The 72,089-nt window shown below is 42.5% G+C and overlaps 1 protein-coding gene and 1 long non-coding RNA gene across 6 annotated transcripts; one reads left to right on the forward strand and one right to left on the reverse strand.

Annotated features, from left to right (window-relative positions):
- Positions 1-4,147: 4,147 nt before the first annotated feature.
- Positions 4,148-29,041, forward strand: SC5D (sterol-C5-desaturase). 5 transcript variants are annotated; one of them, XM_055548409.1, is made up of 7 exons: positions 4,148-4,302; positions 10,371-10,587; positions 11,351-11,483; positions 13,574-13,674; positions 14,018-14,146; positions 28,811-28,884; positions 28,999-29,041. In XM_055548409.1, the coding sequence occupies exons 2-7, from the start codon at positions 10,378-10,380 to the stop codon at positions 29,024-29,026; spliced, it is 675 nt and encodes a 224-aa protein (XP_055404384.1). In that variant the 5' UTR covers positions 4,148-4,302; positions 10,371-10,377; the 3' UTR covers positions 29,027-29,041. The 5 variants fall into 5 exon arrangements, with proteins under 5 accessions (XP_055404384.1, XP_055404382.1, XP_055404385.1 ...); XM_055548407.1 differs by lacking the exon at positions 28,999-29,041 and having other exon boundaries at positions 28,811-28,930; XM_055548410.1 differs by lacking the exons at positions 28,811-28,884; positions 28,999-29,041 and adding an exon at positions 15,764-16,142.
- Positions 24,774-26,605, reverse strand: LOC129628848 (uncharacterized). Its single transcript, XR_008702923.1, has 3 exons — positions 26,285-26,605; positions 25,574-25,598; positions 24,774-25,262 (listed from the first exon to the last, which is right to left on the reverse strand). It is a non-coding gene; the product is annotated as an uncharacterized LOC129628848 (long non-coding RNA).
- Positions 29,042-72,089: the final 43,048 nt, after the last annotated feature.

Genomic DNA, 72,089 nt, shown 5'->3' on the forward strand with positions numbered 1-72,089 from the left:
TACGTTTTGAAGCCTAGCTTGAAGAATTTTGAGCAATACTTTGCTAGCATGTGAGATGAGTGCAATCGTGCAGCAGTTTAAACATGCTTTGGCATTGCCTTTCTTTGGGATTGGAATGAAAACTGACTTTTTCCTGTCCTGTGGCCACTGTTGGGTTTTCCAAATTTGCTGGCATATTGAGTACAGTATTTTAACAGCATCATCTTTTAGGATTTGAAAGAGCTCAACTGGAATTCCATCACCTCCACTAGCTTTGCGTGTGGTGATGCTGCCAAAGGCCCACCTCACTTCACACTCCAGGATTCTGGCTCTAGGTGAGTGATCACACCATCCTGGTTATCTGCATCATAAACATTTTTTTTGTATAGTTCTTGTGAGTATTCTTGTCACATGTTTATGATACCTTCAGCTTCTGTTAGGTCCATAGCATTTGTGTCCTTTGTTGTGCTCACCTTTGCATGAAATGTTCCCTTGGTATCTTCTTGAAGAGATCACTAGTCTTTTCCATTCTATTGTTTATTTCTTTTCACCGATCACTGAGGAAGGCTTTCTTATCTCACCTTACTATTCTTTGGAATTCTGCATTCAAATGGGCATATCTTTTCTCCTTTTGCCTTTCACTTTGCTTCTTTTCTCAGCTATTTGTAATGCCTCCTCAGACAAATTTTGCCTTTTTGCATTTCTTTTTCTTGGGGATGGTCTTGATCACTGCCTCCTGTACAATGTCATGAACCTCCCTCCATAGTTCTTCAGGCACTCTGTCTATCATATACAATCCCTTGAATCTATCTGTCACTTCCACTGTATAATTGTAAGGGATCTGATTTAGGTCATACCTGAATGGTCTAGTGGTTTCCCTACTTTCTTCAATTTAAGTCTGAATTTTGCAATAAGGAGTTCATGATCTGAGCTACAGTCATCTCCAGGTTGTTTTTTTGTTGACTGTATAGAACTTCTCCATCTTTGGCTGCAAATAATATAATCAATTTGGTTTCAGTATTAACCACCTAGTGATGTCCACATGTAAAGTCTTCTCCTGTGTTGTTGAAAGAGGATGTTTTCTATGACCAGTGCATTCTCTTGGCAAAACTCTGTTAGCCTTTGCCCTGCTTCATTTTGTAATCCAAGGCCAAACTTGTCTGTTACGCCAGGCATCTCTTGTCTTCCTACTTTTGTGACCCAAACTTTATCATTAAAGTTTATTCACTAGAGCAGTGGTGCCCAAACTTCATCAAACACTGGAATCAACTCAGTTTGTTAAATCCAGATTCTTGAGGTCTTCCCAGAGTTTCTGATCTAGCAGGTCTGGTGTGGCTTCTTTATTTCCAGGAAACTCTAAAGTGGTTGGACAGTGCTGGTTGGACTTTGCTAACCACTCCACTGAGGTTTCCAGGAAGGTCTATTCACAAGTGTGACCACAGCAATTCATATTTAGAAAAGCTAATAACTACAAAAATAAAAACTACACATTCCCATGCAAAAGCAAACATCTAGGGAGCTACAGATTTACTAATTAGCTTGTATAAATCCACTTTATCTGTATTATAAAAAGATTTCTGGCATTTTAGCACTACCTAAACTGGTTTGGCCAGATTCAAACCACTTAATGTCATAGAAAAGAGTAGGCCCCAGATTGAGAAACAGGTACTAGCAAAGTGACAACCAACTTACCCCTTGTTAAGTTGAAAATGCTTCCAACACACACATCAAAGGAAGTATCTACTTCCCTTAAGGCACAGTCAGAGAGGCAATGGCACCCCACTCCAGTACTCTTGCCTGGAAAATCCCATGGACAGAGAAGCCTGCTGGGCTGCAGTCCATGGGGTCGATAAGAGTCGGACATGACTAAGTGACTTCACTTTCACTTTTCACTTTCATGCACTGGAGAAGGAAATGGCAACCCACTCCAGTGTTCTTGCCTGGAGAATCTCAGGGACAGGGAAGCCTGGTGGGCTGCCGTCTATGGGGTCGCACAGAGTCAGACATGACTGAAGTGACGCAGCAGCAGCAGCAGCGGCAGCAAGGCACAGTAAGGACTTTTTCCAACTATAAACCTGCCACAGGACTGGAAAAGATAAGTTTCATTCCAACCTCAAAGAAAGACAATGCCAATGAATGTTCAAACTACCACACAATTCACTCATCTCACATGCTAGCAAAGTAATGCTCAAAACTCTCCAAGCCAGGCTTCAACAGTATGTGAACCAGAGATCAAATTGCCAACATCTGTTGCCTCATCGAAAAAGCAAGACAGTTCCAGAAAAACATCTACTTCAGCTTTATTGACTATGCCAAAGCCTTTGACTGTGTGGATCACAACAAACTGTGGAAAATTCTTAAAGAGATGGGGATACCAGACCACCTTACCTGCCTCCTGAAAAATCTGTATGCAAGTCAAGAAGCAGCAGTTAGAATCGGACATGGAACAACAGACTGGTTCCAAATTGGGAAAGGAGTATATGAAGGCTATATATTGTCAACCTGCTTATTTAACTTATATGCAGAGTCCAATCCAGTTCCAGTTCAGCCGCTCAGTCATGTCCGACCCTTTGTGACCCCATGAATCACAGCATGCCAGGCCTCCCTGTCCATCACCAACTCCTGGAGTTCACCCAGACTCAAGTCCATCGAGTCAGTGATGCCATCCAGCCATCTCATCCTCTGTCGTCCCCTTCTCCTCCTGCCCCCAATCCCTCCCAGCATCAGAGTCTTTTCCAATCAGTCAACTCTTCGCATGAGGTGGCCAAAGTACTGGAGTTTCAGCTTTAGCATCATTCCTTCCAAAGAAATCCCAGGGCTGATCTCCTTCAGAATGGACTGGTTGGATCTCCTTGTAGTCCAAGGGACTCTCAAGAGTCTTCTCCAACACCACAGTTCAAAAGTATCAATTCTTTGGTGCTCAGCTTTCTTCACAGTCCAACTCTCACATCAATACATGACCACTGGGAAAAACCATAGCCTTGACTAGACAGACCTTTGTTGGCAAAGTAATGTCTTTGCTTTTCAATATGCTATCTAGGTTGGTCATAACTTTTCTTCCAAGGAGCAAGCGTCTTTTAATTTCATGGCTGCAGTCATTATCTGCAGTCATTTTGGATATGCAGAGTACATCATGCTAAATGCCAGGCTAACTGAAGCACAAGCTGGAATCAAGACTGCCAGGAGAAATATCAATAACCTCAGATATGCAGATGATACCACCCTTATAACAGAAAGCGAAGAAGAACCAAAGAGCCTCTTGATGAAAGAGGAGAGTGAAAAAATTGGCTTAAAACTCAACATTAAGATAACTAAGATCATGCCATCTGGTTCCATCACTTCGTGGCAAATAGATGGGGAAACAATGGAAACAATGACAGACTATTTTCTTGGGTGACTGCAACCATGAAATTAAGAGACGCTTGCTCCTTGGAATAAAAGCTATGACCAACCTAGACAGCATATTAAAAAGCAAAGACATTACTTTCCCAACAAAGGTCCGTCTAGTCAAAGCTAGTTTTTCCAGTAGTCATGCATGGATGTAAGAGTTGGACTCTAAAAAAAGCTGAGCACGGAAGAATTGATACCTCTGTTGAAGAAGACTCCTGAGAGTCCCTTGGACTGCACGGAGATCCAACCAGTCCATCCTAAAGGAAATCCGTCCTGAATGTTCATTGGAAGGACTGATAATTAAGTTGAAATTTCAATACTTTGGCCACCTGTTGTGAAGAACTGACTCATTGGAAAAGACCCTGATGCTGGGAAAAACTGAAGGCGGGAGGAGGAGATCACAAAGGATAAGATGGTTAGATAGCATCACCCACTGGATGGACATGAGTTTAAACAAGCTCCGGGAGGTGGTGATGGACAGGGCAGACCATGGGGTCGGACACAACTGGGCGGTGGACTGAACTGAACTGAAACCTGCTTCCTACAAGACTGCGTTACACACGTCAGCGCCCGTGAGAAAGCAAAAAACAAACAAAAATCCAATCTAAAACCCCACGCTCTGCCACCTTAGTACCTAAATCGGGTCCCGCCTCCCTTCAGCCGGAGAGGGGCGAAAGGGGCGTGTCGGAGCGCGCGGCGCCCACTTGACCGCTGAGAGCCGCCGTCAGCCAAGTCGCGCGATCTGCCGTCATATCAGCTTATGTCGCTAGCCTCTGGTTGGCTGGCGGCGCCGGCCGCCCCGAGCGTGAGGTTAAGCTACGCCCTTCCCGACTTCGGCTGCTTGGTTGACCGCGGCGCTCCACTAGCTGGAACTGCGTGAGTCCCGGACGAACCAAGTCGGCAGCTGGGCAGCGGGCGGCCGATTCTTTCTAGGTAAGGATGACACGGGGGCTGAGAAAGGAGGCCGAATACACCTGAGCGGGATGCGTGAGGAGAGGAAGAAAGGGGGGGATGGGGGAGTGAGGTAGAGAGACTTCACCTCCGGCAAGACCCAGGAGGTGAAGTTGAGAGCGTGTCTGTCCCTCCCCTTCCTCCCCCATCCCACTGGCGTTTGTTGACTGCTTCCTGGACGTAAGGCCCTGGGCAGGAGCTGGGGCTCTGTCTGCGAAATTTGGCTCAAGGACTCCTGCGCTGACCATTGGCAGGGACGAGCAGGTAGCTGGGTGGGGGGCTGTGATGGGGCGAGTGCAGGGCGCAGGGCACGCGCGCTGGCCGGGGGCTGGCGGGAGGCGAGTTGCGGCCAGAGACCTCCAGGTTAGGGGCCTCTGCCTGGCCAGAGCGCGTATTTCAGGGCACGAGGAGGCTTGGACGTGAAAGAAACAAAACATGAGAATGGACCTGAAGAAAATGAAATGTTTGATGTTGGCTATTGCGAAAATCTATTACAAGGCAAGTTAGTCCACTGAACGCTAGTAAAGCGTTTTGCGACGAATTTCTTTGTGTTCTTGGGTTGTTTTTTTTTTTTTTTTTCCCCTTCATGAGGCAAAGGCATTAGGCTGAAGAACTGGTGATTATTTATGCAAGCCCCAGTTATTGTCGTGTAATTAAGATGGCTATAGAGACCCTGGCTTTAGGGGTATTAACACTTTAAAATTATATGCAAAAGTATGTGAGCTTGTAAGTTCACTGAGAATTTAAAAATTTAAGGAGCAGAAGAGATAATGATGAAGAAGCAGTAGAACTTGGTTAAAGTCCGTGGATTTTGCAACCAGCCTGAGGGTGATTGAATCCCAGCCCCAGGATTTGTTTACTTCATCACTCTGGGAATTTTGTGTCCAGATTTCATACAAGGATAATGCTAAGCTATGCTAAGTCACTTCAGTCGTGTCCGACTCTGGGGTAATGCTAGTACCTAACTTTTAGGGTGTATCTTGAAAGGGTTAAATGAGTTAATATTTACAGTACCTCATATATAGTAAATGTTGATATTAGAAATGAGCAATTTTTTAAATCAAATAACACTTTTTTCTGCCTTAGGTTAGAGTAATTTTGACTCAGCTGTGCTTCCTGTAACAGTAGTAATAATAGCGCCTGTTTGTTGAGGAGGTTCCACATGTTAGATAACGCCACACCCTATGCTTCATCTCTAAATCTTAGAACAGTTCTGTAACCTAACCTAGATATGCTTTCTCCATTTCATAGATGTGGGTTTGAATATAAACTTCAAAATTGAATTGCAGTTTTGAGATCATAATTGTTAGTGATTTAAAACTTTTTTTGTTCAGCTCAGTTCAGTCACTCAGTTGTGTCTGACTCTTTGCGACCCCATGAACCACAGCATGCCAGGCCTCCCTGTCCATCACCAACTCCCGGAGTCCACCCAAACCCATGTCCATTGAGTCGGTGATGCCATCCAACTATCTCATCCTCTTTCATCCCCTTCTCCTCTTGCCCTCAATCTTTCCCAGAATCAGGGTCTTTTCAAATGAGCCAGCTCTTTGCATCAGGTGGCCAAAGTATTGGAGTTTCAGCTTCAACATCAGTCCTACCAGTGAACACCCAGGACTGATTTCCTTTAAGATAGACTGGTCGGGTCTCCTTGCAGTCCAAGGGACTCTCAAGAGTCTTCTGCAACACCATAGTTCAAAAGCATCAATTCTTCAGCACTCAGCTTTCTTTATAGTCCAAGTCTCACATCCGTACATGACCACTGGAAAAACCATAGCCTTGACTAGACGGACCTTTGTTGACAAAGTAATGTCTCTGCTTTTCAATATGCTGTCTAGGTTGGTCATAACTTTCTTCCAGGGAGGAAGCATCTTTTAATTTTATGGCTGCGATCACCATCTGCAGTGATTTTGGAGCCCCAAAAAATAAAGTCAGCCACTCTTTCCACTGTTTCCCTATCTATTTGCCATGAAGTGATAGGACTGGATGCCATGATCTTTGTTTTCTGAATGTTGAGCTTTAAGCCAACTTTTTCACTCTCCTCTTTCACTTTCATCAAGAGGCTCTTTAGTTCTTCTTCACTTTCTGCCATAAGGGTGGTGTCATCTGCATATCTGAGGTTATTGATATTTCTCCCAGCAATCTTGTGCTTGTGCTTCCTCCAGCCCAGTGTTTCTCATGATGTACTCTGCATAGAAGTTAAATAAACAGGGTGACAATTTACAGCCTTAACGTACTGCTTGTCAGAAATTACAGCAATATATTTGTGAGTACCTATTTACTACAACCCACACATTCTGGAAACACTTTAAAACAGGTTTCATCTCACAGTATCTCAGCTGCCTCCAGATGGTCTGAGGTACATTTCCTCCTTCCCTCTAGGCACTGGTTTACTATCACGGCAGTTACATACAGGGAATATTCAAATCAATACAACTCACATGGTCTTCAGTTAAGAGTTTTTTTTAATAGGTAGGGACTGAGAGCTTATTAAAGTTTTTACTTACATTGGATATTAAAAGTTAAATAAAAAACAAAGTTAAAGAACGCTCATGGTTAATGTTTGAGTTATTTTTGGCTACACGATACTGTTCCAGATACTATACTAAGTCCCCTACATAAGAACCTTCAAATTTTGAACTTTCAAAGATGTGAACATCCATTCCGCCAGTGTCAGTGAAATTGCAGCCTCGCCTCTGTCTCCTGTTGCTGACAGTCCTTCAGCTCTTCCCTCTCCCTCCTCCTCTCTCCTGCTGCCCCTTCCTCTCGTCAGTAAGGCTTCTTGCCTGTTCACTTGATGCCAGCCCCTGTCTGTATGCCAGCTATGTACTGTACTACTGTGCCTTTCAAGGTATTGTATGGTAAAATTTAAAATGTTTTATTTTTTGTTTGTTTTTTGTATATTCTTTCTGTGAAAAGCATTATAAACCTATTACAGAACAGTACCATGTAGCCGACTGTGTTACTGGATACTTGGGCTGACGTTGTTGGACTTAGGAACAGAACTTATTCCTATGTAGGGGACTTACTGTATATGGAATTATGGCTGTTTGGCATTATAGGTAATATGCAAGACTGGTTCACCAACTCCTGCCAACCTGTAAAATGTGTGTGTGCGTGTATGCTAATTTGCTTTAGTCATGTCCGACTCTGTGCAACCCTATGGACTTAGCCTGCCGGGCTCCTCTGTCCATAGGATGCTCCAGGCAAGAATACTGGCGTGGTATTCTTCTCCACGCCAGTATTTCTGGTATTTACTTCTGGTATTTCTGGTATTTCCTTCTCCAGGTGATGTTCCCAGCCCAGAGATCAAACCGAGGTCTCCTGCATTGCAGGCAGTTTCTTTATCGTCTGAGCCACCAGGGAACTAGCCTTTAGTGGTATAGCAATATTCTTTTCAGTTGTTAGGTTCTTCTTAAATGTTTGTTTCAGATATCACTTAATGTACTTGACCTGCTGCTCTGTCCTAATTTATGGCTTCAGCAACTAGGCTCCTTTTGATCTTCAGATTCATGTTTGCGTGTAGTCTGCTGCTTTTATCCAGGAGTCCAGATGAGCCACAGCAATTAGACTTAAGATCCAAACTGAACCCATCATTCCTCATACCCCAAAAGTTCCTGTTGCACCCAAATATGCTAGCTCCACAATATTCCCTATTGGGATAACCTCATCATCCATTCAGGCAAGGTAAAAATCTCACAATCATCTTAGATTTTTTTTAACTGATGTATAGTTGATTTACAAAATTTTATTAGTTTCTGATGATAGGTTTTCTTATTTTTCTCCATTATGGTTTATAACAGGATATTGAATATGTTCCCTGTGCTATATAGTAGGACTTGTTGTTTATTCTTTCTGTATAATAGTTTGCATTATACTTCTAAGTCTCTGATGAATATGTCTATTCTCACAACTGTTGTCTGAGGTCAGGCAATCATCCTCCCTAGGTTAGTGTACCACACTAGTTAGGAGCAACCAGTCTCCCTGCATCTCATCAGTACATCACATTCCTAACGCAACAGTTTTTCTAAAATATGGGTCTGTTTATACTTCTTTCCTCATCAAAAGTCTTTCGTGTCTCCTCCGTCATGTGTGAGGGAAAGTTCAAATTCCTTAGCGGGGCACCAGATCCAATAGTAAAAGCAGTCTGATACCAGTTTCCTTTTACCAGGTTCATCTTCCACCGTTTTTTTCCCTCTGCTTCACCCTTGTCACGCTCTTAAGCATCCACCTTGCCATGTCCCATGAGCTGTGAATGTACCATGGCCTTTCCATGCCTTTGCAGTTGTTATTTCTAATTGAAATAATTATCCCCCCCACCCTTTTTTTCCCCTGGTAATGTCCTTCAAAGCCCAAATCAAAGTACTTCACTGTACAGCCTTCTGTTGTAAGAGGAGATAGTTCTGTTGTCTTTTCTAATTTCGTACAGTTTGCATATATGTACCTTTTTTGTAGGGCTTCTGGGTAGCCCTGTGGTAAAGAATCCACCTCCCAATGCAGGATATGCAGGTTCAATCCCTGGGTTGGGAAGATCCCCTGGAGAAGGAAATGGCAACCCACTCCAGGATTCTTGCCTGGGAAATCCCATGGACAGAGGAGCTGCAGGCTGCAGTCCATGGGGTCCCGAAGGAGTGGGACACAACTTAGCAACTAAACAATAACCTTTATTGTAGCACTTGAATCGATAGAACTATTCCTTCCTATAGCTGCCTTATTTTGAAGATGGATTTAGACTGAATCTTTTTAATCTTTGTATGCTCATCACCTGGTGTAGTTTGAGTGAATTAACAATATATGATGAAGGATAAATGTCAATTGATTATAAATTTTCTTCCATGTCAATGTGAGAAAAAATGCTTACAACTCATATCACAAACAAGGGGCTAAATGCCCTAATAAATAAAGAACTTCTAGAATTTGATTTTAAGAGACTGGAAACTCAATGGCAATTTTCAGACTTATTTTTCTTATTGTTGCTGTTGTTCAAAAGTTTTAGTTATAGATGAGGGCTGTTTAGAATACTGGGCACATTTCTCACTACCAACAGTGCAGTGAAGAATGAGAAAATAGATTGTCAGTGACGGAGTCAGTGATCAGCCCACAAAAGCTGACTGTGAATTTGCTGAACAGTATATGCAGGATCATGAATGTAGACTCAACTTAAGTTTTTCAAAGTTTAAGCATCTGGAACTGGAGCTGGCATACTTTCCTTTCAGAGGGCTAGATAATAACCATTTGTGAGCATGCTGTGTCTGTTACAGTGACTCAGCCTTGACTTTGTAGTATAGAGAAGCAGCTATAGACAATATAATAGACACATGTGGACATAGCTGTGTTTCAACAAAGCTTCTTTACAGAAACAGGCACTGGATTCAGGCCCTGTGGGACCACAGTTTGCCAACCCCTGAGTGCTGGGAAGCCGGCAGCGGGGGTGGGGGGAATAAATGTATTCTAGTTTTCAGTGTCAAGAATACATCTTTTGTTCCATCAGTGAGAGTTCCGGTCAGTCACAAAAATAGTCTCTGACTTTTATGCTTGTGGTCACAACATAGATCCCTTTTAGGGAATTGACCTGAAGTCTCAGCACTGAAGCAAAAGTCTCTGAAATCTGAATCCTTTTAGGAGAAAGATGCCACTGAAACTTGTAGCGGAAGGAGAAGGCCATTTACCTAAATACCTTTACTATTTGCATTTTAACTATTACCCTGTCCTCTGGCAATAGGATATAGTGGAAGCAAACACTCAGATGCATTTAGATCTGGGCTTAACACCAGCCAGCCATCAGCCTGGCCTTGGAGAAGAAGTTTTGTGGGCCCGTTTCTCTCACTGAGCTTTGGAGTCCCCACGTATAAAATGAAGAGACTGGGCCCTCAGAGATGACATTGAAGACCCCTTCTGCTCTAATGATGGCATTTACAGGATTGTAGTAGCAGCAGACTTGTACTTCATATGCTTACCAAGGCAGGAACCTCACATATAGTTGTTCTGAAAAAGTTTTGCTTTGAGAAATGTCGACATGGGGAAGTAATTGTTGTTACCTGTTTATCCTTTAGGGCTAAGATGGATCTTGTACTCAGTATTGCAGATTATTATTTTTTTACACCGTACATATATCCAGCCACATGGCCAGAGGACAACATCTTCCGACAAGCTATCACTCTCCTGATTGTAACAAATCTCGGTGCTTTTATACTGTATTTCTTCTTTGCAACACTGAGTTATTATTTTGTCTATGATCATTTATTAATGAAACACCCACAATTTTTAAAGGTAGGTGGTTTTCTTATCTATTGTTTAATTACTATTACAGTAAAAATAGCAATGTGATGTATCAATATTTGTGAGATTTTCAGATTAAACTGGTTATAACATTTAGAGTTTCTAAAACCAGCTCCAAATGGGATATTTTTGGAAGAACTAGTCCTCTCTCTCCTTTCCTTAATTTAAACATATAAATAGACTGTACCTTTTTTTTTTAACTGGAAGCCTGGTCTTGCTAGACACATAGACAAGAATTTCTTTGCTAATAGTGATGAATAAATAAATGTATACATTTGTGTAATTGTTTTAATATTAAACTTTCACAAGCTGAAATATGCTTTTACTATGTATATAGTTTTTGACTAGATAATCCAATCTCAGCAGATATAGACCTGTTTAGTGACTTTTCTGTTCCAGTTAGTTGTATTTGTCAGTCACTGCAAAGAGTTGGGGGGGAAATGTAGAAAGGGTTGGGGATGGAAGTTAATTATGAAATAAAGTATTATTCTTTAAATAGAAATTTGGAATAGAGATTTTGTAAGAAGGGGAAAAGAAGTTTTAGAATTTAAAATATTTGTTGCATTTGCTTCCTGCAAAAGGAATGTTTTTTTTTACACACCCCTGCCCAAACAATAATATTTTAGTAGAAGCGGTTTGGAGGTAAGTGCCTTCATATAAAAGAGACGTTCAAAATCCAATCTGGAACAATTGTGTGCTAGTTTTGTTTAACATGGATTCTGTGCTTTGTAAGTATTGGAAACTTCATTTTCAGAATCAAGTCTCTCGAGAGATTACGCATTCTGTCCAGTCAATGCCATGGATGAGCATCCCCACGGTTTTACTGTTCCTGCTAGAGGTGAGAGGTTACAGCAGACTCTATGACGGCATAGGCGAGTTTCCATATGGTGAGTTTCCATATATGGTGTAAGAGTTTCCGTATATAGTGTAAACGTCAGGCACAGATGGGTTTCTTGAAAGAGTCACATCTGCCCCTTCTTTTCTTCAAAATAATTAAAAATTCTTCAGTTTGTTTTTATGTGTGTATGCTTAGTTGCTTCAGTCGTGTCTGACTCTTTGCGACCATATCGGCTGTAGCCCACCAGGCTTCTCTGTCCATGGGTTTCTCCAGGCAAGAATACTGGAGTGGATTGCTATGCCCTCCTCCAGGGGATCTTCCCAACCTAGGGATCTAACCCATGTCTCTTACATTTCCTGCATTGGCAGGCAGGTTCCCATTAGTGCCACCTGGGAAGCCCAGTTTGTTTTTAGTATTCTACTTTAATTCGTTCATGTCCTGCCACATATGTGCATTTCTTTAATTTCATCTCAACTTTAAAGTCTTTCTTGTAGATGAGATTGTGCCCAGGAGAAATTGGCATCATCAGAGCTAGAGCCTTGAATTTGTTTCCTATTACCTATATTGAATTCAAGAATTGCCCCCCAAAAAAGATAAATCTCAAGTGAGCGATCCTTATAAAAAAATCAGAAGACAAATTAAAAAAAAAATCCATCATCACTTATTTTTTTAAAAAAATCTATCATTATTTATATCACAAAATTGAAACCCTTGCTATGCATGCTGGCTTGGACTCTGATTTTTTTTTTTTTCTTGCCAATGTTTATGCCCATATTTTCATGCCAGTTAGTTTTAGAATTACATTGCACTTTATTTAAATGATCCATACGTTTAGCTCTTTAGATTGTTTCCTGTTTTTCTATTATAAACAGTGTTACAGTGACTAAAAGTTTTGTGAAATTCTGGAATTACTTCATCAAGGTACATTTCTAGTATCTAGTATTAGAAAGTAAGAATAATACAGAGTTAAAATTTGTTGTTCATATGTACCAGCTTTAGTTCTAAGCTTTTCACATGTCATCACTCCATCTTATTCTACATTAATCCTATGAGGTAGGTACTACTATATGCTCCTTTAGAGGTGAGTAAATTAAGTGTACAGAAGAGTTTCAGTAACTTGCTGAGCTCACTTGACAACTAAGGGGTGGATCTGGGACTGAAATCCAAGCTTCCTGGCATCAAGCACCCCTGCTCTCCTAGTAAAAGTTTAGTTTTCAAAGGAGGGAACAAAAGTCACACACCAGGGCGCTAAATTGGCTCAGCCTTGGAAGGTGGGCTGAGTTATGAATCAAAGTAAAAGGAGAGAGGTTTGAGTAAAGATACAGAGGCAGGACTCTGAAGATGTTGGGAGGATGCTAAGTGAACCAGGCTGGTTAGTACATGAGTAGATGAGGTTGGAAAGGTCAGAAGGAGTTGGGTTACAGAGTAAATGTTCATAATACCATGGCTTAAGGTAGTTCGTGGAAAATAAAATTCTAAGCAGAGGAGGTAAAATATGTAAAGATGTGTGTTACGAAGATTAATATGAAAGGAAAAACAAATAACATTATTCTCCAGCATTTAAATAATAAAGATACCATAGGAGTATACTCTTTCTGTTTCGTTAAGTATCTTCATAGTTTAAGAAATATTTTATGTAGGACACTTCAAGTTTTTATGAGAGGAAAATGAACAGATCCCAGAGTCAAGGGAAATGGAGGTTGTGATGTATTGAATTAACAAAGCAGATAGTTGGCAGTGTTTGGGTCTAGTATCCTGTTTTGTCTCCTTAGACGGACCTGTCAAAAGTAACCTCTGAACGAATTTATGGTTGCTGGGGGGGAAGGACAGATAGTTAGGCAGTTTGGGATCAACATATACACACTGCTATATTTAAAATGGATAACCAACAAGGACCTACTGTCTAGCACAGGGAACTCTGTTCAGTGTTATGTGGCAGCCTGGATGGGAGGGGAGTTTGGAGAAGAATGGATACTTGTGTATATATGGCTGAGTCCCTTCACTGCTCACCTGAAACTATCACATTGTTCATTGTCTATAACCCAATACAAAGTTAAAATATATTTTAAGCGGGGGAAGAAAGTAAACTGATCTTAGGAGCTGAATCTTGATTCTGCCATATCCTTTTGTCTCTTGTAGGCTGGTTTCAACTTGTTGCTAGTGTCTTGTCCTTTCTCTTCTTCACTGACATGCTGATCTACTGGATTCACAGAGGCCTTCATCATAAACTTGTATATAAGGTAATAAGCTTGACTCATTTGTAGAGGAAGAGAGAAAATACACATTCCAGCAGTGGATAACTATAAATCCTGTCTCGTTTTCAAGAATTTCCTCTAACTTATTAAATACCTAAGTAGCCTTAGTTATGATAGGTACCAGGTACATTTTGTTTGTATCCTTCTTTATGAATCTGCAAGGGCTGTGCTAAAAATCTTACTGTCTTGGGGATTTTCTAAAGTAATTTGCTAAATTCAACAGGATTTTTTCCAGATAGGTCCTTTCCCACACCATGAGCATGAAAAGCTAAGTAGAATGTTGCACTGGGTTAAGTCTGTGGCATTAACATGGTCTTTTCTTCTATAGCGCTTACACAAACCTCATCACATCTGGAAGATCCCAACTCCATTTGCAAGTCACGCTTTTCATCCTCTGGATGGCTTCCTTCAGAGTCTGCCTTACCACATATACCCTTTTATCTTCCCGTTACACAAGGTAGTTTATTTAAGCTTGTACATCTTGGTCAATATCTGGACAATTTCCATTCACGATGGTGATTTTCGTGTTCCCCAGCTCTTAAAGCCTTTTATTAATGGCTCAGCTCATCACACAGACCACCATATGCTCTTTGACTATAATTATGGACAGTATTTCACCTTGTGGGATAGAATTGGAGGCTCATTCAGAAATCCCTCCTCCTTTGAGGGGAATGGACCTCTTAATTATGTGAAGAAAATGGCAGAAGAAAAGCACAATAGCCATGGAGGAAATGGTTATAAAAATGAAAAATTATTCAATGGAGAGTGTACAAAGACTGAGTAGAGTATTTCCCAATTATTAAAAATTTTTAATCAAGGAAAAATAATTACATACGTTACCATGAGGAGGCATAGCAAGTGAACAGTATCATTTGAAAAATCAGTATTGTGGGTATAGCTGAGGAGTGCTCATAATGGTAGATCAAGGGAACATGCCATGTGTACCACGATTTTAACCTTGTGCTCCAAATACTGGATGTTGCTCTAAGGTACAAGTTGTGTCTTTCCAGCCAGCAGATCTGTAATTTGTATAGCCTCAACAGCAGTTTTTTTAAGATAGAGGATAGATTATTGAGGGGACTGGGCTATGTCCTTTTGCCTTAATTTGTGCATATTCATTAAAGTAAAATTCATTGTGCTTAATGATATCAAGACTAAACGGCATAACAAAGAAGTACTAATATGAAGATGATTCCTCGTATCAGGAATGATTAAGTATTTGGTACAGTAAGTTCCCTACGTAAAAACAAGTTCGGTTCTGAGAGCCAAGTTCGTCAGTCAAATTTGTTTCCAAGTCCAGCAAAGTTAGCTCATCTACCCAACCAGCACAATTGGCTATATGGTACTGTTCTGTAATAGATTTATAAGACTTTTCACACAAATAATACGTAAACACAAAAAATAAACATCTTTACTCGTACAGTACAGTACCTTGAAAAGTACAGTAATATAGTATAGCAGATGGCACATGGGCTGTCATCGAGTGAACAGGCGAGGAGAGTTACTAACTCAAGGAGGTGGGAGATGGAAGAGCTTCAGATCATCAGCTCTGAATAGGGGATACCAGCTGCATCACCACTGCTTTTATGTTTGCTTCAGACATCCTGGGCTTGAAGTAAACATACCATACTCTACAGCACTGTACAGTAAAGTACACAAAAGCACAGCCCCGTGTACAGGATGCACGCGTGTGACAACATACACTAGATATGTGAACTTACGTGATTGGACACGCGAGCGCATGTCCTCATCTTTGAAGGTTAGAAACGTGAAGGTTCGTGTGTAGGGGACTTACTGTGTTGGTATGATAACTTGTGCTTAGTTAAGTAGAAACACAGGTTTGCAAAAAAATCATAATGTATTATCAGCTCAGTAACCTGATTAATAGCAGGTGTTACAAGATTATTGTCTTTCCAAACATAGAAAACTTACTCTCTGGCGACATCATCAACTGTTACATTTTACTGATGAACAGATACATTGGAATTTTAGAAAACTTTAGTACTGCCATGATTTAATCCAGATCCGGGATTAAAAATTTTGGTCTTTATTGTTTTCAATTGTTATTTAATAGATGTAAAATGATGTGACTCTGAATATATGAAGAAAGGGAAATGTGAGGCCCAGGTAATATATTTAACGCTACTGGTGTTTTTAATTAAATTGATGCACTGCACTTTTGATATGTTTCAAACTTACAATCCTGTGATTTCTATAAAAGGAAATAATTGCCAAATGGTTTAGGCCTATCACTCAAGATTAGTTTAGAAATCTTATTTCAACACCCTCCTGTTTCTTTACTTCTTCCCACTCCCTCTGTGAAAAGTAACAGATAACTTTCATTAAGAAATGTCATGTGTTATAATATAAGCATGTTGGGAAAACATGGTTTGCAAAGGTATTGTGTAATCTATTTATGTAAACAATAAAAGTTGATTATGACTGTTATTAAAGTGTATCAGTTAAATATTATATAAGCATAAAATACTCTTTGTACAAATTTTATATCAATGTGAAACTTCAGAAGTGATGTGGATTGTCAAAACTTCTAGAATATCTCCAAATGCTTGCTATCAAGGGGAGAAAGAGAGAAGGGAGTGCCACTTTCTTTTTATATTTCATATCTTTTATTAGATTCTTTTAGCAAGACACCAATCATAAAATTGAATGCTTTGGATCCAGAAGAAAATGTTTGGTTTTTCCCCTTTCTGTTTAAGTTATTGTCACGGTGTTGCTTAAGCATCCCAGTGTACCATTTAGTATTTTGTAACTGGTCAGTGCATCTAAATGCTTTTCACTAATCCCCATGCTCCCTGTTTTCCTCTCTGCCTGAGGGAAAAAAAGGAATTAAGAAGAAGTAAACTTTGTTTCCCGAAATGATGAAAGCTAATATTTATTGAGCTTTTATTCTTAATCAGGTAAAAGTCCTTGATGTAAGGACACTGGAACCCAGCTGGTAACTTTCCTGAGGTTATTTCTGTTCTCATGTAAAGTCCAGCATGGGTGTTTCTGGTTGGTGAACAGATTTCCACAGTTATCTGAGACCCAGGCTCCTTCCATCTCTGGTCTCTGCTATTCTCCCGGTTTACAAAGTTTTCTCTGTTGAAGGAGCCAGCAGGGGAAGAGGGTAGAGTGCCCATGTTGCTTTGGATAAAACTTAATCATGTGGCCCATCTAACTGGAAAGGATTCTGGGAAATGTGTCCAGCTGTGTCCCTGGGGACAGGGTCACCAGTTGTTGACCAGCTAGCCATTTTGCCATGCCCATGTAATTTATTTTCCTCTTTTTGAGGATCCCAATAAAGGTATTGAGGGAATGAATGAGCTCAAAATTATTTCAGATTATCCATTCACTGGATGTCTTAGTGCTCTTAATTCCATAACTTCAATTATGAGTGTTAAAGTTTCCTCTAGATTCTTAATACTGTGTAGCTAATAGAAAAGAAAGAATATAATTTATGAGGGAAGTTTCCTCAAAGATCTTAGTAGTAAACTAGTCTCTGCCCTGCCTCCTCTCTCAAGTTCTAATCTTATTAAGCAGTGTTATGTTAAGTAATACAAACACTGTTTTTTGTGCACAGTCAGATGTTCAGAAATTGCTCAAGAAAGTGAGGATCTAAATTCCTTCCCACAGGAATGTCAAGTGAAAGACTTTAGAGGAATTCAGAAGTTGCTCATGGACATGAGAATTTAAATTCCTTCCCACATGAATATTAAGTGAGAGACTTGCCTTTGAAACTTTTTGTGGTTATAAGATAGAAAATCAACAGACTTCCTTGGTGGTCCAGTGGCTTAGACTCCACAATCCCAAAGCAGGGGACACAGATTTCAATCCCTGGTCAGGGAACTAGAGCCTACATGCCACAATCAAAGATCCTGCATATCACAACTAAGCCTAGGCCAGGCAAATGAATGAATAAGTGAATATTTTTTTTAAAAAGAAAAGGATCACATTTCCCCCTTTTATGGTAGGAATTGGAAAATAGATGGAGACAATATAGAGCACATTGCAAAACCTGAAGACATACCGAGTCATTGTCCTTGTCTCCTCGTCTCTGAATGCTGTCATTTCCCTGTTCCTCACTGCCCTTTATTGTGTGTGCGTTTTCTTTTCCTCTCTCATCTTCAAAAAGGCAAGGATAGACTGGCAGCGAATTATGAGTTCTGTTTTGGACATGCAGAGTTTACAGTGCAAGCAGATTATTTCAACAGAGATAACGCCTGAGAAGACAGAGATAGGGAGACAAAATAGAACAAAGGTTTGGAATAAATTCAGTGAGAAGAGAAGTTTGAGGCTATGAGGTTGCTAAGTAGAACATGACAAAGGGAAATCCGGAGAAACCAGTTTGAGGGGGAACGAGCTTCCTTTGTCTTCCTAGCTTCAAACTCAAAACACTTGAGTGGCAGTCTTATCAGCATTTACTGCTTTCTATCATCTGTAATTGTTCAGTCAGTTCAGTTCAGTCGCTCAGTCGTGTCCGACTCTTTGCGACCCCATGAATCGCAGCACGCCAGGCCTCCCTGTCCATCACCAACTCCCAGAGTTAACTCAAACTCACGTCCATCGAGTCGGTGATGCCATGCAGTCATCTCATCCTCTGTTGTCCCCTTCTCCTCCTGCCCTCAATCCCTCCCAGCATCAGAGTCTTTTCCAATGAGTCAGCTCTTCCCATGAGGTAGCCAAAGTACTGGAGTTTCAGCTTTAGCATCATTCCTTCTAAAGAACACCCAGGGCTAATCTCCTTTAGAATGGACTGGTTGGATCCCCTTGCAGTCCAAGGGACTCTCAAGAGTCTTCTCCAACACCACAGTTCAAAAGCATCAATTCTTCGGCACTCAGCTTTCTTCACAGTCCAACTCGCACATCCATACATGACCACTGGAAAAACCATAGCCTTGACTAGATGGACCTTTGTTGGCAAAGACATGTCTCTGCTTTTGAATATGCTATCTAGGTTGGTCAGAACTTTCCTTCCAAATAGCAAGCGTCTTTTAATTTCATGGCTGCAGTCACCATCTGCAGTGATTTTGGAGCCCAGAAAAATAAAGTCTGACACTGTTTCCACTGTTTCCCCATCTATTTCCCATGAAGTGATGGGACTGGATTGCATGATCTTCGTTTTCTGAATGTTGAACTTTAAGCCAGCTTTTTCACTCTTCTCTTTCACTTTCATCAAGAGGCTTTTTAGTTCCTCTTCACTTTCTGCCATAAGGGTAGTGTCATCTGCATATCTGAGGTTATTGATATTTCTCCCGGCAATCTTGATTCCAGCTTGTGCTTCTTCCAGCCCAACGTTTCTCATAATGTACTCTGCATAGAAGTTAAATAAGCAGGGTGACAATATACAGCCTCGATGTACTCCTTTTCCTATTTGGAACCAGTCTGTTGTCCCATGTCCAGTTCTAACTGTTGCTTCCTGACCTGCATATAGGTTTCTCAAGAGGCAGGTCAGGTGGTCTGGTATTCCCATCTCTTGAAGAATTTTCCACAGTTTATTGTGATCCACACAGTCAAAGGCTTTGGCATAGTCAATAAGGCAGAAATATATGTTTTTCTGGAACTGTCTTGCTTTTTCCATGATCCAGCAGATGTTGGCAATTTGATCTCTGGTTCCTCTGCCTTTTCTAAAACCAGCTTGAACATCTGGAAGTTCACGGTTCACGTACTGCTGAAGCCTGGCTTGGAGAATTTTGAGCATTACTTTACTAGCGTGTGAGATGAGTGCAATTATGCGGTAGTTGGAGCATTCTTTGGCTTTGCCTTTCTTTGGGATTGGAATGAAAACTGACCTTTTCCAGTCCTGTGGCCACTGCTGAGTTTTCCAAATTTGCTGGCATATTGAGTGCAGCACTTTCACAGCATCATCTTTCAGGATTTGAAAGAGCTCAACTGGAATTCTATCACCTCCACTAGCTTTGTTTGTAGTGATGCTTTCTAAGGCCCACTTGACTTCACATTCCAGGATCTCTGGCTCTAGGTCAGTGATCATACCATCGTGATTATCTGGGTTGTGAAGATCTTTTTTGTACAGTCCTTCTGTGTATTCTTGCTACCTCTTCTTAATATCTTCTGCTTCTGTTAGGTCCATATCATTTCTGTCCTTTATCGAGCCCATCTTTGCATGAAATGTTCCCTTGGTATCTCTAATTTTCTTGAAGAGATCTCTAGTCTTTCCCATTCTGTTGTTTTCCTCTATTTCTTTGCATTGATCACTGAGGAAGGCTTTCTTATCTCTTCTTGCTCTTCTTTGGAACTCTGCATTCAGATGCTTGTATCTTTCCTTTTCTCCTTTGCTTTTTGCTTCTCTTCTTTTCACAGCTATTTGTAAGGCCTCCCCAGACAGCCATTTTGCTTTTTTGCATTTCTTTTCCGTGGGGATGGTCTTGATCCCTGTCTCTTGTACAATGCCAAGAACCTCAGTCCATAGTTCATCAGGCACTCTTTATCTATCAGATCTAGTCCCTTAAATCTATTTCTCACTTCCACTGTATAATCATAAGGGATTTGATTTAGGTCATACCTGAATGGTCTAGTGGTTTTCCCTACTTTCTTCAATTTAAGTCTGAATTTGGCAATAAGGAGTTGCCACTGTCAGCTGAGCCACTCTCAGCTCCCGGTCTTGTTTTTGCTGACTGTATAGAGTTTCTCCATCTTTGGCTGCAAAGAATATAATCAGTCTGATTTCGTGTTGACCATCTGGTGATGTCCATGTGTAGAGTCTTCTCTTGTGTTGTTGGAAGAGGGTGTTTGCTATGACCAGTGCATTCTTTTGGCAAAACTCTGTTACCCTTTGCCCTAATTTATTCTAGACTCCACGTAGATTCTTACATAAAGTAGAAACCACGTGTGAATCATCCTTATATTAAATCATATGTCCTTATTGAATGCCCAAGACCTGGCTGAGGTTTGCTAAATACTTTGCTGAATGAATTAATAAAATGGTGGAAATGTCATCCTCTTCAATAATTAATGAACCCCTACTAGGTGCCAAACACGGCATTAGGTACAAATATTTAATCTGCAGGATCTTAAATGTTGATGTTTTAGCCAACCACTTATTTCTCATTTATTCATTAGCTGACATTTGGTGAGTGCCTTGCAGAAGTCAGGAGAAGTAGAAAGGAATCAAAAATGGTCCCCACATCAAGGATAAATTTGCTCCTTTCTTTCTCACTCAGTCATACCTTCCACTGGAAGCAAAACCCACCAGTACCCTGGATTCTGACCCTACATGAGTTAGTAATATGAATACCAATTAGGGGGTTGAATGACTCTGTGACATTACTACATAACTGTGTGCTCTGAATACAAGTAAAAGAAAAATTCCTCAAAATTATATTCCCTGATAGCTCAGTTGGTAAAGATTCTGCTTGCAATGCAGGAGACCCTGGTTCCATTCCTGGGTCGGGAAGATCCGCTAGAGAAGGAATAGGCTACCCACCCCAGATTCTTGGGCTTCTCTGGTGGCTCATCTGGTAAAGAATTGCCTGCAGTGAGGGAGACCTGGGTTTGATCCCTGGGTTGGGAAGATCCCCTGGAGAAGGGAAAGGCTACCCAGTCCAGTATTCTGGCCTGGAGAATTCCATGGACTGTATAGTCCATGGGGTTGCAAAGAGTTGGACATGACTGAGCAACCAAGAAGCAACAAACCTAGGAGGATATTAGCTTCAGCTAGAGTGTAATTCATCTCAGAGAAATTTTAATAGATGATCTGAGCTTCTGAGTTAAATAGTTTTGAGTCCTGTCTGCCATGTGCAGATTGTATGACCTTGGTTGATGAAAGCACTGCCTACCTAATACAATTAAACAAGTTAGAAACACTCAATTAAATGTTAGCAGAGCCTATTATTCATGTAAATTGTACTGAATGCCTCTTTCTGGGTTCGATGATTGTTGTCATACCTAGGATGACCTTTCACGTATTTTGCCTTCAGTCTTTCTCAGTTTAATTCAGATGCTTAATAGATAGAGGTTCTTCATTCTTCCTTTGTCAATTTTAATATACCATTTTCAAGAAAAAGAACCGACTTCTGACTTTGTTGGTTTTTCTCTATCATATCTCTATGATATGGATTGTCTTCCATATCATTAATTTCTGCCTCTTTTTATTCCCTTTTGTTGGTTTGGGGTTTATCTCTTTTTTGCCCCCTAACTTCTTAAAGTAAAAACTCATGTCATTGATTTTTTTTTTTCTTCTTCTTTGCAAATATAAACATTTAAAGCCACAAAATTCCATCTAAGGCCTGCTATGACTGTATCACACAAATTTCGAAAGGCTGTTTTCATTATTACTCAGTTCAAAGTATTTTCTGTTTTCAAGGAGATTGAGTAACGACTTTGTCAATACCTAGTACACAGCCCTTTAAATGCATTATCTAATTTAATTTTTGCCCGATTGGTACCATTCCCAGATGCCACCGGCCAGGCAGCTAGCTGGGTGGGGACATGACGCCACCTCCCAGCAGCCCAGCTACCTTAGAATCCCTTGAGCCTCCAGCTGCCCTGGGACTCAGCCCAGACCACCATGGGGCCCAGGACCTGGCCCCAACCACCAGCAAGCCGACACTAGCCCTAGGACCCAAACTCAACCATCAGTGAGTGGACACCATCACCAGAAGCCCCTGGGCCACAGCCTCCTCTCTCCCCCCCGCCCCCCACTCCCCCCACCAACAAGGAGTGGGCTGACATCAGCCCTGGGACCCTCGTGGCTCTGTCCAGCTTTGTTAGGCCCCAGTGTACTCACCAGTGGGGCACCAGTCCCAGGACTTCCTGGGCCCTAGCCCTGCCCAGCTGCAGCCAGCTCCAACCCCAGAACCCCAGGGCCCTGCTGCCAGAGGCTGGGATCTGGTTCCACCCACCAGGGGGTCAGTGCTAACCCTGTGTCCCCTTGGGCCCCAGTGGGTGGACACTAGCTCTGAGCCCCCACCACCCAGCAGCCAAAGACCCCAGGACCCAGTTCTGGACCCTTGATCTCACCCACTAGTGGGTGGGTACCAGCCTCAGGACCATGTGGGTCTTGCCCCACCCACCAGATACAGAACTATCATGGCACTGCAGCAGTCTTGTTAATTAAGAATCAGACCCACCCAACAGCAAACCAGCAACAAAAGTGGGATTCCTTCAGCTGTGCAGCCAGAGCCACCAGGATCTGGCCCTGCCCAGCAGAGACCAGCAGCCCAACCTGATCAGGGACCTGCTACACCTGCCAGCGTGCCTACAGTAGGCAGCCAGTCACAAGGGCAGAACCCACGCAGCCCACACAGAAGGCACCTTAAAGCACATAGCTCTGGTGACCAGAGGGCACAGCACTGCTGGACCCCACAGGACATTTCCTACAGATGTCACTTCTCCAAGATTGGGGAAATACAGCCCACCTACAAATAAAGCGGTGAATTAGGCAAAATGTGGTGAAGATAAATATGTAGCAAACAAAGGAACAAAAGAAACCCGCAGAAGAACTCGGTGAAGCAAAGGTAAGCAATCTACCTGATAGATACTAATCATAAAATGCTCAAAGAACTGGGGTGGCGGGGGGGAGATGAATGTATCAACAGGATGGAAGTTAGAAGTTTTTAACAAAAAGTTAGAAAATATAAAGAAGACCCAGACAGAACTGAACAATGAAGTGAAGTGAAGTCACTCAGTTGTATCCAGCTCTTTGCAACCCCATGGACTGTAGCCTACCAGGCTCCTCCGTCCATGGTGTTTTCCAGGCAAAAGTAGCGGAGTGGGGTGCCATTTCTTTCTCCAGGGGATCTTCCCAACCCAGGGATCAAACCCGAGTCTCCCACATTGTAGGCAGACGCTTTACCCTCTAAGCCACCAGGGAAGTTGCCGAACTGAACAATAACTGGAATTAAAAATACACTAAAAGGAGTGAACCCTAGATTAGATGATACAGAGGAATGGATCAGTGAACTGGAAGACAGACAAGTGAAAATCACTGAAGCTAAACATAAGGAAATAGAAATTTAAAACTTGAGGAAAGTCTAATACGAGAAAAGGACGACATCAAGTTTATGAACATTCACGTTATAGGGATCCAGAAGGAGAAGAAAGGGGCAGAGAATGTGTGTGTGTGTGTGTGTGTGTGTGTGTGTGTGTACACATATAACACCTTACTTGCCTCCTGAGAAATCTGTATGCAGGTAAATCTGTATGCAGGTCAAGAAGCAACAGTTAGAACTGGACATGGAACAACAGACTGGTTCCAAATTGGGAAAGGAGTATGTCAAGGCTATTGTCACCCTGCTTATTTAACTTATATGCAGAGTACATCGTGCGAAATGCTGGGCTGGAGGAAGCACAAGCTGGAATCAAGATTGCCGGGAGAAATATCAATAACCTCAGATATGCAGATGACATCACCCTTATGGCAGAAACTGAAGAAGAACTAAGCCTCTTGATGAAAGTGAAACAGGAGAGTGAAAAAGTTGGCTTAAAACTCAACATTCAAAAATGTTGATCATGGCATCCGGTCCAATCACTTCATGGTAAATAGATGGGGAAACAATGGAAACAGTGATAGACTATTTTCTTGGACTCCAAAATAACTGTGGATGGTGATGCAGCCATGAAATTAAAAGACACTTGCTCCTTGGAAGAAAAACTATGACCCATCTAGGTAGCATATTTAAAAACAGATATTACTTTGCCAGCAAAGGTCCATCTAGTCAAAGCTATGGTTTTTCCAGTAGTCATATATGGATGTGAGAGTTGGACTATCAAAAAAGCTGAGCACAAAAGAATTGATGCTTTTGAACTGTGATGTTGGAGAAGACTCTTGAGCATCCCTCGGACTGCAAGGAGGTCCAACCAGTCAATCCTAAAGAAAATCAGTCCTGAGTATTCATAGGAAGGACTGATGCTGAAACTCCAATACTTTTGCCACCTGATGCTAAGAACTGACTCATTGGAAAATACCCTGATGCTGGAAAAGATTGGAGATAGGAGAAGGGGATGACAGAGCATGAGAGGATTGGATGGCATCACTGACTCAATGGACATGAGAGTTTGAGTAAGCTCTGGGAGTTGGTGATGGACAGGGAAGCCTGGCGTGCTGCAGTCCATGGGGTCGCAAAGAGTTGGACATGACTGAGTGACTGAACTGAACTGGTACATAAAACTTATTCTTTAAAATTTTTTATTTATTTTATTTATTTTTGGCTGTGCTGGGTCCTCGTTGCTGGGTGAGGCTTTCTCCAGTTGCAGCGAGCAGGGGCTTCTCTAGTTACGGTGCTTGGACTGATTGAGGTGGCTTCTCTTGTTGTGGAGCATGGGTTCAAGGGCGTGCTGGCTGCAGTAGTTGTGCCTCGTGGGCTCTAGAGTACAAGCTCGGTGGGTGTGGTACACAGGACTAGTTGCCTCACAGCCTGTGGGACCTTACTTCCTGGACCAGGGATTGAACCATGTCCCGTGCATTGGCAGGTGGATTCTTAGCCACTGAATCACCAGGGAAGTCCCAGAGAACATATATTGAAGACTTCCCTCACCTGGGAAAGGAAACATCCAGGTCCAGGAAGCACAGAAAGTCCTACGCAGGATCACCCCAAAGAGGACCACATCAAGACACACTGTAATTAAAAGGGCAAAAAGTAAAGCTAAAGAGAAGATAGTATAAGCAGCGAAGGGGAAAGCAACAAGTTACAAACAAGGAAACACCCATAGGGCTATCAGCTGACTTTTCATCAGGAATTCTGGAGGCCACAAGGGAGTGGCAGGTTATATTTAAAGTGATAACAAGGAAAAACCTACAACCAATAATACTCTACTTGGCAAGGCTTTCAATCAGATTAGAAAGAGAGATCAAAGGTTTTATAGATAAGCAAAAGCAAAGAGGTCAGCACCACCAACCAGCTCTACAAGAAATGTTAAAGGGACTTACCTAAGTGGAAAATAAAAGGTCACATCTAGAAAATATCAAAAATACAAAAATGTAAATTATTGAATTTACACTGAGTCACACTGAGTTACACTCAGTCACACTGAGAGTTTGTAGGCTGGAATGATAACTTGGGTGAGAATGTTAAGAGAGAGACAAAATATCATAAACTGGATATTCAGATTCTCTCTAAAGCAACAATACTAGAGACATCACTCCAATTGTAAACTTTTTTGTGTGGTGCTGAAGTTGTAGAAAAAACAATGCCTTGATGTATTTATTGGGCAGTTATGCATAATTCTTACAAAATTCCATCATTTGAAGTCCCATCCTATAGGAAATTAAGGCATTTGCTCATCAGAGTTGATTAAGAGCTGGCCTGGGGAGTTTCCACCTTCTTTGAGGGGCTAGGTTTCCAGCTACTTGAGTCACAATTAGAAATTAGGTGCTGCTTCTCCTGTGTCCATAGCAGCACTATTCCCAATAGCCAGGACATGGTAGCAACCTAAATGTCCATCAACAGATGAATGGATGAAGAAGATGTGGTACCTACACTTGGTGGACTATTACTCAGCCATAAAAATGGATGAAACAATGATATTTACTGCAACATGGGTGGACCTAGAGATTATCATACTAAGTAAGTCAGATAAGACAGATAGCATATGATATAACTTATATGTGGAATCTAAAATATGACACAAATGAACTTACCTATGAAACAGGCAGACTCACAGACATAGAGAACATATATGGTTGCCAGCAGGGAGGGAGGGATGGAGTAGGAGTCTGGGGTTGGCAGATGCGAACTTGTATATATAGGATAGATAAATAACAAGGTCCCACTGTGTAGCACAGGGAATTATTGATATATTCAATATCCTGTGGTAAATCATAATGGAAAAAATATGAAAATGAATATATAACTGAATCATTTTGCTGTACAGAAAAAATTAAAGCAATGTGAATCAACTATACCTGATGCAAAAAGCTGACTCATTGGAACAGACCCTGATGCTGGGAAAGATTGAAGGCAAAAGGAAAAGGGGGCAGCAGAGAATGAGATGGTTGGATGGCATCACCAACTCAATGGACATGAATTTTAGCAAACTCCGTGAGATAGTGGAGGACAGAAGAGCCTGGAGTGCTGCAGTCCATGGGGTAGCAAAGAGTCAGACACAACTTAGCCTCTCCAAAACAACCAAAATAAATAAATAAAAATTCAAAAAATAAAATGGAATAGGGGGAAGACAAGAAAATTAGGTGCTTCTTGATAGAGAAACATGTAAGATGTAGGGCCCAACCTTAGAACTTGGTCAGGATGAAGAATGAGGAATCAAAGGGATATTCTCTTTGAAGGGAAGGATTTTCTCTCTTCCTCATCCTCTTTCTCAGCAATTCAGTCTTGCCACCATCAGGTAGGGTCAAGGAGGGAAGATTGCATGTCAGAGACAGTCTGGTTGTAGGTGCTGGAGTTCCAGAAGTTTAAGGAGTGCTTTGTGGTTCCTGTAAGTTTCAATATATGCATTTTATTTCAAAGTAAAGTTTCAAAGTATATTTGACTGTTTAAAAATGAATGAAGAACTCACTATTTTAGGGAGCGTGAAGGAAGGGCTCGGCAAGGAGAGACTGTCGGGGGAGTGTGTAATTTCCATAGTTCTGTTTTGCCACGGCACACATTCGAAATGGTGGAGCAGTGTCACACCTCGGTTACAGCTCAGAGTTTTATTCGGCAAACAAAGGATAGTACACCCTCAAGGCGAGGGCGGGCTGACCCCAAAGGAAAGGCCTCAATCCTCTTTTTATACATTTTGTCTCCTCCCTTCTGAGCCTGCCTTATGCAAATTGGGCTAGCCAAGAAGGGGGCATATTTGTTTCACCTAAAGTTCTCACTTCAGTCCACGGATTTTCTTTTGTTCCATTTTCACAGGCTTTTCTCTTTGTTTGTCTTTCAGCCACTGCCATCTTGGACTCCTTTTTCCTATTCTAACTACCTAACACATTTGAAGAGACCTGAGTGGAGAGAAAGAGAGAAATAGCAAAGTCAGGTGGTGTCTGGAGAAGAGTGTTCAGGGCAGGTCTTTAGTGTGACCTGAGCCTGGTAAGAGCTGACAAGTTTATGGAATTGCATGGGAGTTTATAAGGGCAGAGGTAAGGAAGTGAGGAGGCCAGAGGAGGGACAAGGTGCCTGCAGGTGGCCTGAAATTCAGAGGAGTGAGGACCAGGGCCTAAGAATGAAAGGAGAAAGAATCTGAGGTATAATGTTTGATGACAGCCCTGCAGCGTTGGATCAGTCTCAGAAGGAGAGAAATCTTCACACCACTGTCCTATCAGTAGTCAAACACCTGTGTCTTCATTTAGTCACTGAATAACCATGGTCATCTAACTTACCTGTCCAGGTCTTTGTTCCTCACTTGTCAAAGGAAGGGCCAAACTTTTAATCTCTTCTTTTTCTCGTGAAATGGTCTTCCATATTAGGCATTAAGTATATGAATGAATCTTGATAACTGTGCAAAACACAGAATATGGAAGTTAGTTACTGTCTCTCTGAAAGCCTGGACTAAATGCAAATATGATTTGGGGAGAATATTATTTATAACGGACTCTGGAATTGTGTCCTCGGTGGGTGTTTTCCCCCGTTTTGTTTGTGATTTTGTTGATTCTCCGGGCCGAGGCTGTGTAGTTTCTGCGATGTGACTGTAGGTGGAGCAATCACACTTTCCCTGTGCTGCCACAGAAAAAGCAGGAGCACCAGCCTTCATGTCCACACAGAGGACGCGCACGCCATCATAAAATCTTCCGACGAGAGGGCTCTGGAAAGCTCATCTACTCCCTCCTGTGTCTTGAGAAAATCTTGCTGCTCAGCCAGGCTGGCGACCATGTACCCTCCCTGCTTCTTTCCTTTTAACTGCCTTTAAAGCTCCACTGTTCCGTCCCTGGGCACGTATTTTAGAATCAACAATGAAATACACCAAACAGTGTAGGTTTATATATGAGTGAATAATAATAAATAGATATTATTTGTGTATATATTTACCCAACGTGTGCTGCTGGAGATCAGGGTGGTTCTCTACACTCTGATGGTTCAGGAAATGTCATCTCTGGATTCTTACCAAACATTTTCTTTATCTTAGGCAGATTTCTCAGTATTTGGGGTCCTGCTATAGACAGGGAAAACATCAAGCAAATATATATATTTATATACATTTAATTCAGGCAAATATATTTACAAAATGACAGGACCCGGACAGAAGCTGCATCCCTGTGGCCCCAGGAAGACCGCATCCCATCACCTGTTGCTCATCCAGAAGCAGGTACATGAAAAGATTTTTTTCAGTTATATGAAACTCGTATATATTAACCCTGAATGTTCATGGGAAGGACGGATGCTGAAGCTGGAGCTCTAATATTTTGACCACCTGATGCAGAGACCTGACTCATTGGAGAAGACTCTGATGCTGGGAAAGATTGCAGGCAAAAGGAGCAGGGGCAGAGGACAAGATGGCTGGATAGCATCACTGACTCAAAGGACATGAGTTTGAGCAAACTCCAGGAGATAGTGAAGGACAGGGAAGCCTGGCACGCTGCAGTTCATGGGGTCACAAACAGTCGGACACAACTTAGTGACTGAACAACAAAAGGTATCCTAGGAGTTTTTCTACAATGCTAATGTCTACATACCTAATCCTGTGTCTCCATTAGAAATCACAGTGATTCCCCTGCTTTGAAAAAATCACACTTAATCCAGCCACATTTAAGGACATATTAAATATTTTTTAAAATATTTATGTATTTGGCTGTGCTGGCTCTTAGTTGCAGCCTGCGGGATCTTTAGTTGTGGCTCAAGAACTCTTGGTTGCAGCATGTGGGTTCTAGTTTCCTGGCCAGGGATTAAACCTGGGCCACCTGCATTGGGAGGATGGAATCTGTGCCACTGGACCAGATATTTTTTAGGACCTAAATATTTTTTAAATATTTAAAGGACAATGTTGTCATGATCGCTATTAATCATAATGTTGCAAGTAGGTTACAGAGCGTATGTGCAAACCTCCCAGCAAGGGAAAGAAAGCCAGATGTTAGACACCTTCCCATTTAAACTCTCACCCACTTTTCTGCAGCAGAAGAGTAGCTCAGCTGCCTTTGGTGTTGCTGCCTCTTCCACCCCAGTTTTACACAAATGCTTAATTATTTTGCATGAACAGGTTGGTTTGGAAGCACAGTTTGATTCACAGATGGGAGAACACAAGGACCGTCTTCCTGAAGGGTTGTGGAAATTCTCAAATATGTAGGGATAATGCTATTATCATTTAGATAAACTTGTTCATTCAACTAGAACATAGCTGTGAGCACCTAATGCATACTGGGTGTTGGGCTAGGAGCTGGGAGAAAACAATGAACAATTAAACATGAATATCAAAAAGGTGTAGTGAATATTTTCATAGGAAATGTGCAGAAATCAGCAGGACCTAACCTGGGGGTGAGGACAGCTCTCTTGAAGGATGCTATTCTTGACCAGAGGCCTGAAGGTGACATATGAGTGGCCCATTAGAGGAGGACTCCAAGTAGAAAGAATTGATACAGGGAAGTTAAGAGTTGAAAGAGCATGGACCATGAGAGACAGTGAAGGTCTTAGTAGGGCTGGAATGTAGAATTCCAGAAGGAGACTGGAAAGAGGCTGAGGCTGGAGTGCCAGGTAAGACCAAATCCTCTGGAGCAGGGGTAGGGGTGGGCTTTTTAAAATTTTATCAGCAAAGAGGTTTGGTTTTATCCTAAAAGTAAAGGAACATAGGGATGAGTGCATTCAGTGAAGTGACAGATCTGTGTGTGACAAAATGCTATGCTGCCTGCTGTGTGAATGAATGGGCGGCGGGGAGATACAGATTTGAAAGCAGCATATAGATGCTCATAAAAGCCATGAAAGAGGTGGCCCAGAGAGTGGGTGCTGAGTCAGAAATAGCCAAGGACAGAATCCTGAAGGATATTTGAAGGACAAGTCAAAGAAGAAGAGGAAGAAGAACTGGGAATGGGAGCTGAAGGAGAAGGAAGGGGAGGAGGAGAAAGAGGAGGAAGAGGCAGGGGAAGAGGAGACGAGGAGAAGGAAGTGAAAGGGCAGAGGGAGGAGGAAGGGGAGGAGGAGCAGAGGAGGATGACCACTAACAAAGGAACTCGGAAGGAGCCAGAAACACGAGGTTATCCAGGAGAACATTGCTTTGCAGGATCCAGGGTAAGAGACTGCTTCAAAAAGGAGGGAACCAAAGCTGGTGACGAATGCTACCCAGCAGCCAAGCACAATAAGGACTGAGGGGCATTTAGCACAGGGAGGTCACAGGCAAGTTCACAGCAGCCAATGGATGAAGGATGGTGGGAGCGGATGTATGTAGGTACAAAATGAACAGTTGGGAAGGACATGCACTTCAGGAAGTGAAGCTCCAAATTTGGGGGGGAAACTGGAGCCAGTAGTGGGTGGTAGGGGGTTGGGTCAAGGTGGGGGGTGGTTTATAAATACGAGTGATTTGGAGGGTATTTAAGTACTATAGGAAGTGACTAATGGACTGACGGGATTAAAGACGGTCCAGGCTGGAGCTTACTTACAAGGCTGGAGAGGCCGACGTTAGGGAACAAGCAGGACAGAAGCTGAGAGTGAGGAGGAAGGCCCCTCTGCTGTCACAGGAGGTCAGAGAAGGGGCGAATGGGCTTGGACCTGGGATGTTTGTGGGTTCCGTGACAAGAATTTGAGAGTGTTCGAGTCTGGTGAGTCATTTTCTCTGTGAGGGAAAAAAGGACTAAGGGTACTTTTTTGATATACCTGTTGTGCAAGTTTAAAATCCTAGCTGAAGAGGACTTTTTCTGTTTGTTTGTTTTGTTTTTGCCATGCTGTGGGGCTTGTGGGATCGACCAGGGATTGAACCTGGACCCCTGGGAGTGAGCGTTTCAAGTCTTAACCACCGGACCACCAGGGAGTTCCCATGAAGAGGGTGTTTTTTAAAAAGTATCCCTAAAAACAAAAGGTATTATTGAAGTTGAGAGAGAGAAAATACTTAACAAGCAAGCAATATTATTTATTTAGTATTGTATTTTTAAAAACAAATTGAGACAAATGTAAGTCACAGTCGAGACCGAGTTTGAAACTAAGAAACACTGTGAAATTCTGCTTATATCAGTTGATGGTGGGTGCACTAAAGATATGAAGTCAAACTAAAATGATGTCTCTTCCTCTAATAAACGTTTTGTGATCAAACCTAATGGCCAGTTGCATTCAAGCAATTCACCTTACACATCTGGGATTTAATGCGTTTTCTCTGAGCAGTTGAATGACTACATAATCACTACTTGCAGTAGGATTATATTAAAATCAGATAGCTTAATAAACGTTACAGAACTGGATAATTAACACAAGAACCTGAACTTAATTAGATACTCATAGAAAATGCTGGCAATAAGCAAGTGCCTTCTTTAATATCCACTAAAATGCACTTTAAGTGCATACTAAATAGCACAGCACAGTCCAGGAAGAGTATACACACACAGAGTCAGTGAAGTTTGAAGAAATTAGAATAAATGACTTATACTTTTATTCATATGGAGCCCACCCTGGGGGATGGGAGGGAGGCTATATAGGGAGGCCTTGAAAATTTGTTGCTTCCTTGTCTTATCATTTTGCAGAATCCACTGTTCCAAGCCATTAAAGAGTTAATTGTCCTAACTGAAGCTGAGATCTTTATGGTATCAATTTTGAGAGAAGGAAGCCCTTGTCCTCTAGAAAGGACCTACAAAGCATTAGGAGGTCCCCTGAAGAGCAGGATCCAATGTTCCTTTTGTTATAACGAAACCTACAATTTTATCTATCTTCAACCCAGGTATATAGACAGGAAAATTCCCCATTATGATATTTCTTCCGATCTGAGCATCTTGAATCTCTTCTCTACAAAAAGTAACCAGGTATTAATTGTCCTCTGTAACAAAGTGGGAAGGTTAACTTGAAATCCAGTTGTACAAAAGCACAGAAGCTCCCTGCCCCACTCAAAATATATTTATGACTTCAGATTTGGTACAGCCGTACTGGAAGCCATTCTCCCACAGGTCCTACTCCAGCAAAAGTGCCAGGAACTGCTGATGTCAGCCTCCTGTCCCTTGGCCACACTCGAGTGAGTGATTCACAACAGCAGAGGAGACTAAGATTCACTCTTTTCCTGAAACTCACCACCCTCATTCCTCAAGAATCTTGAAGCTTGTAGGTGCCTCGAATCCCTAGGCCAATCGTGCTATGCCAAGACAAGTAATTAATATCTTGGTCATCCTTCCCATCCTTCCTGGCTGTATTTCAGGCCCGGACCCCAAGGCCATACAGCTAATAGGAGTGATCACTAAGGAAGCCCCACAGGTATGCGTCTTTCCTTCATCCCTCTCTCTCTTTTAAAATCTAGTGAATGACATGTACCTTCTGGAAAGTCTCTCCAATTAGCCCCACCTATCCCTGTCATTTCATCCTCCTGTCCACTAAGAAGGTAACCACTAGGAAGTGTCAGGTTGGCCCTAGCTTGGTGCATTTAGGGATTCTTTTGTATATGTTGTGATGATGTGTTCTAAGGAAGGGATCCTGGGCAGCTCTTTTTAAATTTTAATATTTATTTGGCTGCACCCGGTCTTAGCTGTAGCGTGCAGGATCGTTAGTTGTGGCATGTGGGATCTAGTTCCCTGACCAGGGGTCAAACTGGGCCCCCTGCACTGGGAGTGTGGAGTCTTAGCCACTGGACCACCGGGGAAGTCCCTCTTTTTCTTTTCTTGTTTCCTAGGATGCTTATTCCTGGTTCTGGGTAGTGCATGCTCAGACAATGCTATTCACAATTGGAGTGTTTATTTGTAATAGAGTCGAGTACGTGAGTCTCAGCATTGAACAGACATGGCTTTGAATCCTGCCTATTGTCACTTGCTAAGTTTGGAGCCTGGGGAAAGTTATTTACCTTCTCTGGGTGTCATTTCATCAATGTGAAAATGAGAATCATTATGGCAAGTACTACTGTAGGGTATCCACAGACACAATAATCCAGCTGTTATTAAGAGTCTGAGATTTTGTGGATGGATGTAGAGTCTGTTACACAGAGTGAAGTAAGTCGGAAAGAGAAAAACAAATATTGTATATTAATACATATATGTGGAATTAGAAAAATGGTACAGATGAACTTATTTGGAGGGCAAAAATAGAGATGCAGACATAGAGAACAGACATGTAGAGATGGAAGGGGAAAGGCGAGTGGGGTGAATTGGGAGACTGGGGTTGACATACATACACTACCATGTGTAAAATGCATAGCTGGCTGGAACTCGGTGAATAGCACCGGGAGCGCAGCTCAGTGCTCTGTGATGACCTAGACGGGTGCGACGGGGGTGGGGTAGGAGGGAGGTCCCGGCAGGAGGGGATGTATGTATACACATAGCTGATTCACTTTGTTGTAAAGCAGAAACGAACACAACTATAAAGCAACTATACTCCAAGTTTAAAAGAAGTCTGAGACTTGACCTTTACCATTCACAATTTTGTAAAGAAAGGAAAGGGACTGTGGTTTTTTTGGTCCTCATGCTGAATAAGATATTGCTTTGTAGATACTAAGGGGCCAGGTGAGGGCATTTTCATTTCTCTTTTGAAAGGTAAGAAGAAAAATCACCGACTACTCAAATGGAGATGAGCCTTACATCAAACTGTATTAACTTGAATAATAATACATCGTGACAATCTTATTCTGAGACTTGAGTAGCCCAAGGTCAAATGGCACCCATTCTCAGCTAAATAAGCTGTGAAAATTTCCTACAGAGATCTTAGGACACAGCTAAAAAAGGGCCCATGCTTTAGTATATTTTCCATGAGTGCATGATAAATAAAAAGGAAACATGGGCTGGGGTGGGTGGGAATGAGGGGATATATGTATACATACAGCTGATTCACTTTGTTGTTCAGCAGAAGCTAACACAGTATTGTAAAGCAATTTTGTTGTTGTTCAGTCACTAAGTCATGTCCAACTCTTTTGTGACTCCATGGATTGTAGCCCGTCAAGGTCCTCTGTCCATGGGATTTCCCAGGCAAGAATACTGGATTGGGTTGCCATTTCCGTCTCCAGGGATTTTCCTGACCCAGGGATCAAACCTGAGTCTCCTCCATTGGCAGGTGGATTCTTTACCACTGAGGCACCAGGGAAGCCCAAAGCAATTATACTTCCAATGGGGGGGAAAAAAAAGAAGAAAGAAAGAAAAGAAAAAAACGGGGGAAAAGGGAGGCAGCAACTTTCATTCCTCTCACTTAACCAATGTTTCTTGGGCTTCTTTGAACGAGGTGATGATCACTGTGTTAGATGCTAGTCCCAGGATGGCCCTGTTCACCTGCTCTTGTGGACCCTAGAGTTGTAGGAGATCCCATTGACAAGAAAACAAACAAATAAAAGAAGCTGTTGTGGCCACAGAACAACCAGCCCACTGTAAGCTGGAGTCATAGTAGGGGTTTCATGCTGGTCAGTAAAAGCCTGTAGAAGGGTGATAGCTAATCCTGAACTTAAAGGATAAGAAGCCAACCACCAAGTGGATGGGAAGGGAGAAACTGTCACCTAAAGAGGAAACAGCAGGACTTCTCTGATGGTCCAGTGGTTAAGACCTTGTGCTCCCAGTACAGGAGGCATGAGTTTGATTCCCAATTGGGGAACTAAGATCCCACATGTCATGTAGCACCATCCCTCCAAAAAAAAGGAAGCATCAGGTGGAAGGAATATTGGTTAGAAAATCTTAGGTGCAGCTTTAGGAGCTGAAGGAATAAAATTGTCGAGAGCTGGAAGTGGGAGGACTTTCTCAGAAGGTAATCCTGTTCCTCCTGTTGCCTCCCTGAGTATTTCAGAAACCCTTTCAAAAATGCTCTCAGTGAAATGCAAATCAAAACTACTGTGAGGTATCAGCTCGTTCCAGTCAGAATGTCCATCATCAAAAAGTCTATAAATAAATGCTGGAGAGGGTGTGGAGAAAGGGGGACCCTCCCACACTATTGGTGGGAATGTAAATTGGTACAGCCTTTATGGAAAATAGAATGAAGATTCCTTAAAAAGCTAAAAATAGGACTACCATGTGATCCAGCAATCCCATTCTTGGGTATATATCTGAAAAAGACGAAAGCTCTAATTTGAAAAGATACATGCACCCTATTGTTCATAGCAGCACTATTTATAATAGCCAAGACATGAAAGCAGCCTAAGTGCCCACTGACTGATGAGCTGGTGAAGAAGATGTGGTACATATATACAGGTACATATATACAATGGAATATTATTCAGCCATAAAAAGAATGAAATAATGCCATTTGCAGCAACATGGATGAGCCTAGAGATTATCATACTAAGTAAAGTAAGTCACACAAGGACATATAGGATATCACTTATATGTGGGATCTAAAAAATAGTACAAATGAACTTATTTGCAAAACAGAAACAGACTGACATAGAAAACAAACTTATGGTTACCAGAGGAGAAGAAGACGGAGGGATATATTAGGAGTATGGGATGAAAAGATACAATTATATATAAAATAGATAAACAACAAGGATTTACTGAATAGCACAGGAAACTATGTCCAATATTTTGTAATATACTAATGGAATAGAATTTTTAAAAGAATATATATATATATATAACCAAATCATGTTGCTGAGCACCTGAAACTAACACAGTATTGTAAATCAACTATATTTCACCAAAAAGAAAAAATGTTCTCAGAAAGCACCTACCTACATATTTCACAAATTAAAAATTATTAGTATGTTATTAAAACAAATCGGAAGTTTCAATGCTGCCGCTGCTAAGTCGCTTCAGTCATGTCCGACTCTGTGCGACCCCATAGACGGCAGCCCACCAGGCTCCCCCGTCCCTGGGATTCTCCAGGCAAGAAGACTGGAGTGGGTTGTCATTTCCTCCTCCAATGCATGAAAGTGAAAAGTGAAAATGAAGTCGCTCAGTCGTGTCTGACCCTCAGCGACCCCATGGACTGCAGCCTTCCAGGCTCCTCCGTCCATGGGATTTTCCAGGCAAGACTACTGGAGTGGGGTGCCATTGCCTTCTCCACGGAAGTTTCAATAGAGTATCACAATTTATGAAAAGACATTTAGGGCTCGGGAACCTGAACTGGTAACAGGAATTGCATTATTACTTTCAATGGTCCATCTCCAATTTCTAGTACAAAAACGATTACACCTCACATCCTTTTGTGTCAGGAACCATCTGGATTTGCACCCACTACAGCCTTATCATGGAGCAGATTTCTCCTTTATGATGAGTTGCAATATAGTCGTGTTTCCAAAATTTTCTTCTCTTCAATTTTCTTTAGTGTCTTTGAGAATCATCATTACATTTTTTTTTTTTTTTTGCAATGAAAAAAACCATCTGCGAGCTAAATGCAAATATTTTCAGAGCACTCTGACAAGACTATTAACGCCATTGTTAGGCTCTAATCAAGCTTCTTCTTGGTTGGGTCAGTTTGACCTGTTGTGAGTTTTTTGCAGCTTGAAAACACACCCCTCTCCCTCCCTTCTGCATTCACTTCCAGAGAGATGGGCTGTCACAAATCACAGAAACTGAGCGACATGACCCCAAAGTTGCACACCGCCCCTGATGCCCCTCCCTGTCCATGCCACTGCCCTGCGGAGGACGAGTCTGCTGCACTCAGGCCTGAGCCAACACAGGAAACAGCCTCCCTCACTCGCTGCCCCCCCATCCTTTCTCTCTCAGTCCATTTCTCCTTTCTCTTTGGTTGTGTGAACTTCAACCATTCAACAAATAACAGATCCTTCAAGAAAAAAAGCACCCGCTCACCTTCTTTCATAGGCCTTTAAAACGATCTCTGTGGGACTTCCCTGATCAGTGGTTGGGACTCTGCGTTTCCTCTACCGGGGGTGTGGGTTGGATCCCTGCTCAGGGAACTAAGATCCCAAATGCCATGTGGCCAAAAAAAAATGTATGTGTATATATATATATATATATATATATATACACATATATATATAAATAAATAATGAGAAAAGATCATCATAATGATAATGAAAGGAATAACCTCCTCCATGATTTACTATTAAATGAACAAACATATATAAAATACTTCTTAATGCCTGGTATATATTCAGTGGGTGATATATATTAAGTATTACCTATTATCATTATCATCATTCTCATGGATTAACACACCAAGTTTCAGGGTGGTATATGAATCCTTTCAAAGCTAAATCTTATTTAATGGTTGCAAGAATGTCACAGAATGTACTTTATACCTGTTTTAATTATTTTTTTTAAAGTTGAGTATTTTTTTAATTGAAATATAGTTGATATATAATATTATATAAATTACAGGTGTACAATATAGTGATTCACAATTTTTAAAAATTATACTCCATTTATGTGCTCAATTGCTCAGTCATGTCTGATTCTTTGTGACCTCATGGATTGTAGGCTTCCAGGCTTCCCTGTCCACGAATTTTTCCAGGCAAGAATACTGGAGCAGGTTGCTATTTCCTACTCTAGGGGATCTTCCTGACCCAGGGGTCAAACCCAAGTTTCTTGCGTCTCCTGTATTGGTAGGCGGATTCTTTACCATTGTGCCATCTGGGAAGCCCAATACTCTATTTGTAGTAATTATAAAATACTGGCTGTACTCCCCATGGAGAAGGCAATGGCACCCCACTCCAGTACTCTTGCCTGGAAAATTCCATGGATGGAGGAGCCTGATAGGCTGCAGTCCATGGGGTCACTAAGAGTTAGGCATGACTGAGCGACTTCACTTTCACTTTTCACTTGCATGCATTGGAGAAGGAAATGGCAACCCACTCCAGTGTTCTTGCCTGGAGAATCCCAGGGACGGGGGAGCCTGGTGGGCTGCCGTCTACGGGATCGCACAGAGTTGGACACGACTGAAGCGACTTAGCAGCAGTACTCCCCATGTTGTATAATATATCCTTGTAGCTTATTTCATACCTAGTAGTCTGTATCTCTTAATCCCCGGCATCTATTTTGCCTTCCCCCCTTCCCTCTCCCTACTGGTAACCACCCGTTTGTTCTCTATATCTGTGAGTCTGCTTCTTTTTGTGGTATAATCACTAGTTTGTCACATTTTTTTAAGTTCCATATATAAGTGATATCATACAGTATTTGATAAGTGATATACAGTATTTCTCTGGCTTATTTCACTTAGCATAATGCCTTCCAAGTCCATGTTGCTGCAAATCATAAAATGTAATTCTTTTTTATTAATATTCCATTGTGTATATTTACCACATCTTTTTTAATCCATAAATCTGTTGATGGATACTTAGATTGCTTCCATGTCTTGGCAGTTTTACATCTATTTTACAGATGAGGAAGCAAAGACAGTGAGAAGTCAAGTGCCCAAATTCACCCTACTGATTCATTTTAGAACTGGATTCAAACCCAGTCTCCATAGGTTGTGCAGTCTGTCTTCTAAGTCGACTACAGTTATGTTCAGGTGGGAACGATTTAGGGACAGTCTTAAAAGGAGATTAGGAGAAATCATCAAGCTGAAAGTTTCTCTTGGATTTGAATATCCTATAGTGAAGACTTAGACAGTTTATTAAACATGAAATGCACCTGGGTCGGGTGGAGAGAGGAATGGGAGAAAGGCAGACGAGAAGAATCATTCACTGAGTGTAGATTTGTGCATTTACAGTGCTCCAATTCCATAACTGCTGCACTTCAGATGCTTTAATAATACATTCGTATTTTCCACTAAGACACTAAAACCCCTAAGGAGGTTAGGGAAGTATTAATAGTGTCTTCAGAGCACAGTCAGAGAAAAGGCTAGACAGTTGCATTTGGGGAATGATTTTTCAACACAAAAGGACGCAGAGGTGTGAAGATGAATGAGCCGGCCTCGTAGGTCCTCTCCAGTCCCGGAGCTCCAGAATTTATGTGCCAATGAAAATGTCAGGTTTTTTCCTTCCATAAAATGATGTATGATGGTCTGAGTATATTCCCTACTCTCACCCCCACCTCTGTTTCTGATTAAAAAGCAAAGATTAAATCAGCAGAAGCAATGGAAAGGAAGATTCTTCTCTGGGAATGATGAGGTTTCCCTGATACAAGGAAACAGGAGGAAGAGAGGGAGTAAAAAGGAAAACAGTGGTCGAGGAGGCACAAGCTGATCCAGGCATGGGAAGGGAGTGGGAAGATGGGGCAAAAGACAGATGTGGTTGAATTATGAGGGCCATCACTTTGCATTAATCAACAGGCATAAAGTGTATACCAGCTCTCTACTTTTGAAAAGAATATACTGCAGTTAAACAAACCAAATTAACACATATGAAACCAATTTGAGAACTGGTCATATTTAACCAGGAGGTAAGAGGTCAGCCTTGAATTAGAACTCCTTCACTCAGCGTATGTTCATTGTCTCCTCTATGCCAGACACCGTCCAGGAATGAGGGATATAGAAATGACCTAGGCAGGTCTAATTCACTACTCTACTGGGGGAGACAGAAAAGAAACAATATCAATAAGTAAGATATCTAGTATTCTAGTCAGCATTTGAGGTCTAAGTAAAAAATAAAGTAGGAAGGGAATTCCCTGGCAATCCAGTGATCAGAACTCCATGCTTCCACTGCCAGGGGCACAGGCTCCATCCCCAGACAGGAAACTAAGATCTGGCAAGTCGCGTGGTGCAGCCAAAAATAAAAATAAAAGGGTTACAAGAAGGGTTATAAAGGTGGATGTAGCTGAGTAAGAGAGCTGAAGGTGGAAAGGAGAGGATGATGATGAAATCTGGTGGAGGACTCCGGGGAAGGGAATGGCAATGCAAGGTCCTGGGGTGAGTGGACCTGGTGTGTAAAAAACAGTGAGGACGCCAATGTAGTTGAGTAGAAGGTGGAATCAGAAGCTCACAGGGGCTAGATCATGTAGGGCACTGAGTGGACTTGAAAAGATTTGGGCTTTCACGTTGGGTGAGCTGGGAGACACTGAGCAGAGGAGGAACATCATCTGACCTGCATGCCGACAGGATCGCTCCGGCACTGTGCTAGGAATGGGTTGCACCCTGGGAAGGGCAAAGCAGGGAGAGCAGTTAGGACACTGTTGCAATAATCCAGGCAAGGGATGCTGTTCAGGGACTTCCCTGGTGGTCCAGTGGGTAAGGTTCCACGCTCCCAATGCAGGGTGCCTGGGTTCTATCCCTGGTCAGGGAACTGAGTTACAACTGAGTTTACATGCTGCAACTAAAGATCCTGAATGCTGCGATGAAGATGGAGGATCCTGAGTGTGGCAAGTAAGACTCAGCTCAGCCAAATAAGGAAACAAATTAACATTAAAAAAAAAATAAAAGATGATATTGAGAAAGTGGTCTATTTCTGGATACTTTCTAGACCTTTCAAGGTAAAACAGAAGACAAGTCTCAGTGGAAGAGAGGGAATCTCTTGCTAATGAGCTGTCAGATCTTGTCATCTCCACAAAGAAGAGTGAGGCTGTGTTCAGACTGACCATGGGATGGACTAACACATGCTTCTAGTTGCACTGAAGGGTCATATTTTCCATACATGCAGGCGACTGACCCTTATTTGCACCAGGTACTGTGCCGGGCACTTTGTACAAAGATGCAGAGACATAAGACACAGTTCTTGGCCTCAAAGTGCTCTTAGTCAAGTGAGGGAGACAGGTGTACAGGTGACAAGTTCAATGTGATGGACTAAAGAAGAGCCCAGGGTATGATGAAGAGCACAAAATAGGGCTTTGGGCTCAACCTGCAGGAAAGGTGGTTGGGGAGCTTTGAAAGATATGGGAGTTAGCTAGGAGACAACCACAGGGAGGATATTTTAGATGGAAGGGCAACAAATACAAAAGCATGGAGGTGTGGATTAGGACAGGGCATGCATGGACCTCTGTGGGCTCTGAGGGTCAGTTAGCCCACTAAAGCCAAGATTTACTGTGATGTAAACCTCATGCCAGCGAGCCAGCCGGCTGCCCTGGTGCACAAGTAGAGAAGACGCACCCTTCCTCCTAGAAAAATCAACCCAACGCATATATTTTATCCCTGACTTGGATCATCCATGTCCTTAAATATCCAGTCCTATCTGTGTGAAGCTTGGAGACCAAATATCTAGTTTGAGGTCCTGTTTTTACTACTTGTCTGACCTTGAGGAAGTCACTTTCTCTGTCTCACTTCATCTCTGGGGAACAGGAAAATAATAACATATGCCTCATAGTGCTGCTATGGAAACAAATGAAATAGGTCTGCAAAAACATGTCCTAAAATGTGGAGAGCTGTTCATGTGTTAGTTATTGTTTTAGAACTAAGTCGTTGAAAAGTACTGCTATCTGCTGCCGAACACTTCTCTTTCATGCCCTCATTATCATCACTAGTATTTCATGGACCACTGCACTTCTTGCTCTTTCCATTTCCACTCAGTCTGCAGGAGCCTCCAGTCCTCCCTCTCTCCTCTCTAACCCAGCCAGCTTCAGGGGAGATCAACATTTCCATTGTTACTGTCTCCCCTCGTCCCCCATTCTGCCTGGTGTTCATGTCAGACCTTCACTCCCTTCTCAAGCCCCAACATTCTCTCAGCACATGACCTTGCTTTCTATTTAATTGAGAAAACTGAGGCCACCAGCATGAACTTTTGCTTCCTCATGCCCTCCACCCAAATATCAACAATGAAACAACGCTTATCTCATTTAGAAATACCCTTCACTTCAAACTTGTCTGGTGGCCTGATGGTTAAGACTCCTCACTCCCAATGCAGGGGGTCCAGGGTTCAATCCCTGGTCAAGAAACTAGATCCTGCATGCTGCAGCTAAGACCTGGTGCAGCCAAATAAAACAAATATTAAAGAAAGAAATACCTTTCACTCTTTTTCAGGTCTCAGGAAAATAGACAATTCATCTTGAGTTCAAGATAATCCCCACCCGCCTCTGCTGGTGCGCACACACACACACTTCTCACTACTCCCATCCCAGCTTTGTATTCATGATCTCCTTTACCCTTGGTCATCTTGTTCCATCCATACTCCCCTTTGTTTTATAAATTCACTCTCTTGTGTCCTATTAGTTCATTACCCTCAGCCTATAAATACATCAAGATTCACCTTTTGAGGAGAAAGTCTCTCTTGACATCCCCTTGACCTCTCAGTCAGGCATCTTGAAAATAGCCCCAGTAATTGGGGTCTTCACTTCTTCACCCACTTCCACCTGACTTCTGACCAGACCATTCAATTCAAACCATTTTCAAAAACATCACCTCCGGGGATTTCCCTAGTAGTCCAGTGGCTGAGATTCCTTGCTCCCAATGCAGGGAATCTGGGTTTGATTCCTGGTCAGGGAGCTAGATTCTGCATGCCGCAGCTAAGACTGTGCATGCCACAACTAAGACCTGATGCAGCCAAATAAATTAATTAATTGTTTTTAAAAAGGGAAAAAACAACATAAAAAAAACCCCTCAAAAAGCATCACCTCCAAATTGCCAATGCCACTGGACACTCGCCGTCTAAGTCTACTTGGGCCATTCTACTGTGTTTGACACTATTTCTCATTCAATTCTTTCTGAAATTCTCTACTTCTTTGACATCTCTTATGAGTTTCCTCCTACATCTCTGATCATTGCTTTTTATCCTGTTTCACAGTCTTCCTTGTCTGCCAACTTCTTAAACTTTTGGACCCCCACTCCCCACAAGTGGGATGTTGCTTTCTGTCCTACTCTTTCATTTTCTTACAGTATTCAACACAGGCATGATTTTAATGTTCCCTTCCCTTTGCTGGTGACTTCCAAATTCAAATCTCCAATACTGACATCACTGCTCAACTTGAGACTCATAGCCAACTCCAGTCTGTAGACATCTCACCTGGAGATCTCAGACACGAAAATCAGTGTGGTCCAAACTAAATTCATTATTGCCTCACCTGCCCCAGGTTGGATCCTTTTCTTGTGTTTACTTTCGTGGTAATTGAAATTACAAACCACTTGGCTACTGAAGTCAGAGAATTGGGACACATCACAAATTACTCCCACTAATTCATGGCATTACAACTGGCCAATCATTCAATCTTATGTATATGGTCTTCTAGACATTTGCTGGGTCAGGCTCCCCTCTGCACTTTCTTCCGAAGTAGCTCAGGACTCTCGTTTCTCGGGCAGATTGCCTTTCTCAACTTAGTTGTTCTTCTGGGGTTTCATCTTGTCCCTTAATCTGGAACGTATTTCTTTGCTGTCTTATGTTGTTTACATTTCTATCTATATTTTTATGTATGCGGTAGCTTGGTTAGGGCTTCCCTGGTGGCTCAGACAACCCGCCTGCAATGCAGGAGACCTGGGTTCAATACCTGGGCCAGAAAGATCCCCTGGAAAAGGGAAAGGCTTAGTTATGTTTCTAGACTTTGAAGAATTGGCTCTTTGTAGAGGATGTTCTATTTGTCCCAGAAGTATGTTCCCAAGGGCCAGTGACCAGTTGATCCCAGCGTAGGTTCTGAGCTGTGTTTGCAGACTCAGCTCCCAGGCTGCAAAACAGTTTTCTTGCTTCTGGTGTCTGCCCCCTAGTGGGAGAGGCTAGTCCAGAGGCTTGTGCAGGCTTCCTGGTCGGAGGGGCTTGTGCCTGCCCACTGGTGGATGGAGCTGGATCTTGGACCTCTGGGGATCAGGGCTGTGTCCACGCAGGGGTGCAGAGGTGGCTGTGGGCTCAGGGAGTTTTGGGTAGCCTGTCTGGTGAAGGGTGGAGATGTGTCCTGCCCTGTTTGTTATTTGGTTTGAGGCATCTCAGCATCAGCATCAGAGGTCAGAGGATATTGGGTGGGACCAGGTCTCCATGCTAATTACCAAAGCAATATGTCTGGCTTCAGCGAGGGGCTTGAAGATGAATACTCCTAATATATCCACCACCAGCTTTTATGACCTCAGAGAGGGCCACTGTTGCCAGCTGTCTCCCCAGGAGACACTCCCAAGACCAGTAGGTAGGTCTGGCCCAGGTTCCTATGAAGTCATTGCTGTTGCTCTGTGTCCCAGTGCACACGAGACTTTGTGTGCACCCTCTGAGCTTGGCCCAGATGGTCAAGAGTCTGCCTGCAATGCAGGAGACTCAGGTTCAATCCCTGGGTCATTAAGATCCCCTGGAGAAGGAAATGGCAAACCACTCCAGTATTCTTGCCTGGAGAATTTTATGGACAGAGGAGCCTAGGGTAACAAAAAGTCAGACACAACTGAGCGACTTTCACTTTCACTTTTTTCTTTCTAAGAATGGAGTCTCTGTTTCTCCCAACCCTGCGGAACTCCTATAATCAAGCCCCACTGGCTACTGATGTCAAGTGCTCCCTCCTCCTGCTCCCCAGGCTCCTCCTGTCAATCCCAGACCTCCAGGCTGGGAAGCCTGACGTGGGGTTTAGAACTTTTACTCCTGTGAGAGAACTTCTGTCATATAAGTATTCTCCAGTTTGTGGGTCACCCACCTGGATGGTATGGAATTTGATTGTATCTCGAGTGCACCCCTTCTACTGTCTCATTGTGGTTTCCTTACATCTTTGGATGTAGAATATTTTTTGGGGGTAGCTTCCAGTCTTTTTTGTCAATGGTGGTTCAGCAGTTAGTTGTGATTCTGGTGTGCCTGTGAGAGGAGGTGAGCTCAAGGTCCTTCTACTCTGCCATCTTGTCTCCCTCTCCAAAACTTAGCTCTTTGAGTAGGGAGGAGTAATTTCCTTAAGTAATCAAAGACTGCAAGTAACAAATCCTTCCTTCTCCCACTTTTTACCTTAGTTGTGTCTTTTGGTTCAACATCCTCTGAGAGGTGAACCCAATTATCAGGTAACATTAATTCAGCCTCGATGGTCCCAATGCACATGTGCTGTGCATTGCATTGTGGGAACACCATGGTGGCCAGCTAATCATCACAGGGTGCCTGGAGCTGCCCAGAGACCATCACACCTGCAGTGGATGATGTTGCGGCTACATGGGACTCTCACCTTCCCAATATACATTTTATTTATTTATTTTTTTTCCCAATATACATTTTAGATTGGCCTACCTGCCTTTGATCTGATTTCTGTCATCCCCAAAATCATACTATTGCCAGAGAGACACGAAATAGAAAGCGATTCTAAGAAGGTTAGTTCCCAGTTTCAAACCAAATTCAGTGGATCCCACACACGGCTGTTAAGACAAAGGCATCCTATGACCCAGCTCTTCCAAATCTGTTGACCCTCTTCTCTGCCCTCACTACGTCACACCTTACATCCCCTTTATGTGGGTTCTAGAAGACCCACTAATAGCACCTGACTTCCTTGCTAGAGCTCTGATACCTGCTGGATCAGTTGAGTAATACAACAAGGAGACCACATGTGAAAGACCAAGACACCCCCTTTGGCACTGACAAAGTCCATGCTGGAGAAGATGACTCCTGTGTAGATGAGGGGGCTTCCTTGAGGTGAATGAACCCCAGAAAGACAGCCTTGTGCCCATTATCTACAGCTCACTCCTATCAGGAAGAGAAGAGAGTTAACCAAGCACACTCCAGAGTTCTCAGATTTACTCATCAGAATTCACTCCGGTTTCAGAATTCTCCAATCAGAGCTCACTTCTCCAGGACCTCCGTGGTGGTCCAGTGGTTAAGACTCCGAGCTTCCAGTACAGGAGGCACAGGTTTGATCCCTGGTCAGGGGAGATCCCATATGCCACATGGTGTGGCTGAACAAAACAACAAAACAAAATAGAGAATTCACTTCTCTGGAAGAGAAGTAAAGAGAGAGAGAGTGGACAGGGTGAGACAGGGGCGCTTCCTCCATGCAGGAAGAAGCCGCAGGAATGGAGAAGGAATGTCCCCTTCATGTCACCTCACATTGTGTGCCTTTTCTCACTCTGTTTGACTCCCTAGAATACTATCCCCCACTTTCCATCTACTTCCCTTGCACTCATCCTCCAAGACTCAGGTCAGATTTGATCTCCTTCAGAAACCCTCTGTGAATCCCCAGAACATGACTCTCCTCTGGGTTCACATCTCTCAGAGCACTCACCTTAGTGCCAGAAACATCTTTTTTTTTTTTTTTTTTTGGTGTAATAATTTTTGTATCTATTTAGGTAACATACTTCTCATGCCAAATATTAGACAAATCTGGTGACAAATGATTATCTTTTGCAAATTATTTTGTTTTGTATTTGTGACTTCAGTTTTTTCCTTATAGAATAGATCTGTATAATAGGAGTTTGCAAATAAAGGTATAAAAACAGAAATCACTTAACTCCATACCTTTAATGTAATAGATAATGTAGATAATGATCTATATTATCTACTATCTCAAACTAATATTTTAAAGTATTCTCTTATATTTGCTTTCTTGTGCATATTTTTTATTTATTTTTTTAACACCAAAAGCATTTTGTATTGGGGTATAGCCAATTAACAACATTGTGATAGTTTCAGCTGAACAGTGAAGGGACTTAGCCATACATATACATGTATCCAGGAATAATGCTTAACCAGATATGTGGGCATCCCGTGCCCCAGCCAAGTTGACACATAAGATTACCTATCACACTGGATAACATTTTCTATTTTTAAAAGATATCATCAGAGGGAATCTAGTCTCTGTGTGGACACGGCCTTGTCTCTCCTTAATGATTCACAGCAAGTCTTTATCTAACCTATTATTATATTGCCCACATGTATAATGGGCCTGGCAGATAAGAGAGGCACAATAGTTTTATTTAATGAATAAATAAATGAATGAAAAAATGGGTCCTTGATAACTACTTTCGAAATAAATTGATAAGATTTTGGACATTATCTACACAGTACAGTCCGAGGACTCACCTCATTGCTTTGAATCCTCACCTTCAGCCCTACCATCCATTCTGTTTAACAGCCCCTCTGGCTGCTCCTCATTCTATGCCAGCACCCCACCCCCACCCCCCACTCCCCAGAACCTCTGAACTAAGTTACTCTCTATGCTTGGAACATTCTTCACTTCAGGTATAGCCATGAATCACTCCCACACCTCCATCAGGCCTGCACTGAAATGTCACCTTTTAAGTGGGCCATCCCCAACTGTTACATTTTAAATTGAGATTTCTACTCTCCACTCTCCGTGTCCCCACTGCCCTGCCTTTTGTTCCTTTCTATCACATATATATCACCAACTGACAAATCACCTATTAAGTAGTTAATTTAGTCATTCATTCATTCATAAGTTTATCCCTCTCTAACCTGAACAGACAAATACTGCTGTATCCCTAGTGCCCAGAACAATGTCTAACATATAGTGGATAAACAAAAATATTTTATATGTGATGGAGATTACATTTTCCAATCTCCCTTGCAGCTTAGGTGGCTCTGTGGGTAAGTCTGGGCCATGGGTGCAAACAGAAGTGATGAACACAACTTCTACTTATCTCTAATTTGAAAGATAAGCAGCTTTTTAGTGCAGCATGTAAGGAGCTTGGAAGTCACCACTCCAGCCTAACAAGTAAAAAAAACTAAACAAACAGGAAAATCAATAACTCTTCTTGGGTCTGTTGAAGAAGTTAGATCACAAGGCAAACCACTGCCCCTAAAACTGGAAAGAAGGACAGGAAGATAAAGAACCTGCCTGCCAATGCAGGAGACATAAGAGACACAGGTTTGATCCCTGGGTTGGGAAGATCCCCTAGAAGAGGGCATGGCAACACACTCCAGTGTTCTTACTGGGAGAATCCTATGGACAGAGGAGAGCCTGGTGGGCTACAGTCCATAGGATTGCAAAGAGTCAGACATGGCAGAAGTGGCTTAACAGGCAGGCAGGCAGGCAGGGGCAGAGAGCCACAGCAGCACCGCAGTACATATTCTTCTCAAGAGCACATGGAACACTCTCCAGGATAGGTCATATGTGAGGTCACAAAACCCGTCTCAATACATTTAAGAAGACTAAAAGTGTATCAAGCATCTTTTCTGACCACGATGATAATAAACTAGACATCAGTGACAAGAAGAGAACTGGAAAATTCACAAATATGTGGAAATTAAATGACATGTTACCAAAAAACTAATGGGTCAGAGAAAAAATAAAAAGAAATTTAAAAATATCTTGAGATATGTAAAAATAGAAATACAACATTTAAAGACCTATGGGATGCAGCAAAAATAATTCTAAGAGGGAAGTTAATAGAGATCCATGCCTGCATTAAGAAAAACAGAAAGATTTTGAATAAGCAACCTACTTTAACTCCTCAAGGAACTAGAAAAAGAACTAAAGAAGCTCAAATTTGTGTGTGTGTGGTAGTCGCTCAGTTGTGTCTTACTCTTTGCAACCCAATGGACTGCAACCCGCCAGTCTCTTCTGTCCATGGAATTCTCCAGGCAAGAATACTGGAGTGGGTTGCCATTCCCTTCTCCAGGAGATCTTCCCAACCCAGGAATCCAACCTGGGTCTCCTGCATTGTGGGCAGATTCTTTATCATCTGAGCCACTAGGAAAGCCCAGCCCAAAGTTAGAAGGAAGGAAATTACAAAGATCAGAGTGGAAATAAATAAAATAGAAACTAAAAAGACCATAGAAAAGATCAATGAAGGGACTTCCCTGGTCATCCAGTGGCTGAGACTCCATGCTCCCAATGTAGGGCACCTGGGTTCGAACCCTGTTCAGGTAACTAGATCCCACATGCTGCAACTAAAGATTCCTTGTGCCACAACCAAGACCTAGTGCAATCAAATAAATAAATAAATGAAATTAAGAGCTGGTTTTTAAAGATATACAAAATAGAAAAACCTATGCCCAGACCGAAAAAACCCAAACAAATATTTATACACAAATATTTATAGCAGCTTTATTCATAATTGCCAAAATTTGAAAGCAGTGAAGATATCCTTGGTAGTTGAGAAGAATAACTATGGTATTTCAGACAATGGAATATTACTCAATGCTACAAAACCATGAAAAGACATGGAAGAAGCCTAAATGCATATTATTAAGTGAAAAAAAGACAGTCTGAAAAGGCTGAATACTGCAAAGTATGAAATGCTACATACTGTAGATTCTGATTATTTGAGGTTCTGGGAAAGGCCAAGCCATGAAGACAGTAGAAAGATCTGCGGTTGGACTTCCCTAACAATCTAGTGGTTAAGACTCTGAGCTTCCAACACAGGGGGCACAGGTTTGATCCCTGGTCAGGGAACTAAGATCCCACATGCTGGTGCTGCCAGAAAAAAAAGATCAGTAGTTGCCAACGGGTGATGGAAGGAAGGAGTAGGCAGAGCACAGAGGATTAGGCCAGCTATTCCCTATAATTCTACAGTGGTAGATACATTTGTCCAAACCCATAGAACGTACACCACCAGTGAACCCTAGTGTAAACCATGGTCTTTGGTTGATAATGATGTATCCATGTTGTACATAAGTGGGAAGTATGCTCATAAATGGGAATGGGTGGGGGAGTGGATATGGGAGTTTTCTGTACTCTGACCAATTTTACTGTAAACCTAAAATAACTAAAAAATAAAGTTATTAATTTTTTAAAAAGATAAGCAGATTGCCCTGAAGTTTTCTCTCTCAACTTCCCATAGGCTGAGATACAGATGTTCTTATGGCTCACACTTGATCATTCAATGATGTCATTCCATTATATGACAGGTCATGGAGACCTTGGGAGCCCGACTTGTGGCCACACCCATAGCCCCTGCTCACCTGCCAGCCTGGGCCACTCACAGTGGGAGTGTGTATAAGAAAGAACGGGGCTTCACTTTTATTACAGCAGCTTATCCTTAACCCATCCCATAGAATAAATAAATGAATAAATGCGTCTATATCACACTTTAATACCAAAGGGCATCTATGATGGATTAGAATAATTTATGAGGTGAATTACAAGTCCACATAAAGATGGGCCAAATAAATAAGACATTATCCACCAGGAGATAAGGGTAATATGCAAAAGCATTCAGGATGACATGGTCACTGCACTGAAGCAATGAGTTTAATTCACAAATGCCAGAAATTAAGGCAGAAAGAGAAACACATGTTCTAACTCATCTCTGATGAAGAGAGTTATATATTTTCTTTTATATGATTTCAGAAAATTCAGGGAGTATGTCGTTTCAGGGACCATGCATTTATAGCTATAGGATCCTACATTCCCTGGGGGCTGGGGGGGGGTGGTGACAGTGGAAAGAGAAATTTTCAAACAGTAAAAGCCACATTGAATAAATTATAAGCCCCTGTGGATCAGAGACTACTTTTTCCTCACCCCCAGCCTCCTCTCCTATGCTTCCCCTTCAGTGCGGAATCTCGCCCTGGAAACTATGACTCTGCCATTCCTCCCTGGGGTCTGGGATCTCTGAGTGCTGGTCCCTGGAGAAGAGAGAAGGCACCAAGGCCAAGCAATTGGGGGAATAAGAATTGAAGCCCTTAAAGTGGTGAGGAAATTCTGTTAATCATCTAATTGTAACTTCTCAGTGGAAGAAGTCATTTGATCTTTTCAGCCAACTCTGGGAAAAGCAACACATCTATTTAGTGCTGACCTTAGATCCCCTCTTCATTCAGCAAAATCATTTCTCACCTCCCCAAAGAGATTTGCTGGCTTGGAAAAAATCAGCTTCTAGATTGCTAGGAGTTTTGTAAACTTTTTTTTCTCCTCTTCACCCCAGTTCTTTAAGTTAAAATAAAAATTACAGTCCTGGGAAGAAAAGAGCATACATAAATAAGGTGACTCTGGCTGATGAAAGGAACTCTATTAATAAGGTGAAATTTGCCAAGTCACCATAATACCACACAGATTTCAAAGTATTTGAGACCTGATAATTTTAATTAAAAAACATTTCCAATTCATGGGCATAATAAACATTTTTGGAAAACAGAAATACAAAAAAGAAAACCTTATTTCCAGGCTGCAATGACCACGATTAATATTTCAGGATTCAGTCTTTCTCTTGAAAAGGAGCAGGACCTTATGGTCTTTACTCCCTCATGTCCTCAGCCTGACTTTTGTCTGTAGAAAAATTTTAGTCAAAGAATAAATTTAATCAGAGAAGTGAGAAAAGAAAGAAAACAGTCAAATGAGACCAAATAATACTTTATTTGCAAAGTCAAAAACCTTTAGTTCCTCCTCAAGGGCTACAGGTAATACTCTGAGCCCTATCCTTTGAGCTGTCTTATAGATACTGAAGGACTTCCCTGGTGGCTTGGACGGTAAAGCACTTGTCTACAATGCGAGAGACTCAGGTTCGATCTCTGGGTTGGGAAGATCCCCTGGCAAAGGAAATGGCAATCCACTCCAGTACTATTGCCTGGAAAATCCCATGGACAGAGGAGCCTGGTAGGCTACAGTCCATGGGGTCGCAAAGAGTCAGACACGACTGAATGACTTCACTTCATAGATACTGAAACCCCCACCAGGTGAAGAAGTTAATTACAGGGTGACCAGACTAGCCATGATGTCAGCTGCCACAATTCCAAGAACTGGTCTCACAGAAATGGAAACAAACCGACCCTGGAACTGAAGACTGCTGCTGCTGCTGCTAAGTCACTTCAGTCGTGTCCAACTCTGTGCGACCCCATAGACAGCAGCCCACCAGGCTCCCCCATCCTTGGGATTCTCCAGGCAAGAACACTGGAGTGGGTTGCCATTTCCTTCTCCAATGCATGAAAGTGAAAAGTGAAAGTGAAGTCGCTCAGTCGTGTCCAACCCTCAGCGACCCCATGGACGGCAGCCTTCCAGGCTCCTCCGTCCATGGGATTTTCCAGGCAAGAGTACTGGAGTGGGGTGCCATTGCCTTCTCCAGAAACTGAAGACTAACTGTACTTAAAACAATCAGGATGATACTGATCAGACTACCGATGACCAGTTTCAAGATGACTGTCAGATCTGATTGTGCTGTTTCTGCACGTAGCCCACTCCCTCCATCTATGAAAGTCCTTGCCCACTGATTGTCAGTGGGGAGAGCCAGCCTTTGGACAGGAGTCTGCCCCACTTCATTGCTGGCCTCTGAAATAAAGCCAACCTTTCTTTCCACCAGCTTGGCCTCTTTATTGGCTTTAGAACAGGGAGCAGCTGGACTCCACTTTTGCTAACAGGTTTTTGGTGCCCAGTGTGAGGCTGCCCTCTCGACACAGCTGGCTCCCGGGATTTGCCCAAGAAGAGCCATTGGCCGTGGTGATGTGCCAGGATGGTGGTGATGATCCTGCTGTTTGTGCTTCTCTGGGCTCAAGAGGGGGATTTGGGGGACATTCCTGTTACTGCTGCTAAGTCGCTTCAGTCGTGTCCGACTCTGTGTGACCCCATAGACGGCAGCCCACCAGGCTCCCCCGTCCCTGGGATTCTCCAGGCAAGAACACAGGAGTGGCTTGCCATTTCCTTCTCCAATACATGAAAGTGAAAAGTGGAGTTGCTCAGTCGTGTCCGACTCTTCGCGACCCCTGGATTGCAGCCTAGCAGCTCCTCCGTCCATGGGATTTTCCAGGCAAGAGTACTGGAGTGGGTTGCCATTGCCTTCTCCCGGGGGACATTCCTAGCAGCTGCCAAAACCATTTGTTTCGGGGATCATCTCTGTTTCTCCCCTGCTGAGCAGTGGCTGCCAATGTATGCTTTTCCTTGGTGGAATGGAAACATGAATCTGGACAAGCTGATGAGCTCCAGGACTGAGTAAGTCCTTGGATGTGCACTCAGGGAAACCTCTCTTTTGAGCACAAAGTACTATTAGGCATTCTTGCCAGTTGGTTCTGATGTTGTCTGACCTTGAGGACCATTTGTGGGTGCTGAGTGTCACTTGGGCATTTTATTGGATCTAGCATGGTGAGCAGCTGGACCCCACTTTTGGTAACACTCTGGGTCTCCCCTCCTCTGAAGATCTCTTCATCTCTGTTTGTCTCTCCCTACTTCTTCCTCCATCTTGCAAAACTGATATATCATAAAGCACACAATGTCTGTAACTTGCTTTTTTGTTTAACCATATATAAGAAATGCTTTTCCCATTTTTAAACACAGCCACAAGAGGATGATTCAGCTCAGAGCTCTTAATTTAGGGCATGCTGACGTACAGCTGCAGTTCTTCCATTCACAATACTGACTGTGTGTCGGGGACCAGGTTCTGGGCTAGACCTTAATGTTATGAAAGAGAGCTGGTCTCATGAAGCTTACAGTCCAGCAGGGAGGATGGACGCTAAATGAGCCATCACCAGTGGGGTGAAAATTACATAAAGAGAAGTGCAAGCATTCTCAGGGATATAGAACAAGCACCAGATTAGGGCAGAATGGTGGTAGCTCAGAACTGTGTACCCAAAGAGGTAATTCCCAGATCTCATTGATATTATGTCAAGGCCAAGTTGCCTTCCTGCTGAGTCTTTCCATGCATGAGAAGCTCCTGGGTCATTCAGGCTGTGTTTTAAATAAAACGGTGCTTGTCAAAGTCAAAGGATCACTGAAGTTCAGTGTGGGAAGAAATGGACCCTCTCCTATACCACTGTGAGAATTTAAACAGGTACACGCATTCTAGGAAAGCAATTTAGTGACATGTATTTGAAATGTGTTTGGTCACTCAGTCATGTCTGACTCTTTGCAACTCCATGGGCTATAGCCCCCTAAGCTTCTCTTGTCCGTAGGGATTCTCCAGGCAAGAATACTGGAGTGGGTTGCTATGCCTTCCTCCAGGGGATCTTCACAACCCAGGAACTGAATCCAGGTCTCCTGCATTGCAGGTGGAGTCTTTACCATCTGAGCCACCAGAGAAGCCCTTGTATTTGAAATACAAATAAGCTTGTATTTGAAATAACAAGCTTAAAATGGCCTAAGCTTTGATCCAGAAATTCCTTAGCAAGAATCTATCCTGAGAAATTAATGTGAAACTTAGACACAATTTTAGTTACAAAAAGTTCTTGGTACAATTTCTTATAATAATGAGGGGGAAGCAAACTAAATTTTCATCACAATCAGAAAGGTAAAATAAATTACAGTCCTTTCATCCAGTGAGATATTTTATGATAAATAGGAAGTTACCATTTGTTAAGCACTTACTATATAAGTTCTAGAACCTGTTCAAAGCTTTTGAAATATTATTCTCAAAGAATATATACATTATGGGAAATGTTTATTATATAAGGTTGAGAGGGAAATGGAAGTAAAAAAGATTTTATTTATACTCCAGTTTGGATTTTGTCATGCATTTATATGCACATAGAATGAAAAAAGGCCAGAATGCTAATGATGGTGGGATTACCAATGACTGATATTTCTTCTCTTTTCTATATCTAAATTTTCTGTAATAAGGATCTATCAAACAAATTGATTTATTTTAAGATGTTCCATCTTTAAAAGCGAATTCAAATGTTATTATGACTCCTTTTGAACAATTCTTAAATATGAAAAAGAAAAAAAGGCTAGACTGTATCAGACAGTTGTTAATAAATCTGCCAGTGGCCCTACTCCCTAAGGAACTGTGGGTTTGCAGAGTGTTGCCCAGATTCACCTCTCCATGTGTCAGATCCTACCTGGGTCTCCTTAGACGATTAGGACTGGCTTTGGAGAGAATCTGGTTCTCTAGGTGACGCTAATGGTAAAGAATCTGCCTGCCAATGCAGGAGACACAAGAGACATGGGTTTGATCCCTGGGCCAGGAAGATCCCCAGGAGAAGAAAATGACAAGCCACCCCAGTATTCTTGCCTGAATAATATCATGGACAGAGGAGCCAGGTGACTGAACACACACTTGGAGGGAATCTGGGCTTGAATCCTGATCCTGTCATTTAGTGGATAGACCCAAGGCAACAGCTTGCTTCCCTCTCAAATTCTGTTTCCTCATCTGTAAAATGGGAATCTTGACATCTACCTCACGAAATTGCTATGAGGGCAGTACCCAGGAAGGGCAACGGCATCCGGTGAGTGCCCGTCAGTGCTGGCTTAGTGCTGGCTCTGAATCGGCAGTCACCCGCAGAAGGGCCCCACGGCTGAAGTTGATTGTGATCGGGTTTGCTGGTGAGACACCCAGAGGGTGTGCGCTGCCGTCCTCCCGCGGGCTAGACTATGCTTGGCTGAGGGTTCCGGTTCATGGAGGACAGCCGTGGCACAACTGAGGCATGAGCCTCAGTCTCCTGTGTGCTGACGGGAGGCCCGATTCTGACAAACGGCCCTGTGTTCTCAGCACCTGTCACTCACGCCCTGTCGGGAAGAGCTGGACACTGCTCCAGGCACCAGCCCAAAAGAGGGGAGAGGAACACTTTTTAGGCTACCCAGTCCCACTTGTTGTTTTTTTTCCCTTTGAAAGGGGCTCAACACAGTACCACACAGAGCTAGCTATTTCAACAACGAAAGCTTGAGGAAGTAATTTTTAACTTATATTTTAAAGGAATCCCCGAGAAGTAAAGGTTCTGAGGTTTGCAGAGAGACTAAATAAAAAATGTAACATTCTGGCAGTCTTTGCCAGAAGGGCTGTCGTAGAGATATTCTCTAGAGCCGATCTTAAGTAAAACCTCCTTTAAAGTCTTGTAAGATGTACTGAGTCCCTATTTTGTCAAATGTTTCTTCTTTGAGGGGGACTGGTTACCAAGCTGAGCATAGGGACAGACACCCACACACTTACCATCATCTGTGTCAGGCACTTGAACTAAGGCACCCTGCTGACTGCCCTCAAGCTTGTGGTCCACAGATAGCGCCTGATTCTTTTCATCGACACACCCCACTCTCCCCCTGCATTTGTGCAGAGGAGTGGCTCTACCTGCATTTATCCCAACCTGACATCAAAGTAGTGGTTTCTGACTTCCCACTTCTCCAATCTCACAGACCAGTTGAAACACAGAGAAAGCCCAAATGGCAGCCATCCTAGATTTATGGATGTGCGGGGGTGTTAGTCCTAAAAATGAGAGCTCATGTCCGCGGGGGCTCTGCAGGCAAAGCAATAATTTCAAAGCTGGATATCAGCAGAAAAACTAATGAGACCATTTAAAACGTGTGTTAATGTGATATGGGTGTAAAATTAACAACCCTTTGATCGCTGAGTCACAAACACCCTCCTGAGGTCCATCTGGACATCACAGAGAGGACTGTCTCTCCAGGGCAGTGTGCCAGACAGGAGCGGGAAGGCATGGGAGCCTGGGGATGACCCAGCTGCATCTTAAAATTAATACTGTGTTAAATTAGCCCCCTCTGTAAGTGCTGTTTGGTTAAGAGCTGCCAGGACTGCTTGTGGGAGCAACAGCGGCTGGATGTGTGTGGAGCCCCATTCTTCCTCCTTTGGTTAATCAGGGCCAAACAATAAAGGCAGAACTGCTGCCGTAATAATCACTGTATCTACCACTTCTTGAGTGCTTACTAAACACCAAGCTCTGTGCTAAACCCTTTGTGTGCATACCTTGATTAGTCCTCACACCACTGCGAGGTGAGCACTACCAGTATTTTTTTACTTATTAAAATTATAGTGATTTACAATATTGCACTAGTTTCAGGCATACAGCATACTGATTCAGTTGTTTGCTGGTTGTTTTTTTTTTTTGCAGATTATATTCCATTATAGGTTATTAAAAGATATTGAATATAATTCCCTGTGCTATACAGTAAATCCTTGTTGCTTATCTATTTTCTGTATGGTACCTTGTTAATCCCATGCTCCTAATTTATCCCTCCTCCCCTCTCTCTCCCCTTTGATAACCATAAATTTGTTTTCTATGCCTATGAGTCTGTTTCGTTTTGCTTACACAGTCATTTATATTATTTTTTTAGATTCTATTCATAAGTGATACCTTACAGCGTTGGTCTTTCTCTGACTTATTTTGCTAAGCTTAGTATTCTCTAGGCCCATCCATATTGCTGCAGATAGCAATACTTGATTCCTTCTCAGCCTTAAAGAAGAATATATATATATATGTAAACACAACTTCTTTATCCACTCACCTGCTGATGGACATTTAGTTTGCTTCCATATCTCAGCTATGGGTAAATAGTGTTGCTGTGAGCATGTTGGGGTGAGTGTATCTTTTTCAATTAGAATTTTCTTTTTTTTCGGATATATACCCGTGAGTGAGGTTTCTGGATCATATGGTAGCTCTATATTTAGTTTTTTAAGGAAACTTCATACTGTTTTCCATAGTAACTGCACCAATTTACATTCCAACCAACAGTGTAGGAGGGTTCCCTTTTCCCCACATCCTCTCCAGAGTTTGTATTCTATAGACTTTTTGATGATGGCCATTCTGACTGGTATGAAGTGATACCCCCTTGTGGTTTTGATTTGTATTTCTCTAACAACTAGCAGAATTGAGCATCTTTTCATGTACCTATTGACCATTTATCAGACTCTCTTAACCTGCAATGGGTATTTCCTTCTTACAAAGGGTCAATGGTGGGCTTCCTTCATGCAGGTCACGGGGGTATCTAGCCACTCTAGCATCTTACAACCAAAGTCCAGAAATATTTCCAACCAACAGATAAATATCTGTTTTTCTGCTGAACTGGGGTAGAGGCATCTACATTTTGGTTTAGTAAGGTCTGTTCCTAATCCCACCACTATCAATAGAACATAAGGAAAAGCAGGAGCAGGCTATTGTTGAAATACAGTCTGGGAGCTGGAAAACGTCTTATAGAGATAAATCTTCCCCTCAGGATATCTGGGCATCTGTGTGTTGCCCAGTACTTTCTGAACTAATCTGGATCAGAGAGCAGGCATCTGTGACCTCATTCTGGTGGCCTGCCATGATGGGGAACGGGAAGCCGCCCAAATTGGCCATGGAGCTCACCTCACACAGATGCATTCTAAGTCCACCACCACTTCCTTCCCCGTTGCAGAGATTGCAGGACTGCCTTGCTGAAGTGTGTTTCCCAGGACACGTTGGGACCAAGTCCTGACATATCGTGGCATGTCGCACCAGTCGCACTGAAGCCAGCCTCTGTCAGCAGGGAATGGAAGGCCTTTCAGAAGCTATCAGAAATCCAGCCAAGAAACCCATCCTTTCTTTTGAGAAGGGAAGAAAGAGAGGCAGTCAGTTGACAAGGAAGGAATGGTCCTGGCAAGGAGTATAACCCAACTCCCAGTCCCAGGGTAAAAGGGAGAGAGAAAATGAAGCAAGAAACAGCCAGCAACTTATGCTCCTTTATATTTTCACAAACGAGATCCCCTGGCTGACCTTTCAGGCTAGCTGGGAAGTTATCCCCCACACTGAGCATGCAAAAAGGGCCCACACTGTATCTCTCTGCTACTCTCTCTGCAGCTGCTCCATGACCTTGCATAGCCCGCCTGGGCCCGCCTCAGTTGCAGCACAGAATCCCAAACAAATACAGCCTGGCTGGGGGGAAGGTAGGAGCAAAGATGGAGCCAAGAATAAGATTCAATATCAGGCTGGCCCCAGGGGCCCATGTGCTGATTCTATTCTGGAGGCATGAGCCCTGGTTGCTAAGGCACAGACCCACTCCATCCCACAGAAGGCAGGAGGATGCCGGCTGCACAGAAGTGGAAAATGTGCTCCCCATGCTGGACCTCAAGAGCTCAGACCACTTTCCTACTCACTCTCTTAAAAGCATAGAAAGTGCAAATGACCCTACAGACCACCTGATAAATGTCTGCTTGCCCTTCAGATTGCACTTCTTCTTTTCCTGTTCAGATTACCACATCTTTACTTGAGAATGCTTCTGAAACTGTGGTAAGAATTTTTATAGCAAGGTATATTGAATGTCATGTGTTTGCATAAATACATGGAAACAATATCACATTAAAGCAAAGGCAATATATATCTACTCAATTAGTTTTCTATTAAACAAGAATTAATTCACAAAACAAATCTGATTAGACTATACTCTAAAAAGATACAAGGGCAATATTAGGATAAAGTAGACCACTTAGTCAACTCAGCTTACAATCAAGAATATCCTTTCTTTGTTGTTGTTATTCAGTCGTTCAGTCATGTCAGAGTCTTTGCAACCTCATGGACTGCAGCACGCCAGGCTTCCCTGTCTTTCACAATCTCCCCGAGCTTGCTCAAACTCATGTCCATTGAGTCGGTGATGCCATCCAACAATCTCGTCTTCTGTTGTCCCCTTCTCCTGCCTTCAATCTTTCCCAGCATCGGGCTCTTTTCTAATGTGTTGACTCTTTGAATCAGGTGACCAGAGTTTTGAAGCTTCAACTGCAGCATCAGTCCTTCCAATAAATATTCAGGACTGATTTCCTTTAGGATTGACTAGTTTGATATCCTTGCAATCCAAGGGACTCTCAAGAGTCTTCTCCAACACCACAGTTCAAAAGCATCAATTCTTTGGTGCTCAGTCTTCTTTATGGTCCAACTCTCACATCCATACATGATTACTGGAAAAAACGTAACTTTGACTATATGGACCTTTGTCAGCAAAGTAAGCTTTTTTGCTTTATAATTTGCTGTCTAGGTTTGTCATAGCTTTCCTTCCAAGGAGTGAGCATCTTTTAATTTCATGGCTGCAGTCATTGTCTGCAGTGATTTTGGAGCCCCCCAGAATAAAGTGTCTCACTGTTTCCCTTGTTTCCCCATCTACTTGCCATGAAGTGATGGGACTGGATGCCATGATCTTAGTTTTCGGAATGTTGAGTTTTCACACTCCTCTTTGACCTTCATCAAGAGGTTGTTTAGTTCCTCTTCACCTTCTGCCATAAGGGTGGTATCATCTGCATATTTGAGGTTATTGATATTACTCCCAGAAATCTTGATTCCAGCTTCTGTAGACACTAACTAAAAAAAAAGCCCCTCAAATTAATCCAACCCAACAAAATATATTTGCCGTCATTACCATTTCTGCATTCTTTCTTATTTTACTTCTTTTTTCAGCACAGGCCACTTCTCCATCATCCCCCAAATCCAATACTTTCAACAATTTAGCATGAACTTAGTCTCAACATCGTCTCCAGCAACTAGGACACAGCCAGTCTGGGAAAGTGCCCATTCTCCAACCTTCTATCAAACTTGCCATGTCTTTGCTTGAGCCATTCGCTTTGCCAGTCATGCCCCTTCCTCACCTCCTCTTAGCCAGTAAACCCCCTGCTCCTGTTTGTCAAGGGCCAGTTCAAAGACCACCTCTAGCATGATGCTGTCCCTCATCATTCCAGCCACAAGTTATCTATTAAATACGGACAGGACCTCATATGGCCCTTCCTACACAATGGTATATAGTACTGATATTTGTAAGGTTCCCATTTTTATCATCTTGCAAGAATTCTTTGTGGTTAGTGGACATCTCTTGTATTGCTTTGTGTTTTGGCAACCTGCTCCAGTATTCTTGCCTGGAAAATTCCATGGACAGAGGAGCCTGGCAGGCTACAGTCCATAGGTTGCAAAGAGTGGGACCCGACTGAGCACATACACATAGCAGCCTTTGTGTTTCTTTCATCAGTTAGTTAGTGCTATATAGTAGAGTCATTTTTTCTCATTGTTCTATCAATTTCAGTCTCCGCCTTTTAAATATGGTATCTCTCTGTCACCTCTACATAATGACTTTTTTGACTCTTTTCCTAGACTGGTGGTCTTTTGAAGATTATGACACATTCAGAATTACACTTTGGAAGATTCCTCTGGGAATTTCACATGGGAGGGAGTGCAGATGGGAAGAGAGTCTAGTCCAGGGTGTTTCACAGTTTTTGCATATAGACCTTTATACAATCTGTGTCCATGAAATTGTGTGACATGGCTGTGCTGATGAAACCAAAACCTGGAAGACTAGTTAAGAACCCTTTTCCACAGTCTAGGAGAAGCTCTAACGTAATTCAGCTAAGACAGAGGCAGAGAAAATGGGGAAAGGAGAACAAATACAAACAACACTATAGAGGGAGATGTGTAAGACGTGAGACTGTGGGGAGATAGATTAGTTTTCACTTACCTAGTATCCATCCTCTCGTCTCATAACAGCTCTGATGGATCTTCCCTTGAGGAGACACCTGTTACCATTTCAGGCCATATGGCTTGAGTGGGCACATACCCCAAACTTGGTTGATGAAAACATCATATCCTCTTGAGGACTGATGGTATCAGAAAAAAGATTTTTTTGGGGGGGGGGTGGGCGGTGTGGTGATCAAGCTAAAGAGCCTTCCACGAATGAAAACAAATAGAAAAAAAAAACAAAGCAAAAAGACAGAGTCCTGTTAATATCTTTGGGATTTTAGGTCCTACCATAGTGAAAATCAGTGAACGTCCCAATCATATGAGTTGGTCCATTTTCTTTGACATAAATCAATTGGGTTATTGTTCTCCAACTTTCAACAGAGAGTCCTAAGCAGAAGGACTGGTGGCCAAGTGTTGGACATAAGGAAAACTGAAGAGTCAAAATGCCCTGTTGTTTGGGGACCTGGGAGAAAGATGATTACTACCATCAACTGTTAAAAACATAAACGACAATGAGGTCATGTAAACACCAATATTTAGAAAGCAATACAAGATATGAGCTAAAATTCATGTGAAAAATTGAACCAAGATTAGCACATTCAGAACAAAAAAAGAAGGTAGGGAAAATGGTACTGTTTTAACAACCAGTAGAAAGCAGAATCAGTTCAGTTGCTCTTGTAAATATTATGTCTTAGCCATCAAGTGATAACGTCAAACTAAAAAGAAAAGCACAAGAGAAAGAAAAACAACAGTGAAGATATGTGATGATCTAGTACGGAAAGAAAAAGCTTAAGAAGGAAGAACTTATCTGTGTTGTTTACTGTAAATATATATCCAAATTTGGAACCATAGCTGATACATAATAGGTGCTCAGTAAAAAGTTGCTGATTGAGTTAATGATCTGCTTTTATTAAAAAGTAGTCACTAGGTTGGTAGCTCTTGGAAATGCTTTGTCTTTCCTTTCATCCGAACATTTGACAAAAGCTGTCATTTGTTCAGAGCAAATTCAAAGTCTGTTCAAGAGTCAAGCCCCATGGATGTTTGAGGTCACTAGGATAAACTGCTTTCATAAAGAAAGAGGGAAAGTAAGTTCAAATTACTGGATTTCACTAAATCTAAGTCACCATCTATTGTAAATGTTGCATTATTTTGTATCTACTACCAAATAAACTACCAAAAAACTACTACCAAAAAAACACAGCATTGATTCTAACAAACACATCACTGGACATGTTTGAGAAGAGGATAGATGATCAGATTTCAGTAAATTTAGTGGAAGTTTCTTTGTTGGGAGTTACTTTGAGTTAAAAAATCTCTCTGACATTACCTCCAAAGTCTCTGACTTTTTAACTAAAAGTCCCACAGATTCTCTGGCCTTAGCACTAGTGACCTGGTGGACTCATGGACTGAAACAATAAGGATCCAGGCATCAGTGGAGTTTTAACCCTCCCAGAATACTTTACTAGTACTTTAACAGGAATAAGGCTTCTTCGTGGTAATTATGCCTTGGTTCTGATATATTTCCCAGCAGAAGAAATCAATAGAACCAATTAAAGAGCAGAAAAGAGCAATGACAAGGATAATTCAAATTCATCTCTCAGTTAGAAGATAATAAATTTTTACATTTGAATATGGAACACCTACTAATATATTACAAACCTGGTAATGCAACTTAATTAGCAAGCACCAGCTCAGCAGGAGTGACAGTGCTTTCCAGCTTCCCCTCCTCTTCTTTCCACCTCATTTTCCTCTTTCTCATCCTCCTCCTCACCCCATCCAATGATAGATAGCATAAATGCTAAGGCAGAACATGGCAGTGCCTGCCCCTCAGCCTCTCTCAACTGTAGTGTCTAATCATGCAACTTCAGCCCTGCCCTACTTCCTTCTGGTTTGTTTGGTTTTTATTTATTTGGCCACACTGCCTGGCATACAGGACCTTAGTTCCCTGGCCAGGGATTGAACCCACGCCCCTTGCAGTGGAAGCACCACTGGACCTCCAGAGAAGTCCCAGCCCTGCCCTACTTCTGAGCCAACCCTGAGCGAGTTGTGCTTGCATGCATTCCTTCATTTAACAGCTATTCATTGAGCCCTTGGTTTAAAACATGCCCTATATTATACTATGATGGGAATAAATATATGAAGGACATAATCCCTACTCCTTCAGGTGGAGAGGCAGATAAGAAATTCTAGTAATCAAGCTGATGTAGATCCAGTATCTAACTATGAGCGATCCTTTGTATCAGCCTTTTCTTAATCCAAGCACACAAGCCCAAACTGTTCGGAGGCAGATTGGAGTGATGCTGCCACAAACCAAAGAATGCCTGGGGCCACCAGAATCTGGAAGAGGCATGGAAGGATCCTCCCCTCCAGGTTTGACAGTGAATGTGGCCCTGCCAAGATGCTGATTTCAGACCTATAGCTTCCAGAACCATGAGACAATGTTTCTTCTGGTGTTAGCCACCTCGTTTGTGGGACTTGGTTATGGTAGCTGTAGAAGGCTAATATAGATGTCATGTTACCCTCTAGGTTGTTCCTCCCAGGAATTCAAAGCAAGAAGGGAGCCTATGGTTTTGCTCTTCATAAAACTGTGTGTCTGACTTTAGTCCTTTTACCCTACAACTGCATTATTTATCCCCAGGGCCACCTGACCCTCACTCTTGCTCACTCCCTTTCCCATGGCAGGCTAGTGAGACCCTTGTTGGCTTCCCAAAAGCAAAAACTTTGTCTTCCTTGCTCACATTTTAGAACATAAAGAAAACCTGGGCTTCCCTGATGGCTCAGATGGTAAAGAAAGAATCCATCTGCAATGCAGGAGACACAGGTTTGATCCCTGGGTTGGGAAGATCCCCTGGAGAAGGTAATGGCAACCCACTCCAGTATTCTTGCTTATGAAATCCCATGGACAGAGGAACTTGGCAGGCTACAGTCCATGGGGTCGCAAACAGTCAGACACAACTGAGTGACTAACACATTAAAGAAAAGCAGGGCTTCCCTGGTGGCTCCATGGTAAAGAATCTGCTTGCCAATGCAAGAGACACAGGTTCAAACCCAGGTCCGGGAAGATCCCACATGCCTCGGGGCAAGTGAGCCCATGCACAACTATTGAGCCTGTCTGTGCCCTAGAGCCCAGGAACCAAAACTCTTGAACCCAGGTGCCTGAACTACTGAAGCCCGTGCACCCAAGAGCCCCATGCTCCACAACAAGAGAAGCCACTGCAATGAAAAGCCCATGCACCACAACGAGAGAGCAGCCCCTGCTCACAGCAACTAGAGAAAAGCCCGAGTACAGCAATGAAGACCCAGCACAGCCAAAAAGAAAGAAAAGAACAGAAATGGTTTTGTGTATAAGATTTGTCCTCCTGGCAATCTTTGGGGTTGAAGGTTGCATGAAGAAGAAAAAGATAATATGCTGTCAATCATATTCCAAGATAAAACATGCTCACTATCAAAAGTACATTTGCTTTTAAACTGCTTGTCTACCAGTGATGCTGATCCATACCCCGACTCATACCTTGTGAGAACAGATAAGGAGAAACTGTTCTAAAACCTTAAACTGTTGCTTTAGGACTAAGCAAAATTAATTTACCTACGGGGAAATGTACCTATCATCACAGCATCACTTAACAGATTATATGCTACACTAACTCGTAAAACTCAGAAAAATCAGAATTCTTCATTGCAAGTTTAGAAACCATCTCAAGCTGTGGGGGTGTAGTCGCTAAGTCATGTCTGATTCTGTGCAGCCCCAGGTACTGTAACCTGCCAGGCTTTTCTGACCATGGGATTCTCCAGGCAAGAATACTGGAGTGGGTTGTCATTTCCTTCTCCAGGGGATCTTCCCAATCCAGGGATTGAACCTGAGCTCTCCTGCATTGCAGTCAGACTCTTTACTGACTGAGCTACGAGAGAAGTCCCCATCTTAAGCTGGTGTAAGAGGAAAAAATAATTTATTATATATTAAAAAAAAAAAAACAGAAACAAAACAAAACAAAAAAAACTAGGTGTGCCCAGAGCAATGGGTCACAGGAGAGGACTGGAAGAAGAGACAGGAAGTCCATCTGTATTTGTTCTCCACTTGTCTCTGCTCACCTCTCTATAGTTGATTTTCTGTCAGAGGACCACCTTCCTCAGTGCATTCGCCTACTTGGTGGAAGTGGCTCCTAAATTCACGTTACAGGACTAACCGTTCACTTTCTCTCAGTCCCAATTCCTAATTCTTGGGAAGAGGCTCTGATTGGCCCAGCTGCAAACAAGAGCCCACTGCTGCATCAGTCAGGTGTAGCGGTCATAGGGTAAAGCAAGGAAGAGGCAGCCCCACAAAGCTAGAACCAAGAGTCAGCCCCCATAGCTGTAAACCGCAGTGTCAAGGAAGATGGGCTAGCTGGGCAAGCAATCCTAATGATGTCTTTCACCATGATGCCCTAAGAAGGTTCTCTAGCCAGCCACACAAACATAATAGTAATGTCAGGAGAAGACTAGAAATAGACCAGCTAATCAGCCCCCTCCTTGTTCTCAGTAGGACTCAGAGGTGGGATGAAGAGACAAATCCGAGTAACTCACACCATGCTGTATTAAATTGTACTGAATTACCCCTCTGCTGGCAGCTCTTTCTCTCAGGATGTATTCTCTGGCAGGAGACACCTCAGTCCTTTAAGCAAATGAGTTCTGTTAACACCAGAGAGGTGCAGTGCAGAGAGTAAAATATCCTCTAGACCGCAGAGAGTAAAATATCCTCTAGGCCACAAAGTATGGGCTCTATATCTGGAGCCAAGGAATGAGCCAGGTTAGAGACAGGAAATGGTTCTTACTCGGGATGATTTTTAGGAGGATGAGTTCATTGCCAAACACCTCCTCCTTACCTTCTGCTCGAGAATACAGTGTTGGGTGCAGAAACACAAGTTACTGTATAGGATGATCTGGTTCAGTCCTGTTTCCTAAACCCTCATTAAGACATGGGCAACAGAGAAGGATGAATACTGTGTGGTATCATTTATATGTGAAATCTAACAAAAAGCGGGGAACTCTGAAACAGGAGTGGAATAGTGGTTGCCAGAGGCTGAGGGGTGAGGGAAATGGGAATATGTTAGTCAAATGTACAGACTTTTAGTTATGAGGTGAATAAATTCTTGTTGGGCTTCTCTGGTGGCTCAAATGGTAAAGAATCTGCCTGCAATGCAGGAGACCGGAATTCAATCCCTGGGTCAGGAAGATCCCCTGGAGAAGGAAATGGCTACCCGCTCCAGTATTCTTACCTGGATAATTCCATGGACAGAGGAGCCTGCTGCTGCTGCTGCTGCTGCTAAGTCGCTTTAGCACTCCAACTCTGTGCGACCCCATAGACGGCAGCCCACCAGGCTCCCCCATCCCTGGGATTCTCCAGGCAAGAATACTGGAGTGGGTTGCCATTGCCTTCTCCAACAGAGGAGCCTAGTGGGCTACAATCCACGGGGTTGCAAAGAGTCGGACATGACTGAGCAACTAATACATTAATAACATTTCTAATGAGTAAGTTCTGAGGCTCTAATGTACAGTATGGTGACTATGGTTAATATTACTGTGTTGTATACTTGAAGTTTGCTGACAGAGTAGATTAAAATATTTTTAATTTATTTATTTTTAATATTTATTTATTTGACTGTGCTAGCACATGAGGTCTAGTTCCCTGACCAGGAATTGAACCTGGGCCCCCTGTATTGGGAGTGCCAAGTCTTAGCCACCAGACCACCAGGGAAGTCCCAAGAGAGTAGCTCTTAAGCATTCTTGCCATCTCTCTAAAAAAAGGTGATGAATGTATTAATTAACTTGATTGTGTTAATCATTTAACAGTGTATATGTACATGAATCATCATGTTGTACACTTCAAATATATACCATTTTATTTGTCAGTGGTACCTCAATTCAAAAATTAGAATTCAAAAAAAGATGGGACAGTACTTAATATTTCTAAATTATCTGTGCTATGGTCATAATAGTACCTTCTTCACAGACCTATTAAGGATTAAATGAGATTATTCATTACAAGCAATCAGCTCAGTGACTGACAATACTCATCAGCAGCTATTAATGTTATAGCCATATTTGACATAGTACCTCTTTTTTGACTTCTCTGCAGCCCTAGCTCAGTCCTCTCTTCTATGATTTTTAATTTCTGTGGTACAGAAGATATCCATAACACAAATCCTCAAATCTTAGGTGCAATTCTCTTTTGTTTTGTTTTAGATTTTTTTATGGAAAAGTCACAGCATTTAGCCAAAAACAAGAGTCTAATTTTTTAAACCATTTTTGGGGCTTCCCTGATGGCTCAAATGGTAGAGCATCTGCCTGCAATGCGGGAGACCTGGGTTCATTCCCTGGCTCGGGAAGATCCCCTGGAGAAGGAAATGGCAACCCACTCCAGTACTCTTGCCTGGAAAATTCCATGGACAGAGGAGCCTTGTAGGCTTCAGTCCATGGGGTCGCAAAGAGTCGGACATGACTGAACGACTTCACTTCACTTCCTCATAGTTAATTTACAATGTTGTGTGTACAGCAAAGTTATGTGTGTGTGTGTGTGTGTGTATACAGCTTCCCTGGTTACTCAGTCAGTAAAGAATCTACCTGCAATGCAGGAGACCTGAGTTTGATTCCTGGATGGGGAAGATCCCCTAGAGAAGGAAATGGCAACCCACTTCAGTATTCTTGCCTGGGAAATCCCACAGACAGAGGAGCCTGGCAGGCTACAGTCCATGGGGTCACAAGAGTTGGACATGACTTAGTGACTAAACCACCATCACCATTTATATACACACATATATATCCTTTTCAAATTCTTTTCCACTATAGGTTTATTACAAGACACTGAATATGGTTCCCTATGCTATACAGGAGGTCCTTATTTAGTTTATACAGAGTAGTGTGCTTATGTTAATTCTAAACTCCTAATTTATCTCCCAACCACTCCAATTCTCCACCATTATCCCCTCTGGTAACTATAAATTTGTTTTCTACATCTGAGTCTATTTCTGTCTTGTAAATAAGTTCATTTATATTGTTTTTTAAGGATTCCATATATAAGTGATACATGAGATTTGTCTTTATCTGACTTCACTCAATATGATAATCTCTAAGTCCATCTATGTTGCGGCAAATGGCATTCTCTCATTCTTTTTATGGCTGAATAATATTCCATTGTGTATATATACCACATCTTCTTTACCCATAATCTATCAATGAACCCTTAGGTTGCTTCCAATTCTTGGCTATTGTAAACAGGGCTGCTATGAACCCTGGGATGGGTGCAGTTCTATTTTAAACAGAAGATCCCCTGCATAGTCTTAGGGTTACAAGAAAAATCACCAGCCCATAAGTTAGCGTTCCCATTAAGCTATAAATACCAGAGAGCCTATTTAGCCTGTGACGTTGGCCTCTCTACATCTGGGCTGGGTCTATGGAATTGGAGAAGTTTGGGATGCTTTGGAGAGAAAACAGAGGAAAGCAAAATATTATTAGCTCTCTAGTAAATCAATCACAGATGGCCTTCAAAAAATTAACCCAAAAGCAGAATGCCCATTCTCAGAAAATGCCTGCCTTCTTAAAATAATCTGGAAAAGTCCCAAGAACATCTTCCATATGATCCAATATTCACTGCTTCAGCTGGAAATGTGAAAAAAAAAAAAATCTTTGTTCTTTCAGTCTTTGCTCCTCCCATTTTCCTGACAATAGCAGACCAGGGAATAGCATGTAATGATTCCACCCTATGTAGATGAGGGGCCCCATCTCCTGCCCTAGGAAAGGGCTGGTCCATTCAGAAATGAGCTTCTCTGCAGGCAGGTGCAGAAGGGAGTTTCGTCTGCCTGGTCCAGGCTGCAACTGTCACCCACAGGGCATCTAAGCTGCCATCTCTCCCCTGCTTCTTGCAGCCACTGGCCCTGCACTCTGAGTTGTTCATTGTGTGATTAATGAAAGGTAATGGCCTTTGCAGGTACTTTGCCAGGGATCCCCAAATTCAAACTCATGCTACTAAGATGGACTCTCCCTGCCTCCTTTTATTCACCCAGCTCTGTAAAATGTTTTTAAAGCTCACAGAGTCTCTGAGAATTCTCCTGGTTGTTAATCTCAGCATTAGAACCCTTCTCTCTTGATTAATATTCCTACAAAAAACCCAACAAAACTACAGGAAGGAAGTCATTGCTTTTTCTCTTTAGGCCTGTTACCTGCTTTATCCTAGGGGAAAATAGCCCAGCCAATAAATCTTGGAGATAAACAACAAGGTCCCACTGTATAGCCCAGGGAACTTTATTCAATATCCTGTGATAAACCATACAGAAAAAAATTTGAAAAAGAATATGTAGGACTTCCCTGGTGGTCCACTGGTTAAGAATCCACCTGCCAGTGAGGAGGACATGGGCTTGATCCCTGACCTGGGAGGATGCCACATGCCGTGGGACAACAAAGATTGTGCACCACAATTACTGAGCCACGCTCTGGAGCCTGTGCTCTGCAAAGAGAAGCCACAGCAATGAGAAACCCAAGCACTGCAACTAGAGAAAGCCTGCATGCAGCAACGAAGACCCAGCGCAGCCAAAAAAAAAAGAATATATGTATAACTGAATCGCTTTGTTGTATACCTAAAACTAGCACAACATTGCATATCAACTATACTTTAATCAAATAAAATTTTAAAAAGAGCCTTTGTTGGCTGACCAGAGCCTCAAACTGTGCTTCTGCTCAGAACTTCCAACACATGGTTAAAAATCATAGCTAATGCTTCACGGAAATAAATATTTCAAACCACTTGCTTTCTGGCCTGCCAGATGGCTGCATTTCACACTTCCAACTGTGTCAGACTCCAAAAAACTCAACGGCTCCAATTTTGCAATGAAGTTTATGATCCTGGAGTAGGGGTTGGGGCGGTGGATGGGTAAAATAGGAAGGGTTTTTTAAAAAAATTTTCTTTTTTTATTGGAATGAGTTCTACTTGCTTCACTCAAGCATCATAGAAACATCATTCATGGGTAATTCCACAGCAGAAATTACAGTTAACCAATGCACTCAGCAGAAGTTCTTCTCATATTTACCTGTCCACACCTGCTCCACCCTCACATCACATCCTGCATCAGTTTAATTAGCTGTGTCTCTCTTGCTCCTTGCAGAATAAACCCAGGGAACACCAGTCTCCGAGGTGGGTTGACACACTTGGAATTCTTTACATATTAGATACAGATGTCCATACAGAAGAGCCCAAGCATTGGGTTGGCCAAAAATTTCATTTGGGTTTTTTATGTAAGATGCCCAAATGTTACAGAAAAACCTAAATGAACTTTTTGGCCAACCTAACATCACTTCATGGCAAATAGATGGGGAAACAGTGGCTGACTATTTTGGGGGGCTCCAAAACCACTGCGGATGGTGATCGCAGCCATGAAATTAAAAGACACTTACTCCTTGAAAGGAAAGTTATGACCAACCTAGACAGCATATGAAAAAGCAGAGACATTACTTTGCCAACAAAGGTCTGTCTAGTCAAGGCTATGGTTTTTCCAGTAGTCATGTATGGATGTGAGAGTTGGACTATAAAGAAAGCTGAGCACTGAAGAATTGACGCTTTTGAAGTGTGGTGTTGGAGAAGACTCTTGAGAGTCCCTTGGACTGCAAGGAGATCCAACCAGTCCATCCTAAGGAAAATCAGTCCTGGGTGTTCATTGGAAGGACTGATGTTGAAGCTGAAACTCCAATACTTTGGCCACCTGATGCGAAGAGCTGACTCATTTGAAAAGACCCTGATGCTGGGAAAGATTGAGGGCAGGAGGAGAAGGGGATAACAGAGGATGAGATGGTTGGATGGCATCACTGACTCAATGGACATGAGTTTGGGTAGGCTCCGGGAGTTAGTGATGGACAGGGAGGCCCGGCGTGCTGCAGTTCATGGGGTCGCAAAGAATTGGACACGAATGAACGACCATGCTGAGCTGAACTGAATAGGACTGAGGGGCAGAGTCCTCCGAATCTTTTTAGATCCAAGGTTTTCTCTGTCCATTGGGGCTGCTATAACAGAATATCAAGGATGGGGTAGCTTATAAATGACAGACATTTACTTCTCGCAGTTCTGGCAGCTGGGAAGTCCAAGATTCAGAGTCTGGTGAGTGCCCACTTCCTGGTCCATAGCTGTCATCTCATTGTGTCTCATGTGGCAGAGGGGGAAGGGCACTCTCTGGGGTCTCTCTTACAAGGGCACTAATCCTCTTCAGGACCCACCCTCATGTCCTAATTACCTACCTATGGCCACACCTTCTAATACCATCACATGGGGCGGTAGGAGTTCAACATATGAATCTGGGGAACAAAATGATTCAGTCCATTGCAATGGTCTTGGTTTCTCTTAGATCCTTCCTGACTGTCTTTCAGGACTTGTGTTGAAAGGGTATCAAAATAGGAGCAGGTCATTTAAGTCTCTCGTTGCCATATGTTTGGTAGTAGTAGTATTGTTTATTATTATTTGCCTGCGTGCTAAGTCATTTCAGTCATGTCTGACTCTTTGCAGTCCTGTGGACCGTAGCCAGCCAAGCTCCTCTGTCCATGGGGTTCTCCGGGAAAGAGTACTGGAATGGGTTGCCATGCCCTCCTTCAGGGGATCTTCCCCACCCAGGGCACAAACTCACATCTCTTATGTCTCCTGCATTAGCTGGTGTGTTCTTTATCACTAGCACCACCTGGGAAGTCCTTGTTATAAGTAATATATATTCATTAAAGAAAAATCAGAA

Source organism: Bubalus kerabau, chromosome 15 (genome assembly GCF_029407905.1).
Source record: "Bubalus kerabau isolate K-KA32 ecotype Philippines breed swamp buffalo chromosome 15, PCC_UOA_SB_1v2, whole genome shotgun sequence".
In the NCBI taxonomy this organism is placed as follows: domain Eukaryota; kingdom Metazoa; phylum Chordata; class Mammalia; order Artiodactyla; family Bovidae; genus Bubalus; species Bubalus kerabau.

Coding starts and splice junctions, on each gene's coding strand:
- SC5D (XM_055548405.1), top strand. CDS start 10,378: ATGGATCTTGTACTCAGTATTGCAGATTATTATTTTTTTACACCGTAC. Junction 10,588..11,350: donor AACACCCACAATTTTTAAAG/GTAGGTGGTTTT, acceptor CTTCATTTTCAG/AATCAAGTCTCTCGAGAGAT. Junction 13,675..14,017: donor ATCATAAACTTGTATATAAG/GTAATAAGCTTG, acceptor TTTCTTCTATAG/CGCTTACACAAACCTCATCA.